Genomic DNA, 54,075 nt, shown 5'->3' with positions numbered 1-54,075 from the left:
TCCTTATTGACTCTCCTGTGTTTCCCGTGGTTACTGGGCCTACCCTGTTTTTGTTGTTGTTGTTTTTTCCCCAATTTCGTGGTATCCAATTGTTGTAGTAGCTACTATCTTGTCTCATCGCTACAACTCCCGTACGGGCTCGGGAGAGACGAAGGTTGAAAGTCATGCGTCCTCCGATACACAACCCAACCAGCCGCATTGCTTCTTAACATAGCGCACATCCAACCCGGAAGCCAGCTGCACCAATGTGCCGGAGGAAACACTGTGTACCTGGCAACCTTGGTTAGCGCGCACTGAGCCCGTCCCGCCACAGGAGTCGCTGGTGCGCGATGAGACAAGGACATCCCCTACCGACCAAGCCCTCCCTAACCCGGACGACGCTAGGCCAATTGTGCGTCGCCCCCACGGACCTCCCGGTCGCGGCCGGTTACGACAGAGCCTGAGCGCGAACCCAGAGTCTCTGATGGCACAGCTGGCGCTGCAGTACAGCGCCCTTAACCACTGCGCCACCGGGAGGCCCAGGCCTACCCTGGTTAGCTTGTCATAACCCCACTGTTTCTTGGCCACAGAGGGCTCTCACGGGGTGGTCGCGAGAGTGCTCGGGAGGTGTTTAGGGGTTTCTATTGGTGCTATTACGGTGGAGAGTCCAGACCAGGTCTCCACCTTGCGCATTCCCCTGAATATGCCGATTTGGCTCTCGCCTTCTCCAAAAAGAAGGCGATTCAATTACCACCCCATCGACGGGGGGATTGTGCGATAAATCTCCTGGCAGACGCTGCACTTCCCAGGAGTCACGTGTATCCCCTCTCACAGGCGGAGACGGAGGCTATGGAAACATATGTCTCCAAATCCCTGCATCAGGGGTACATTCGGTCCTGAACCAGATCACTGTGAGGTATAGTTACCTGCTACCGCTCATAGCCACAGCGATTGAGTCAATGCACAGGGCGCGCTTCTTCACCAAACTCTATCTCAGGAGCGCTTACAACCTGGTGCGTATCCGGGAGGGAGACAAGTGGACTACGGCTTTCAGTACCACCTCAGGGCACTATGAGTACCTTGTCATGTGGTACGGGTTGATGAATGCGCCATCAGTCTTCCAAGCCTTTGTAGATGAGATTTTCAGGGACCTGCATGGGATGGGTGTAGTGGTGTATATTGATGACATTTTGATATACTCCGCTACACATGTCGAGCATGTGTCCCTGGGGGGCAGGGTGCTTGGTCGCCTGTTGGAGCCTGACCTGTACGTCAAGGCTGAGAAATGCCTGTTCTTCCAACAGTCCATCTCCTTCCTAGGGTATCGCATTTCCACCTCAGGGGTGGAGATGGAGAGTGACCGCATTTCAGCCGTGTGTAATTGGCCGACTCCCACCACGTTAAAGGAGGTGCAGCGGTTCTTAGGGTTTACCAACTACTACTGGAGGTTTATCCGGGGTTTTGGTCAGGTAGCGGCTCCCATTTCCTCACTGCTGAAGGGGGGCCCAGTACGCTTGCAGTGGTCAGCTGAGGCGGACAGGGCTTTTAGTCACCTGAGGGCTCTGTTTACCTCGGCTCCGGTGCTGGCCCATCTGAGTCCCTCTTTGGCGTTCATAGTAGAGGTTGACGTGTCCGAGGCTGGGTTAGGAGCCGTGCTCTCTCAGCGCTCGGGTACACCACCGAAGCTCCGCCCCTGTGCCTTCTTCTCGAAGAAGCTTAGCCCGGTGGAACGAAACTATGACGTGGGGGACCGGGAGCTGTTGGCTGTCGTCAAGGCCTTGAAGGCGTGGAGACATTGACTTGAGGGGTCTAGATACCCTTTTCTCATCTGGACTGACCACCCTAATCTGGAGTACATCCGGGCGGTGAGGAGACTGAACGCTCGCCAGGCAAGGTGGGCCATGTTTTTCACCCGTTTTGTGTTTACCCTTTCCTACAGACCAGTGTCATGACGTTGGCCTCTTTGGGTATAGCAAGCCCACCCCCCTCTCCCTGCCTCCCACTTTCCTCCTTTAACCTCTTGCTTCTACTCGGGACGCTTGCGTCCCAACTAGAGCTCTGGAAATGCAAATGCGCTACGCTAAATGCTAATAGTATTAGTTAAAACTCAAAAGTTCATTAAAATACACATGCAGGGTATCGAATTAAAGCTACACTCGTTGTGAATCCAGGCAACAAGTCAGATTTTTAAAATGCTTTTCGGCGAAAGCATGAGAAGCTATTATCTGATAGCATGTAACACCCCAAAAGACCCACAGGGGACGTAAACAAAATAATTAGCATTTCGGCGTTACACAAACCGCACAATAAAATAGAAAATATTCATTACCTTTCACCATCTTCTTTGTTGGCACTCTAGATGTCCCATAAACACTATTTGGGTCTTTATTTCGATTAAATCGGTCCATATAAAGCCTAGATATCGTTATATGTAGACTGTGTGATAAACGAAAAAAACATGTTTCAAAACGTAACGTCATTTTTTAAAATTCAAAAAGTCGACGATAAACTTTCACAAAACACTTCGAAATACGTTTGTAATGCAACTTTAGGTATTAGTAAACGTTAATAAGCGATAAAATTCATCAGGAGGCGATGTAAAGATCATTAGCTGTCCGTCTGGAAAAATGTCCGGCTAGAAACTCAACGAAAATATCCGGTCCTAGACCGGAGGAGATACGGTGCCCTGCATGTGTTTGACCAAGAAAAACTCGAAGGAAATGACAAGACTCTAGACACCGTGTGGAAGCTGTAGGTACTGTAACCTCAGTCAATTAATTGTGGTTCACCTTTATCAATGGGTTCAAGTAGCGCATGGATATATTTTCCCATTTTCAGTGATCAGTTTTTCCTGTGCTTTTCGATGTAAATGCCGTTCTGGTAAAACCACAGCAGTGATTTAACCAGTTTTATAAACGTCTGAGTGTTTTCTATCCACACAGACTAAGCAAATGCATATACTATATTCCTGGCATGAGTAGCAGGGCGCTGAAATGTTGCGCGATTTTTAACAGAATGTTCAAAAAAGTAGAGGGTCGACTTAAGAGGTTAACTAGGTTGCTGTGGTCAGAGAGACGTCGTAAATTCCTGAGAATCTCCTCATGGACACATAGTAGATAGAGAGTAGAATTGGAGCACAAAGACATTTCTTGGAGCACAAAGAAATTTCTTCCACCTCACAGAACTTGAGGTACGAACAAATTTCATGTTCCGGAGAAAATATAAAAGATCGGTGAAGAATCCAGCTACGAACTGGTCCGTTTGTCACAACTTGGGAAGCTCATGGGAGACAGTGTGGCCACATTACCATAACGCTGTTTATATAATAGCCTCAGATATGAGGTTTACATCTAATTGTTGTATAAGATGAATGAGTGAGTATGATACTGTTTGTATAATTGTGTAATATGATTTTGGACTGTTTAATTAATAAAAATACAATTCCCTTTTGATTTGAACTAAATCAGAGGACCGCCCCTGAGCCGAGTTAGGGTTAGACATCCTGGGACAGCCCTCTTCGGCCCTTCCGAATAAAACACCCACTCGGGTTTTCGATCAGCAGACCAAGCTTACCTCAATTACTAGATGGCTAAAGGTTGCAGACGATGTTTTTCTCCATTAGGAGGACAAAGGTTGTAGACCATTGCTGAATCTTTTAACCATACCACGTGGTTAAACTCTTAGACTATCGATACTGACAGAATAAGAACAAGTCTTTGATATTGATTACTAGTCTGCAGCTAGGAATTCGGTATCATTGAACGCGAAGAACGGCAACCGCCGAAACATCCATTCTATAACAGAGAGAGAGAGAGGGAGAGAGACGGACAAGTCCACAAAAGACACAAACCTTTCACCAGCGATCAAGACGACACACTGAGCGTAAATATATATATTGATTGCAATTGTTCCCGAATGAGTGAGTGTTCATGTGTAAAGGATTAGCATTTCAATTGTTATAATCATTAACTGTAGTGACTTCTTAGTCGACCCCCACTTCCCCTTTTATCTAACAAGCCGCCATGCCGGTTTAGCCACTAGGGCACATTCTCCTATCATTACATTTACCTTGTTTGTTTGTTTATGCATTTCTGTGAATTACTTATAAATAAATAATTTAAGACAATTTATGTATGGATGACTCATAGTGAAGACTGGGTTCGTGCAGATAACCAACAATTTGACGAGACTTACGTAAAGTAAATAATTGATTAATTTGACTAATTAGACTAACTAATTAATCAGATAAAATATCTGAAAAGTTATTTTAGGAAATGATAACTTTGTAATCTGAATATTTGTCCTTGGTGCCCCGACTTCCTAGTTAATTAGCCACGTGATTTAATCAGTTGATCGAGTAATAACTAATTACAGAGAATCTTTGATAAAAACTATCAGTCTTCAGTTAATGATAGTTGTCACGTTCTGACCTTAGTTCCTTTGTTTTGTCTTTGTTTTAGTTGGTCAGGGCGTGAGTTGGGGTGGGCAGTCTGTTTGTTTTTCTATGTTGGTTTTTGAGTTTGGCCTGGTATGGTTCTCAATCAGAGGCAGATGTCGTTAGTTGTCTCTGATTGAGAATCATACTTAGGTAGCCTTTTTCCACCTGGGTTTCATGGGTGTCTATTTTCTGTTTTGTGTGTATTCACTAGACAGGACTGTTTCGTTTGTTCGTTCTTCCTAGTTATTATTTTGTTTAGTGTTCAGTGTTGATTATATTATATTAAAAATCATGAACACTTACCACGCTGCACCTTGGTCCTCACCTTCTTCCACCGACGACAGCCGTTACAATAGTAAAGACACGACACCAGGCTCCCAGAACGTGAAGGCAGATGCATTGTCTCGGCTGTATGACACAGAGGAGCGGTCCATGGATACCACTCCAATACTCCCCGCCTCCTGCCTGGTGACGCCGGTAGTGTGATGAGCTGGACACGGACATTGAGCAGGCGTTACGTGCAGAGCGCACTCCGTCCAGTGTCCCGCTGGGCATCTGTATGTCCAGTCTGCTGTTCGTGACCGGTTGATCTATTGGGGCTGGAAGCTGGGTCCGTGGTTTGTGGGGCCAAAATCCCTGCTGCAGTGTGTGCAAACCTGGTCAAGAACTACAGGAAACGTATGATCTCTGTAATTGCAAACAAAGGTTTCTCTAACAAATATTTGTAACAATACAGGCGGATGCAAGATGCAAGCAACGATGGTTTAATGAATACAGGTTACAGCAGCAACAGGACAGACAGACTGTACTCAGACAGAATCCGACCCAGGGACTAGGCGCATCCTCCTATGTGAGCGTGCTGAGAAACCCAGGGAGAGTGTCCGGATGGGTAGGAAGGAGCACAGCAGATAATCCACACAAGGGCGGCGAGAGATGAGCACGGACACACGACACAACCTCAGGGAAGTAACAACGATCTGACAACAAGAAACACTGGTTACAGAACATATAAAGGGAAGATAAGTGATTCCAGCTGGCGCAGACAATCAGGCCGAGATTGGGAACCACGCCCACACAAACACGGGAGAGAGAGAGAGAGAGAGAGAGAGAAGGAAAAGGAGGCAGTGGATTCATGAACCGTGACAATATTAAGTTCTGCTTTTCTGATGTATCAAATACTTATGTCATGCAATAAAATGCAAATTAATTTCTTAAAAATCATACAATGTGATTTTCTGGATTTTTGTTTTAGATTCCGTCTCTCACAGTTGAAGTATTCCTATGATAAAAATTACAGACCTCTACATGCTTTGTAAGTAGGAAAACCTGCAAAATCGGCAGTGTATCAAATTCTTGTTCTCCCCACTGTAATTACATTTAGAGTTCCTGGCATCATTCATTTGGCTCCTAACTGTTAGAGAGGATAGCTGTGTCTGCAGTGTCACAGTAGTTAGGGAATAGGATGCCTTTCCAGACACAGCCTATGTGTAGGTTTAGTGTGGTGTATGGATGGGATGTTTAGATCACTGATTTATAGTGCATTTACTATAAGATCTCATGAATAACATTGGTTATATTGTGTTATTTAAACCTGGAATCTTTAATGCTGAAACTGTCTGTTTGAGATATGACAACAAAAAGTTACTGTAAAAAATGAACAGTTTTTATCCCCTCTGACCATAATAGAACAGTAGAATATGGACTGAACAGTTTGGCCTGTACTTTAATTTAAATAGATAGTTCAAGCCGAAATCAAAGACATTTTAATTGAGGAATTATATAGCATTTCCAAAAGCATAAAAAAAAAATTACATTAAAAGCCACAATGTCTATAACCTATGATTGGATTGAATCCCTCCCAATGTCTATAACCTATGATTGGATTGAATCCCTCCCAATGTCTATAACCTATGATTGGATTGAATCCCTCCCAATGTCTATAACCTATGATTGGATTGAATCCCTCCCAATGTCTATTGAGCAGCACTGGGGCTGTTGAATTTCACAGTAGCATACTGGAAATCCTCGTCCTGTTTCTGGGGGTGAGACGGTGGGACGGTGGAGTCCAGAGGCACTTCCTGGTTTCTGTGTTGGATGCTGGCGTAGGTAATATCATCCTGCTCGTCTGTGATCGCTCTCTGTGCTGCAATAGGGGACAAGTTCATGCCTGAGATGTTGTCATATACTGGATTAGAGTCTCTCTGATGGGGAGAGAAGACAGACAACATGAGGGGTGAAAGATATTACCACAGTCATTGAGTCCATCTAAATACAGATCACTGTAGCTCTTAGTCAACTGATTCCAGAAGACTCACCTGTCCGTTCTCTGCTGTGTCTCTTCTGTCTCTTGTGTCAGAGGTGGATTTGGAGGCCTTCTTCCTGTTTTGTGAAATAATTAATCAATCAATAGAGCAATATACATATTTTGAATGATTATACCACAGAATGTGAAAAGGGATAAATTCATCTCACTCACCTGAACCACATGAACCCAAAGAGACAGAGTATGAGAATTAGAATAACCACTATGATTCCTACAACTGCATTCTTCAAAGACTTTGGCTCCCCAAAGAATGTAACAGGAGAACGGAGATTCTCGTAGCCTTTAACACTACAGGAGTAGCTGCCTGCGTCCCCACTGCTGATTTGGTCTAAGTAGAGGTAGTTATCTTGGGTGTTTGGGTTGGTGAGAAGTTGTCCGTTCTTGTACCAGATGTAGGTGGGATTGTCAGTTAGAGTACAGGTGGTGCTACAGGTCAGTGTCACCTTCCCTTCCTCTGTGCCAGGAGTCTCCTTCACCTGCAGGTCTGAAAATGGGTAAATGAAGACAAAATAGCACAATCATCATTATTTCCACCAATAATATAATGACTTAGACTAGATTATATAATACTGTAAGGACAGTATTACCTGTGACAATCAGAGTTGTTCCAGGAAGCTGTTTCCCCATTTTACTGCAGTTGTTGTAAATCTAAACTTATATTCAGCAGAGTCACTCTCTCTCAGGTCTGTGATTCTCAGGGTGGAGTCCTTGTCTGTAGTTGGATGGTACTTCACACGACCTGCATACTCTGGGTCCTGGATTAGATCTGTAGTAACTCCAGTCTCCCATTTGTTGAACCAGGATACTTCTGTGACGTTATGCCAGCTGGGATGTCTATACGTGCAGGTAATGTCCACTGTTGACCCCTTCAAGGCACAGATACTCCTCTTGGTGTAAGTCACATTCAAACAGCTCTGACCATGAACACCTGAAAGTAAATGTATCTTATCAATTCCTCAAACGATAATGAGATGATTTCAAGTGTTTAAGATGTATTGGACTGGTTAATTTAAAATGAATAAATTATATAGACACACACAGAGCATTCAGAAAGTGTTCAGAACCCTTGACTTTTTTCACATTTTGTTACGTTACAGTCTTATTCTAAAATGGAATAACTAGATAACATACCATCAGCCATTTTCTACCTTGTATATTATACTGTATAGTTCCTACTAGTGTTACTATCCAAGAGTTCACCGATTTGTCTGTTTTCCCCACATGTTCTACTATTGGTCCACAGGCCTTAATGATTGATACTTAAGATGATTATTATAGGTGAGTTCAGACTCACACACTGTAGGAGCAAGAAAATCCTCATGGTCTTTTACAGCACAGGAGTAACTGTCTGCAGAGTAACACCCGACCACTAGAGTATTACAGGAGTATTGTTGGGAAGTAGGGTCATGGAGATGTTGTCCGTTCTTGTACCAGATGTAGGTGGGGTTGTCAGTCAGAAGACAGGTGGTGCTACAGGTCAGTGTTCTCTTCTTTTCCTCTGTGGAGGAAGACACCTTCACCTGCAGCTCTGAATAATAATTATTAGAACTTACAATTCATATATTTGTATAAGTAGTTGTGGTAGATATTATATATTACCTGTGTTAGTAGTTGTAGTAGCAGATATTATATATTACCTGTGTTAGTAGTTGTAGTAGTAGATATTATATATTACCTGTGTTAGTAGTTGTAGTAGTAGATATTATATATTACCTGTGTTAATAGTTGTAGTAGCAGATATTATATATTACCCGTGTTAGTAGTTGTAGTAGTAGATATTATATATTACCTGTGTTAATAGTTGTAGTAGCAGATATTATATATTACCCGTGTTAGTAGTTGTAGTAGTAGATATTATATATTACCTGTGACAGTCAGAGTTGTTCCATAGAAGCTGTACCCCCATTCTGCATACTGTGTTTTAAATCTGAACTTGTACTCAGCTGAATCTCTCTCTCTCAGGTATGTGATTCTGAGGTTGCAGTCTTTCTCTTTAGTTCCAAGGTACTCAGCACGACCTGCATACTCTGACACCGAGATCAGGATTTTAGGCGTCTCATTATATTTATCTTGGATATACCAGTTTGGTTCTGAGACTACATGATAACTTGGATGTTGATATGTGCAGGGCAGTTCCACTGTTGACTCCTTCAAGGCACAGATACTCTGATGGATGTAAGTCACGTTGAAACAGTTCTGACCCAGAACACCTAAAATAGTAGGAGGCCCATTCATTATTCATTTCGTTTGAATTATTATTATTACACTGAACAACAATAGAATCACAATAATAAACCATTTCTAAGATTTTACTGAGTTTCAGGTCATATAAAGAAGTCAGTCAATTGTTCTAAATGAATTAGGCCCTAATCTATGGATTTCACATGACTGGGAATACAGATATGCATCTGTTGGTCACAGATACCTTACAAAAGGTACCCAGTGCCTGGTGTGACCACCATTTGCCTCATGCAGCGAGACACATCTCCTTCACATAGTGTTGATACGGCTGCTGATTGCGACCTGTGGAGTGGCTGTGCAAAGTTGCTGGGTATTGGCGGGAACTGGAATACGCTGTCATACATGTCGATACAGAGCATCCCAAACATGCTTAATGGGTGGCATGTCCGGTGAGTACGTAGACCATGGAAGAAATTTGAATTTTTCAGCTTCCAGGAATTGTGTACAAACAATTGCCATCAATGAAATGCAATTGTGTTCGTTGTCTGTACCTTATGTCTGCCCATACTATAACCCCACTGCCACCATGGCACTATGTTCACAACGATGATATCAGCAAACCGCTGGCCCACATGACGCAATACACTCTGTCTGCCATCTGCCCGGTACAGTTGAATTTGGGATTCGTCTGTGAAGAGCACACTTCTCCAGCATGTCAGTGGCCATCGAAGGTAGAGCATTTGCCCACTGAAGTCTGTTACAACAAAGTAAGATAAAGACCCTGGTGAGGACGATAAGCATGCAGATAAGCATCCCTGAGATGGTTTTTGACAGTTTGTGCAGAAATGATTTGGTTGAGAAAACCCACAGTTTCATTAGCTGTCCGGGTGGCTGGTCTCAGACAATCCCACAGGTGAAGAAGCTGATGTGGAGGTCCTGGGCTGGCGTGGTTACACGTGGTGTGCGGTTGTGGAGGTCCTGGGCTGGCGTGGTTACACGTGGTGTGCGGTTGTGGAGGTCCTGGGCTGGCGTGGTTACACGTGGTGTGCGGTTGTGGAGGTCCTGGGCTGGCGTGGTTACACGTGGTGTGCGGTTGTGGAGGTCCTGGGCTGGCGTGGTTACACGTGGTGTGCGGTTGTGGAGGTCCTGGGCTGGCGTGGTTACACGTGGTGTGCGGTTGTGGAGGTCCTGGGCTGGCGTGGTTACACGTGGTGTGCGGTTGTGGAGGTCCTGGGCTGGCGTGGTTACACGTGGTGTGCGGTTGTGGAGGTCCTGGGCTGGCGTGGTTACATGTGGTGTGCGGTTGTGGAGGTCCTGGGCTGGCGTGGTTACATGTGGTGTGCGGTTGTGAGGCCAGTTGAACATACAACCAAATTCTTTAAAACGCTGTTGGAGGTATGGCTTATGGTAGAGAAATTACTATTCAAGTCTCTGGCAACATCTCTGGTGGACATTCCTGCAGTCAGCATGCAAATTGCACACTCCTTCAAAACATGAGACACCTGTGGCGTTGTTTTGTGTGAAAAAAGCTCATTTTAGAGCGGCCTTTTATTGTCCCTAGAACAAGGTGCACCTGTGTAATGATCATGCTGTTTAATCAGCTTCTTGATATGCCACACCTGTCAGGTGGATGAATTATCTAGGCAACGGATACATGCTCATTAAGAGGGACGTGAAGAAAATTGTGCTCAAAATTGAAGAGAAATAAGCTTTTTGTGCATATGGAAAATGTCTAGGATTATTCATTTTAACTCATGAAACATGAGAGCAACACTTTACACGTTGCGTTTATATTGTTGTTCAGTATATTTAGGACTGAACAATACAACTTTAATGATAATGTAATACTTTAGTAATAATCTAATAAACTTTAAAACTGTAGCTGAATCCAGACTCACACACTGCAGGAGAGAGGAGATCCTCATGGCCTTTTACAGCACAGGAGTAAATGTCTGAATAGTAAATGTGGATAGGATATTGTTGGGAAGTGGGCTCATCTAGACGTTGTCCATTCTTGTACCAGATGTAGGTGGGGTTGTCACTCAGAGTACAGGTGTTGCTACAGGTCAGTGTCACCTCCTGTCCCTTCATTCCTTTGGTGGGAGGCACCATCACCTGGCTTTGTTGTCCACACCTTGTTGCTGTATTTGCTGAGTTGAGGGTAAATGAAAACCGTAGATTAGCATAACTTAGTGATGTGTGACAGACAGCTGGGTCATTCCACAAAGATTGCCTTTTGCTTCCCTTTGTGTAGCAATATTGAATTTTAAAAGCCTGTTATAGTAAATGAAGTGCCCTTTAATATAGACAACATGAAGAATTCAATAAATCTGATTGCCCTCTAAGGTCAATGTCCGCACCCCGCGGAAATCTAATTAGCACAATACAAAAATCCCCGTAAACATCCATCTATTTAAGATAGAGATGTGTTTTTTTTTTTACATTGGATGAGTCTCAATCCACCGTATCTGCCTATTTCGCACTTCCGCATCTGCTGTGAAAGGTGACCGAGCTAGAGCGGTGTCTTCTCACCAAATCATCTGAAGCGTCCGAACGGTCTAGGAAGTCCAGAGGTCTCACAAGACTTGTCTGAAGGTCCCCCGTACCAGTTACACGTGAATGGAAGTATATATGGACACTGATTAGTGCCAAAAATAAGTAGTTAAATACATGTAAAAAAAAATATATAATAATCCTGATCTCTCAGATATACAGTACCAGTCAAAGGTTTGGACACACCTACTCATTCAAGGATTTTTCTTAATTTTTACTATTTTCTTGTCACGCCCTGACCTTAGAGAGCCTTTTTATTTCTCAATTTGGTTAGGTCGGGTGTGATTTGGGTGGGCATTCTAGTTGTTTTATTTATTTGTTGGCCGGGGATGGTTCCTAATCAGAGGCAGCTGTCTATCGTTGTCTCTGATTGGGGATCATACTTAGGTATCCCTTTTTCCACTTGTTTTTGCATAGTTGCTGTCTAGCCATGCAGAACTTTACGTTCGGTTTTGTAATTTGTTGTTTTGTCAGCCTTCAGTATTAAAAATCATGAACACTTTCCACGCTGCGCTTTGGTCTCATTCATCTAACGTAACAGAAGATCCCACCACAAACGGACCAAGCAGCGTGGTCAGGAGGAGAGGACACAACAGAAACCCAAGAGGCAGCCCCAAAAAATGTTGGGGGGGAAGATGACGTGGGCGTCGGTGCTGAAGGGTGAGTCCGAGACCAAGGAGGAATTCTTGGACCGTTTGAGCGAGGAAAGGTTGGCAGTGGAGAGGGACGAAAGAGTTTGAGGGGTTGGAGTCTGGAGCAAGACAGTCGCTTTGAGGAGCGTATGACCCTTCAGGCACACGCTGGCCTCACTGGAGGCTTTGAGGTTACACGTACTGTGTCTCCGGTACACACCCACAGCCCGGTGCGCTCTGTGCCAGCTCCACGCACCCGGTCTCCTGTGCGTTTTCCCAGCCTGGTAAGCCCTGTGCCAGCTCTACGCACCAGGCCTCCTGTGATGATCCGTGGCACTAAGCCTCCAGTGACGATCCTTGGCACGAAGCCTCCAGTGACGATCCATGGCACGAAGCCTCCAGTGACGATCCATGGCACGAAGCCTCCAGTAAAGATCCAAGGTCCGGAGTCTCCTGAGACTGTCTGCAGTCCAGAGCCTCCAGCGACGGTCTGCAGTCCAGAGCCTCCAGCGACGGTCAGCAGTCCAAAGCATGCAGCGACGGTCCCCGGTCCGGAGCCTCCAGCGATGGTCCCTGGTCCGGAGCATGCAGCGACGGTCCCCGGTCCGGAGCCTCCAGCGACGGTCCCCGGTCCGGAGCATGCAGCGACGGTCTATCGTTGTCTCTGATTGGGGATCATACTTAGGTAGCCTTTTTTCCACTTGTGTTTGTGGGAACTTGTTTTTGCATAGTTTTTGCATAGAACTTGTTTTTGCATAGCTTTTGTATTTTGTTGTTTTGTCGGCGTTCAGTATTAAAAATCATGAACACTTTCCACGCTGCGCTTTGGTCTCATTCAACTAACGACGGAAGTAATATTTCTACATTGTAGAATAATAGTGAAGACATCAAAACTGTGAGAGTGTGCAATGCTGTCATCAAGGCAAAGGGTGGCTACTTTGAAGAATCTTAAATATAAACTATATTTGTATTTGTTTAACATTTTTTGGTTACTTCATGATTCCATATGTGTTTTTTCATAGTTTTGATGTCTTCACTATAATTATACTATGTAGAAAATAGTAGAAATAAAGAAAAACCCTTGAATGAGTAGGTGTGTCCAAACTTCTGACTGGTGCTGTAGGTCAGATACCTCAGAACAAACTTCCTTTAGATTGGTTTTTGAAACAATCTGTTCTATGTAGTGAATCTGTTAATCAATGTGATTGTATGGGCTAACAGCTGTAAGTGATTTATTTCATTTTGGGGGGGGGGTGCTTTAAGGAGTCTTAGAATTCAATATCAAGAGGTAAAATTATCCTTGGTATGACCTTCTTAAAACAATTACATGTAACTTAGTTGAATATCTAATAGTTAAATCATTGTGTAAAAGCAGGTGAGCTGGTTCTACTCTTTTTACCCATTTTCTGGTGTTTTGGAAAACTGAGCGGGACGAGAATAACACGTCAACCCTGTTACCCATAGACAGACAGGCTAGAATAACACGTCAACCCTGTTACCCATAGATAGACAGGCTAGAATAACACGTCAACCCTGTTACCCATAGATAGACAGGCTAGAATAACACGTCAACCCTGTTACCCATAGATAGACAGGCTAGAATAACACGTCAACCCTGTTACCCATAGACAGACAGGCTAGAGATAGACAGGCTAGAATAACACGTCAACCCTGTTACCCATAGATAGACAGATAGACAGGCTAGAATAACACTAGAATCAACCCTGTTACCCATAGATAGACAGGCTAGAATAACCCTGTTACCCATAGATAGACAGGCTAGAATAACACGTCAACCCTGTTACCCATAGATAGACAGGCTAGAATAACACGTCAACCCTGTTACCCATAGATAGACAGGCTAGAATAACACGTCAACCCTGTTACCCATAGATAGACAGGCTAGATATGTTTTAACAATTCAAACATTTTTGTGAAGCTTGCTTTCGAATGCAACTCCCTTTTGCACACAACAACCTTCCATTCTCCTCATCACAAGGGGATTAACGGCGGATTTAAGATGAAATCGTCAACCCTGTTATGTTCAACTCTGTTATGTTCAACCCTGTTATGTTCAACCCTGTATCTTTATTTGGAACTTAAGAGGCACTTACTGTAGTCATTTTTTATTGAATCTCTTGAGATGAGAAAACACATTTTATTAAGTTGAACACGTGTTCTTTGACAGAATGTTAAAATTAGGTGAAATCTGAATCATCTTTTGACCAAGATACACTTCTCAGAAGGCACCGAATTGGTGGAAGGACCCAGCTTCTGAAGGGAAATGGGAATGCCTAAAAGACCCCTGAACACACCAGAATATTCATATTCATGTTGTCCTGAACTGTCTCATGGCATTTTGTAATTGTCTGTAGATGTAATAGCAACAAGGATAGCTATCATAAGAAGACTATTACAAATCTAAGAACGTGACCATACAGTACCTGCCATTGACAAGAGAAAGACCACAAACACACTTCCTGGTTTTCTCAATGCCATTGTTGCATCACCCACCCTGTAGTGTTAGAAACATAAACAACAACTCACTCTATACCTGGTGAATAACTACTCCTTAGAAATGAATTAAGAGGTAAACAATTACTTATTGAACAGAGCTGTCTATAGCACTGTATACACATAATAATCATTTTATTGCTCAAAATCTGTTTTATTCTTACAAACCTATAGCATTGAGACATGGGTCCCTAGTATTATCATTAGCCAGAATAATATGGTTAATCACGAAAAACATACTACCAAACACAATTTTATAAGATATCTTCAAGTGTACTTACAGAGCAAAGTGGAGAGGTTTTGTAAGACAACTCACTGGCAGTATGAAAACAAGAAGTAAGTGAGTGATTGACACATGAGGGCACAAGTTGCTGTAATTTCCTTCCTTTTCATGCAAAAAGACAACTACTTTTGGACGGTTTACAGGCAGAACACATTTCAGAAGTTGCATCACGGCTGACAAAAAAACGTGTTGCATGACGGCATTTGCCCCAGCACATTAGATTCTGTTTAATAAAATAATTTGATGCAAAGGGGACAAACTGCTGTTTTTTAAACCGATTTGCCTCATGATTTTGTCAACTCACACATACAGATTGCTGCTGCAGGCTCTTTGTATGTCTTGACCAATCAGATTAATTGAAATCGCAGGTCACGGGGTTTGGACACAACCCACAAAGGTCAAGGAGCGCACTCCACTGTCCTCCTTTATTTATTTAGTAAGCATGATAACACATCAGTCCAGACAGACAGAAGTACCCGCTTGAGAGAGAAATTTGCAGAAGAATAAGCAATAACTTTGCAAAATGTATAATGATTATTTATTTACTAAATTATGTTCAAATGTTTAACAATTTACTTTCATATGAATTTTGAATTAAAATGTTGATTAACTGTTGTTTATCAGCCCATTGCTAAGCTAGCTAACACTTCGGACGCAATTAGCTAGCTAATGCTAGTAGGCAACCTCGTCCTGCTTATCAGGTGTTTAGAGATCAACAACTCAACTAACAAGACCTAGTTGTAGATTCTGTAATGCATCAGTTGTGAAGATGGCATAGAGATGGCATAGCAGTTCAGACGTCTTTTGTCCTCGTCTTGTCGTGTCGTGTATATATATATATTTACAACTTTTTTCACATACATTTTATTTTTATTTTCCATCAACTCATCTTCAATACACTCTCCTGCAACCTGCCTCACCAATTGATATGTATAAATACGTATTATTTACCTCAAATCTGCAATCCTCCAAGAAGCTAGCCAGAAGCTAGCCAGAAACTCCAAGAAGCTAGCCAGGAGCTAGCCAGAAGCTAATCAGAAGCTAGTTAGCTTCTTTACTGGCAACTCGTTAGTATTCAGCTAACCACGGTTTGTGGTCATCAGCTATCCTTTAACTCGAAAATCTATCGCCAGTTTTGTACGGCGCAGCGCGGCTCGGAACGGAACATACCGGACCGATTTTTCTCTCCATGTCCCTGGATTTCAACTGCTCTCTGGACATTCACTCCCGGATCTCACAGCTAGCTGGCTGCTATCCGTGTGTCTATCTGCTTTCGTCGATTCCGGAGCAAACATCAATTACTCCGGAGATAGCCAGCTCCGTCAATCACTCCTGAGCTCCGTCAATCACTCCTGGGCTGCAGTCACCTATCCGGACCCGTTTTACTGCCTACGCGGAGCCCCACCGGGCCTTCACAACTGGACTGCCGACGTTATCTACCCGAAGGAGATCCGGCTGGCTCCTCCGTCGCGACGTTACCTGAACGCCCATCTGCGGCCTGCTAACCGTTAGCTGTCTTACCGGCTGCTCTCAGAATAGACAATCGGACAATTTATTTATTTTTATTATTATTATGTTTCTTCTTGGGCCTCTATAACTATATCTATTGTTTTTATTTTTTTGTTGTTGTGTGATTTGGACTAATCCCTCTACAACACGGAACTCCACTAATCTACTGACGGAACGCAAGAGGTGGCTAACAACAGACCTCCATCCTATGCTAGCTTGCTACCGATGTCCTGGCTAGCTGTCTAAATCGCCGTGACCCCCAAACCAACCTCTCCACTCCCTGGACCCTTTTGATCACTCGACTAAGGATGCCTCTCCTTAATGTCAATATGTCTTGTCCATTGCTGTTCTGGTTAGTGTTTATTGGCTTATTTCACTGTAGAGCCTCTAGTCCTGCTCACTATACCTTATCCAACTTATTAGTTCCACCACCCACACATGCAATGACATCTCCTGGTTTCAATGATGTTTCTAGAGACAATATCTCTCTCTTCATCACTCAATACCTAGGTTTACCTCCACTGTATTCACATCCTACCATACCTTTGTCTGTACATTATAACTTGATGCTATTTTATCGCCCCCAGAAACCTCCTTTTACTCTCTGTTCCAGACGTTCTAGACGACCAATTCTTATTGCTTTTAGCCGTACCCTTATTCTTCTCCTCCTATGTTCCTCTGGCGATGTAGAGGTGAATCCAGGCCCTGCAGTGCCTAGCTCCACTCCTATTCCCCAGGCGCTCTCTTTTGATGACTTCTGTAACCGTAATAGCCTTGGTTTCATGCATGTTAACATTAGAAGCCTCCTCCCTAAGTTTGTTCTTTTCACTGCTTTAGCACACTCTGCCAACCCGGATGTTCTAGCTGTGTCTGAATCCTGGCTTAGGAAGACCACCAAAAATTCAGAAATTTTAATTCCAAACTACAACATTTTCAGACAAGATAGAACTGCCAAAGGGGGCGGTGTTGCAATCTACTGCAAAGATAGCCTGCAGAGTTCTGTCCTACTATCCAGGTCTGTACCCAAACAATTTGAACTTCTACTTTTAAAAATCCACCTCTCTAAAAACAAGTCTCTCACCGTTGCCGCCTGCTATAGACCACCCTCTGCCCCCAGCTGTGCTCTGGACACCATATGTGAACTGATTGCCCCCATCTATCTTCAGAGCTCGTGCTGCTAGGCGACCTAAACTGGAACATGCTTAACACCCCAGCCATCCTACAATCTAAACTTGATGCCCTCAATCTCACACAAATTATCAATGAACCTACCAGGTACCCCCCAAAGCCTTAAACACGGGCACCCTCATAGATATCATCCTAACCAACTTCCCCTCTAAATACACCTCTGCTGTCTTCAACCAAGATCTCAGCGATCACTGCCTCATTGCCTGCATCCGTAATGGGTCAGCGGTCAAACGACCTCCACTCATCCCTGTAAAAACGCTCCCTGAAACACTTCAGCGAGCAGGCCTTTCTAATCGACCTGGCCGGGGTGTCCTGGAAGGATATTGATCTCATCCCGTCAGTAGAGGATGCCTGGATATTTTTAAAAATGCCTTCCTAACAATCTTAAATAAACATGCCCCATTCAAGAAAATTAGAACCAGGAACAGATATAGCTCTTGGTTCTCCCCAGACCTGACTGCCCTTAACCAACACAAAAACATCCTATGGCGTTCTGCATTAGCATCGAACAGCCCCGTGATATGCAGCTGTTCAGGGAAGCTAGAAACCGTTATACACAGGCAGTTAGAAAAGCCAAGGCTAGCTTTTTCAAGCAGAAATTTGCTTCCTGCAACACTAACTCTAAAAAGTTCTGGGACACTGTAAAGTCCATGGAGAATAAGAACACCTCCTCCCAGCTGCCCACTGCACTGAAGATAGGAAACACTGTCACCACTGATAAATCCACCATAATTGAGAATTTCAATAAGCATTTTTCTACGGCTGGCCATGCTTTCCACCTGGCAACTCCTACCCCGGTCAACAGCACTGCACCCCCAACAGCAACTCGCCCAAGCCTTCCCCATTTCTCCTTCTCCCAAATCCATTCAGCTGAAGTTCTGAAAGAGCTGAAAAATCTGGACCCCTACAAATCAGCCGGGCTAGACAATCTGGACCCTTTCTTTCTAAAATTATCTGCCGAAATTGTTGCCACCCCTATTACTAGCCTGTTCAACCTCTCTTTCGTGTCATCTGAGATTCCCAAAGATTGGACAGCAGCTGCGGTCATCCCCCTCTTCAAAGGGGGGGACACTCTTGACCCAAACTGCTACAGACCTATATCTATCCTACCATGCCTTTCTAAGGTCTTCGAAAGCCAAGTCAACAAACAGATTACCGACCATTTCGAATCTCACCATACCTTCTCTGCTATGCAATCTGGTTTCAGAGCTGGTCATGGGTGCACCTCAGCCACGCTCAAGGTCCTAAACGATATCTTAACCGCCATCGATAAGAAACATTACTGTGCAGCCGTATTCATTGATCTGGCCAAGGCTTTCGACTCTGTCAACCACCACATCCTCATCGGCAGACTCGACAGCCTTGGTTTCTCAAATGATTGCCTCGCCTGGTTCACCAACTACTTCTCTGATAGAGTTCAGTCTGTCAAATCGGAGGGTCTGCTGTCCGGACCTCTGGCAGTCTCTATGGGGGTGCCACAGGGTTCAATTCTTGGACCGACTCTCTTCTCTGTATACATCAATGAGGTCGCTCTTGCTGCTGGTGAGTCTCTGATCCACCTCTACGCAGACGACACCATTCTGTATACTTCCGGCCCTTCTTTGGACACTGTGTTAACAACCCTCCAGGCAAGCTTCAATGCCATACAACTCTCCTTCCGTGGCCTCCAATTGCTCTTAAATACAAGTAAAACTAAATGCATGCTCTTCAACCGATCGCTACCTGCACCTACCCGCCTGTCCAACATCACTACTCTGGACGGCTCTGACTTAGAATACGTGGACAACTACAAATACTTAGGTGTCTGGTTAGACTGTAAACTCTCCTTCCAGACCCATATCAAACATCTCCAATCCAAAGTTAAATCTAGAATTGGCTTCCTATTTCGCAACAAAGCATCCTTCACTCATGCTGCCAAACATACCCTTGTAAAATTGACCATCCTACCAATCCTCGACTTTGGCGATGTCATTTACAAAATAGCCTCCAATACCCTACTCAACAAATTGGATGCAGTCTATCACAGTGCAATCCGTTTTGTCACCAAAGCCCCATATACTACCCACCATTGCGACCTGTACGCTCTCGTTGGCTGGCCCTCGCTTCATACTCGTCGCCAAACCCACTGGCTCCATGTCATCTACAAGACCCTGCTAGGTAAAGTCCCCCTTATCTCAGCTCGCTGGTCACCATAGCATCTCCCACCTGTAGCACACGCTCCAGCAGGTATATCTCTAGTCACCCCCAAAACCAATTCTTTCTTTGGCCGCCTCTCCTTCCAGTTCTCTGCTGCCAATGACTGGAACGAACTACAAAAATCTCTTAAATTGGAAACACTTATCTCCCTCACTAGCTTTAAGCACCAACTGTCAGAGCATCTTACAGATTACTGCACCTGTACATAGCCCACCTATAATTTAGCCCAAACAACTACCTCTTTCCCAACTGTATTTAATTTATTTATTTATTTTGCTCCTTTGCACCCCATTATTTTTATTTCTACTTTGCACATTCTTCCATTGCAAAACTACCATTCCAGTGTTTTACTTGCTATATTGTACTTACTTTGCCACCATGGCCTTTTTTGCCTTTACCTCCCTTCTCACCTAATTTGCTCACATTGTATATAGACTTGTTTTTTTTACTGTATTATTGACTGTATGTTTGTTTTACTCCATGTGTAACTCTGTGTCGTTGTATGTGTCGAACTGCTTTGCTTTATCTTGGCCAGGTCGCAATTGTAAATGAGAACTTGTTCTCAACTTGCTTACCTGGTTAAATAAAGGTGAAATATTTTTATTTTTTTAAAAGACCCGGACAGTTTTAAAATCATGAATTGGTGAACATGCTAGCCAGCTAAATACATTTCCCCCATTTGTTCCCAGGGACTAAAGTGGGCACCTGATCGCGTTTCACTCCATTGCAGTGGTTTGGCAGGAGAAAACAGTCGTGCCCGTCTTGTTTGCAGGTAAGACATGTTAAAAAAGAAATGCCATCTGATGAAATAGTGGCAAATGCAGCCAACTATTTTATTAGATCTAGGCTTGCAAGCCAGCCAAGTTATTTGTGCATTCTCTGTTGATGAGTCTGTTTAGCTACTTTGCTAGCTAGCAGCATGCAGTGTCTGATTGGGTTTGGTGTTACCAGTTCAAATGAAAGATTGTTTTTCTACTCTCATTCTAAACTGACCAAAGCCTATGAAAAACTGTTAACAAAACTATTGCACTTTTAATAAAGGTAGTTGAGGCTTCAGAAACATGAATCAGCACTGAGATTTGGTCAGTGAGGTTAATTTCTCCCCCCTTGTCTCTGCTTGTTCCACCTTGAAGGACACCTGACCCTGTCACCCTGCAGATGTAAGGAACTTGTTGTGAACCTCCCAGCCACCAGGATGATCCCCTTATCCAGGGATTTTATTAAGGACTGTGCAATATCACAATGTTAGGAATGGATTCACCAGCTGTTGTTTATCATGCAGATTTGTCTGAACATTGTAATTTATGAAACTCATTCTTAAATACAGACATGAATTTCTGTCCCAGGGAATTGCACTATGTGCACATCTTCAATTTAGATCACAGTTATTTAAATGAGGTGTTAGTAAAGGGCTGGACCAAAAACGTGTAAACTCCTGTCCTGTGTATAAAAACAATCCTGTGGCGGTCATGACAAAATCATGTAGTGAACAATCTATTGAACGTTGGAGGTTAATCTCCTGGAGATGTCACTCATGTGGGAATGACTTATTTTCTACAATGGACTGTGTATTAAGGACTCGTGCACAGGTACAGAAACAACTATAAAAGTGTAACATTTATTCCAAATTGCAAGTGATGCCTTCACGTGTTTTGGTTTTGAGAAATCAGCAGAAGAAAGGCCTCAATAATATGACCATGCTGTATTCATTTAATTGAATATATATCCTATTTGATATGCATTTAAATATACTGAACACAAATATAAACACCTCATGCAACAATTTCAACAACTTTACTGAGTTACAGTTCATATAAGGAAATCAGTCAATTGAAAGACAATTATTCTAGCCCTCATCTATGGATTTTACATGACTGGGAATACAAATGTGCATCTGTTGGTCACATACACTATATATACACACAAAAGCATGTGGACACCCCTTCACATTAGTGGATTTATCCACATCCGTTGCTGAGAGGTGTATACAGTGCATTCGGAAAGTATTCAGACCCCTTGACATTTCCACATTTTGTTACATCCTTGTTCTAAAATGGATTAAATTGCTTTTTTCCCTCATCAATCTACACATAATATCACATAATTACAAAGCCTCGTGGCTTGGTTTTTGCTCTGACATGCACTGTCAACTGTGGGACCTTATATAGACAGGTTTGAGTCTTTCCAAATCCTGTCCAATCAATTGAATTTACCACAGGTGGACTCCAATCAATGGAAACAGGATGAACCTGAGAAAAATGTTCAGTCTCGTAGCAAAGGGTCTGAATACCAATGTAAACAAGTTATTTCTGTTTATATTTTTTAAATAAATTTTCTACTATTTCTAAAGAACTATTCACCTTGTGATTATGGGGTATTGTAATTAGATGAAGGATTTTTATTATTTTTTAATTTCCATTTTAGAATAATGCTGTAACATAACAAAATGTGGAAAAAGTCTAGGGGTCTGAATACCTTCTGAATGCACTGAAAAATTGAGCACACAGCCATGCAATTTCCATAGACAAATATTGGCAGTAGAATGACATTACTGAAGAAATCAGTGAATTTCAATGTGGTACCATCATAGGATGCCAACTTTCAAACAAGTCAATTTGTCAAATTTCTGTCCTGCTAGAGCTGCCCCAGTCAACTGCAAGTGCTGTTATTGTGAAGTGGAAACTCATAAGAGAATCAATGGCTCTGCCAGGAAGTGGTAAACCCTATAGTAGACCAATATTTAGAATAAAAAGACAGAAATGAATTAAATATGAAACCAATTCAAAGTTTATTGGTCACACATATTTTGCATTGTTATTGCGGGTGTGTTGGTGTAGTGAAATGTTTGTTGATAGTCTTCTGCCGACAATAAGTCTTTTAAAGACAATTTTCCTGACGTTTGCAGAGATCACACTTGCGCTAAATGCTGCGGATGTTGGTTTAAATTAATTTTAATATTAAAGTGCAGTATGCTTGTCCATAATTTGATTGAATCCCAGGCAGAGTCATCTTATGTTCAGGTCGCCTGGTGTTCAGGGTGCATCCAAAATGGCACCCTATTCCCTACATAGTGCACTAGAGTGAACAAAGTACCATTTGGGATGCAACAAAGATCGTCTTGTGTTCAGGTCTTCTTAGTTCTTGGTTTGTTAACTGTTCTATGGAACACAGAGGAGTCCTCCTCAGCTTCCTGTGAGAGAGGTCCTCCTGTGAGAGAGGTCCTCCTGTGAGAGAGGTCCTCCTGTGAGAGAGGTCCTCCTCAGCTTCCTGTGAGAGAGGTCCTCCTGTGAGAGAGGTCCTCCTCAGCTTCCTGTGAGAGAGGTCCTCCTGTGAGAGAGGTCCTCCTGTGAGAGAGGTCCTCCTGTGAGAGAGGTCTGATGAGAAAGGAGATGCAACATGTCATCATCAATCCTCACTTCTGGGGTCTCATTTAAAGTTTCAAGTTATATTAGTCGTATGTACAGGATACTCATGGTATACACTGTCCAAATAAATGCTTACTGGCAGGTTCCTTCTCAATAATGCAACAAGACATAATAAAAGATAACAATATGAACGTAAAGAAAATGTCTCAGTAGAATAGAATAAACATTGTAGCTTAAGTATAACACAGGAAGACACTTTATAGTCTGATATTTACATGTGTTCTGGGGAAAAGGGGGGGGGGCAAATGGTTCAATTGTGCACTATTTACCAATCATAATAAGAGTCTGGTAGCAGCAGTTGTGATGTGTGGTGTGTGTGTGTGTTAAGGTGCGAGGAAACATTGCAGGTGGTCAGTCCAGTTCAAGTGTTGAGCAGTCTGATGGCTTGTAGATAGAAACTGTCTCTGAGCCTGTTGGTATCAGACCTCATGCTCCGATACCGTCAGCCTGACGGTAAGGGTGTGAACAGCTCGTGACTGGGGTGTGTGGGGTCCTTGATGATGCTGGGGGACTTCCTCAGGCACCGTGTAGTCCATATAGATATTAATACATTTAAACTAAACTACTTTGAAGTCATTGTAAATCTTAATACATTTAAACCAAACAACTGCTGGTTTGCTTAACATACAAGTGTTGTATGCATTTTTAACTGCCAAGTACAAGGACCATCTAATTTTGAAAATATCTGAGATGTTGTAATGGCTCAACTTGCTCACCGGGGGGCAGCACTGGGGCAGTTTGAATTTTACAACAGCGTATTGGACATCCTCATCCTCTTTCTGGGTTTGAGGCAGTTGGACAGTGGAGTACAGAGGCACTTCCTCGTTATTGGAGCCAGAGAAGTGGATGCTGGTGTAGTGAACGTCATCCTGGTTGTCTGTGTCTGCTCTCTGTACTGAAGTAGGGGTCATGGCCATGCCCGATATGTTGTCATTCATGGGACTAGAGTTTCCCTGATGGAGAGAGGACAGACAAGATAAGCAGACCTGGGGACTATTACATTGGTTCTGTTGTGCCAGGCAAGATTAATCAAGCAGTGAAAGAACTCTGAAAATAAAACAAGTACTGTTTGACCTGAACTCACCTGTCTATTGTCTACTGTGTCCCTTGTGTCAGAGATGGGCTGGGAGGCATTCTTCCTGTTTTACATTAATTCATTAATGGATGGATGGATGAATGAACATGATAAAGTGAAAGGAAAATCTTACCAAGATTCTCACCTGAACCACATGAAGCCAGAGAGACAGAGGATGAGAACCAGAACAACACCTATGATTCCTACAGCTGCAGTCAGAACTGAGGTTTGTTTCACTAAACAAAAATGTGGAGGAAATTAGTACATAGATGTTCTAATACTTAAAACAAGAAAAAATAATATTGCTGTAAGCCAATAAATACTATGCTTGAAATGTTTCTCAATGAGCTTTACATGTAGTGACTATGGGCAAATAATGAGCATGAAATGTGTATTTTTATGTAAAGGCAGACCATTGTTGATGAAACTATACCTGTTATAATAATCAGATCTGTAGAGTTCTTAGATGCCATTTTATTCCAGGCCTCACAGTGGTAATGCCCACTGTCTTCAGACCTGAAGTTGGTGATGTTGTAGATCTGTTCGAATCCATTTATTAAAGTCTCATTTTGAAAGTACCAGGTGTATTTGTCCACAGGTGGGTTGGCATCACTGCTGCAGGTCAGAGTCACTGAACTGCCCTCCACTATTTCACCAGAGGGACTGACTGACACTGAGGGGTTCTTTGGAGGATCTGGTGTTGAGGATGAAAGAAGGGTTTTATTTGTCTTATTTTAGCACGGAAGTTGACTGAGAACACATTCTCTTGTATAGCAACGACCTGGGGAGTAGTTACAGGGGAGATATATGAGTCAATTGGAAGCTGGAGATTAGGTGGACATGGTATGAGGGCCAGAATGGGAATTTAGACAGGACGCTGGGGTTAACACCCCTACTCTTACAATAAGTGCCATTAGATCTTTAATGACCACAGAGAATCAGGACACCCATTTATCTTCCATCCGACAGACACCACCTTACACAGGGCAATGTCCCCAATCACGGCATTGGGATATTTTTTTCAGACCAGAGGGAGAAGTCCCTCCTACTGGCACTCCAACACCACTTCCAACTGCATCTGGTCTCCCATCCAGGGACAACCCTGTTTAGCTTCAGAAGCAAGCCAGCAGTGGGATGCAGGGTGGTATGATGCTGGTAAAATGGTAAGAAGAGTGTAACCAGCATCACTCTGCTGCTTCCTTCCTCACAAGCTCGCAATGAGATTAGATCTCAGATTCTCTGTCTTGCAAACACATGTGACATCCCTCTTAAACTATTAACCATCTGTCACCAAAAAGCATGATGCAGTTTGAGGGTATTTCCAGTTCAGGGGGGAGTTTAAAGAGCACACACAGTACAATGAAGTTTAAACTGTCATTTTTTACAAATACTTACAAATGACAGTCAGAGTCTCTTCAGGAGTGTAGAGATTATTGTGGCCTTTTACAGCACAGGAGTATCTGCCTGCATCTTCACTGCTGACTGGGTCTAGGATCAGGGAGTTATCTAGAATCTTTGAGTTGGTGAGATGTTGTCCGTTCTTGTACCAGATGTAGGTGGGTTTGGGGTTCTCAGTCAGAGTACAGGTGGTGCTACAGGTTAGTGTCAGATTCCCTTTCTCTGCGGCAGGAGTCACCTTCACCTGCAGACCTGAAATTAGGTGTAGATGCATCACTTTGTCAATACTCTGTGCCATAGACCAAGACTCCATATCTTAAACTGTTTGTGTAATATTACCTGTATTAGTAGTTGTAAAAGTAGAAGATATTATATATTACCTGTATTAGTAGTTGTAATAGTAGATATTATATATTACCTGTATCAGTAGTTGTAGTAGTAGATATTATATATTACCTGTATCAGTAGTTGTAGTAGTAGATATTATATATTACCTGTATCAGTAGTTGTAGTAGTAGATATTATATATTACCTGTATCAGTAGTTGTAGTAGTAGATATTATATATTACCTGTATTAGTAGTTGTAGTAGTAGATATTATATATTACCTGTATTAGTAGTTGTAGTAATATATATTATATATTACCTGTATTAGTAGTTGTAATATTAGATATTATATATTACCTGTATTAGTAGTTGTAGTAATATATATTATATATTACCTGTATTAGTAGTTGTACTAGTAAAACTAGTAGATATTATATATTACCTGTATTAGTAGTTGTAATAGTAGATATTATATATTACCTGTATTAGTAGTTGTAGTAATATATATTATATATTACCTGTATTAGTAGTTGTAATAGTAGATATTATATATTACCTGTATTAGTAGTAATATATATTATATATTACCTGTATTAGTAGTTGTACTAGTAAAACTAGTAGATATTATATATTACCTGTATTAGTAGTTGTACTAGTAAAACTAGTAGATATTATATATTACCTGTATTAGTAGTTGTAATAGTAGATATTATATATTACCTGTATTAGTAGTTGTAGTAATATATATTATATATTACCTGTATTAGTAGTTGTAATAGTAGATATTATATATTACCTGTATTAGTAGTAATATATATTATATATTACCTGTATTAGTAGTTGTACTAGTAAAACTAGTAGATATTATATATTACCTGTATTAGTAGTTGTAGTAGTAGAAATGATATATTACCTGTATTAGTAGTTGTACTAGTAAAACTAGTAGATATGATATATTACCTGTATTAGTAGTTGTAGTAGTAGATATTATATATTACCTGTATTAGTAGTTGTAATAGTAGATATTATATATTACCTGTATTAGTAGTTGTAGTAATATATATTATATATTACCTGTATTAGTAGTTGTAATAGTAGATATTATATATTACCTGTATTAGTAGTTGTAGTAATATATATTATATATTACCTGTGTTAGTAGTTGTACTAGTAAAACTAGTAGATATTATATATTACCTGTATTAGTAGTTGTAGTAGTAGAAATGATATATTACCTGTATTAGTAGTTGTAGTAATATATTACCTGTGACAGTCAGAGTTGTTCCAGGGAAGCTGTACCCCCATTCTGTGTGCTGTGTTTTAAATCTGAACTTGTACTCAGCTGAATCTCTCTTTCTCAGGTCTGTGATTTTCAGGGTGCAGTCCTTCTCTTGAATCGCAAGGTATTTTGGGAGGGTCTTAAGGTACTCAGCACGATCCAAGTTCAGGACTCTTAGCACTTCATCACGTTTCTCTTGGATATACCAGTTTGCTTGTAAAACGTTGTGAATATTTGGGTGTCTATATGTGCAGGGCAGTTCCACTGTTGAGCCCTTCAAAGCACAGATACTCTGATGGGTGTAAGTCACGTTGAAACAGTAATGACCGAAAACACCTAAAAGAATTGGATGTCCATCAATTGGATAAAATAGTTTCATGGTACTGTAAATAAGCACTGACTAAATGTATCTGTCGTGGTATCCTTGCATTTGGGTCATCTTAGATTTAAAAAATGTACTGTAGTTGAATCCACACTCACACACTGCAGGAGAGAGGAGATCCTCAAAGCCTTTTACAGCACAGGAGTAGCTGGCTGAATGATAACTGGTAGCTGACAATGTGGACTTGGATGACGATGATAGACGTTGTCCGTTCTTGTACCAGATGTAGGTGGGGTTATCAGTCAGAGTACAGGTGGTGTTACAGGTTACTGTCACATTCTGTCCCCACACTGCATTGGTGGGAGACACCATCACTTGGATTTTCTGTCCACACTGTGTTGCCGTAGTTTCTGAGTTGAGTGTGAATGGAAACCATAGAGAAGTGTCAGAGAGGTGTGAGAGACAACTACTAAAGTGACATGGAGACGCCTAACAGACGATTCCACTGAACACACCAGAATAACATGAAGTAGCATCTTGGATTGTATGTTGATTGAACAATAAAGAAAGAGGGTAAGAAATGAATGAGCCCATACCTGCCACAGACAAGAGAAGGACCACCAACACACTTCCTGCTGTTCTCAAGGCCATTGTTGCATCACCCTCCCTGCAGTATTAGAAACATAAAGGTCCCACCAGCTGCACTAAAACCTGGTGTTTCCAGTATACTGTACCACAGCACTCTACTGGCAATGTACTGTACCACAGCACTCTACTGGCAATGTACTGTACCACAGCACTCTACTGGCAATGTACTGTACCACAGCACTCTACTGGCAATGTACTGTACCACAGCACTCTACTGGTAATGTACTGTACCACAGCACTCTACTGGTAATGTACTGTACCACAGCACTCTACTGGCAATGTACTGTACCACAACACTCTACTGGCAATGTACTGTACCACAGCACTCTACTGGCAATGTTCTGTACCACAGCACTCTACTGGCAATGTACTGTACCACAGCACTCTACTGGCAATGTACTGTACCACAGCACTCTACTGGCAATGTACAATGTACCACAGCACTCTACTGGCAATGTACTGTACCACAGCACTCTACTGGCAATGTACTGTACCACAGCACTCTACTGGCAATGTACTGTACCACAGCACTCTACTGGCAATGTACTGGCAATGTACTGTACCACAGCACTCTACTGGCAATGTACTGTACCACAGCACTCTACTGGCAATGTACTGTACCACAGCACTCTACTGGTAATGTACTGTACCACAGCACTCTACTGGCAATGTACTGTACCACAGCACTCTACTGGCAATGTACTGTACCACAGCACTCTACTGGCAATGTACTGTACCACAGCACTCTACTGGTAATGTACTGTACCACAGCACTCTACTGGCAATGTACCACAGCACTGTACCACAGCACTCTACTGGCAATGTACTGTACCACAGCACTCTACTACTGTACCACAATGTACTGTACCACAGCACTCTACTGGCAATGTACTGTACCACAGCACTCTACTGGCAATGTACTGTACCACAGCACTCTACTGGTAATCTACCACAGCACTCTACTGGTAATGTACTGTACCACAGCACTCTACTGGCAATGTACTGTACCACAGCACTCTACTGGCAATGTACTGTACCACAGCACTCTACTGGCAATGTACTGTACCACAGCACTCTACTGGCAATGTACTGTACCACAGCACTCTACTGGCAATGTACTGTACTACAGCACTCTACTGGCAATGTACTGTACCACAGCACTCTGCTGGCATCTCAACACAACAGCCATCAATGTGACTCAAACCATCTCTCATCCTGCAATCTTTGCAACATAACTAACTATAGCTGGTGAATAAATACACCTTATACATCAAATGAGAGGTGAAAGGAATTCTATCAAATCTGTACATTATAGGAACACCTGTAATTACAAAAGTACAATGATTCATGTTTTGCTTTAGCTTGAGATTTAGAATCAGTGCTAGAGACTTTAAGTGTATGAAGAGATCAACTGTACAGAAGTTAGATGTCTGTGTGTTTAAACTATACTTTCAGTTCCTGTTGATACTATGTTCCAGTCTTACTTCTGCTGGCACCTGATAGCAATAGGAGGAAGAGGGACTGCTAACTAACTGCAAATAACAATAAGCTGAACTCCGCCTAGCAGAGACATCTTTGTATTAGCAACTATTAATTATGAGCTTATGGTGTTAAAGTTAAGGGACATCACCCTGGGCGGTGTGATTCTTAGTAGGGGATAAAAAGGGAAAACACCATCTTTTGAACTGAGTGTGTTACTTGCAAATTACTGTAAGTGTAAACTTCGTCTTGCAATCCTTAATGAACAAACTAATCTCTGATCAAATAGGTTTCCTGTGGTCTCTTGTATAACATAGGGCAAAATTCCCTTACAGAGGTGAACAATCCCTTATTGCAGTGAGGTGTTTTCCAGGGCTATAATTAACCCTGGTTGGAGGACCTCCAGTTCCCCCAACATCCACATTTGAATGGGGGTGTAACAGTTGGAGGGTGAGGTGTTTGTCAATGTCTACTGTTGGGGGTGTTGGAGGACCTGATTCAACTTGCCAACTAATCGTCAAGCCCTCAATGAGTTGAGTGAGGTGTTTGTCCAGGGCTATAATTAACATGTCTACTGTTGGGGGTGTTGGAGGACCAGGGTGAGGTGTTTGTCCAGGGCTATAATTAACATGTCTACTGTTGGGGGTGTTGGAGGACCAGGGTGAGGTGTTTGTGTTTGTCTACCAGGGCTATAATTAACATGTCTACTGTTGGGGGGGTGTTGGAGGACCAGGGTGAGGTGTTTGTCCAGGGCTATAATTAACATGTCTACTGTTGGGGGTGTTGGAGGACCAGGGTGAGGTGTTTGTCCAGGGCTATAATTAACATGTCTACTGTTGGGGGTGTTGGAGGACCAGGGTGAGGTGTTTGTCCAGGGCTATAATTAACATGTCTACTGTTGGGGGTGTTGGAGGACCAGGGTGAGGTGTTTGTCCAGGGCTATAATTAACATGTCTACTGTTGGGGGTGTTGGAGGACCAGGGTGAGGTGTTTGTCCAGGGCTATAATTAACATGTCTACTGTTGGGGGTGTTGGAGGACCAGGGTGAGGAAACACTGACTTATTGAATAGATCTGTCAGTAGCACTGTTTACACTGTATACATGATTCATTTATAGCTTCAGATGTGTAATATTCTCATAATCCTGACTATAGTACTGATACCTGGGGCCCTATCATTATCAAACACAACACTACAAGATATACAAGTCAAGTGTACTTAGAGTGAAGAGGGGGGGGGGGTGTCAACTTACTGGCAGTGAATAGAAACAGGAAGTGCGAGTTCTGTGGTTGACATATATTTGAAATAGTCGGGACAAAAGTGGCTGGTACAGAACTTCCTCTATAAGTCATTAGCCTGCATGACGCAGTCTACTTATTACTATTATAATAAGACATGGAATTTACAGAGTGCTTTTCAAAGACCTAAAGACACTTGATGCAACATGACTAATGATGTCACATGGGCCTACAGATCTGAGCCCCAGTTAACAGAGTAGATGACTATATATTGAACAGCAACAGAGAGGAGAACATTTTTTCATTATTATGTAGATTACACCTATGTCAAGTTATGCTATCATTTGAATAAAGACAACCTATTTAATTACTGATAATACTAACTACTGAATGCAATTAAGTGGTATCAGGCATTTCATTAATTGGCTCCATTTTAGGACCACTATCGTTTTCACTATATATTTGACCTCTTGGTGATGTCATTCGGAAACATAATGTTAAACTTTTACTGCTATGTGGACGACACACAGCTGTACATGTCGATGAAACATGGTGACGCCCCAAAATTGCCTGTGAAACACAGGAAGCCTGTGTTTCAGACATAAGGAAGTGGATGGCGGAATATTTTCTATTTTCAAATTCAGACAAAACAGAGATGCTAGTTCTAGGTCCTAAGCAACAAAGATATCTGCTGTTTGACCTGACAATTAATCTCAATGGTTGTACATTAGTTTTAAAACTGAAGGACCCCTGAAGGACAACGAAAAGATGGCGCTGATAGAGATGGTCGCCTCGCTTCAGGTCCTTAGAAAACTATGCAGTTAGTTTTTTTAATGTATTATTTCTTACATTGTTGCCCAGAAAATCTCAAGTGTTATTACATACAGCCGGGAACAAACCACCAAGAACAAGTAGAATGGTGATGTAAAAGGTACTTACAGAGTGAAGAGAGGAGTTTGGTAGGAGACCTTATACTGGCTGTGTGAAACAGAAGAGTGTGAGTTCTGTGGTTGACACCAACTAGATGTACTGAGGGGCTTCCTGTCCTCACAAAGCTTCTTCCTGACAACCAACACATCAGTAAATGGCTTATAAACAATATGTGAACATCTTTTTGGAGCACACTTATTAGAAAAGGAGGAATGTTGGAAAATAACCCTATTAAAATTATTTTAAATGTTAACATAATTTGACCATACTAATAAGCCTATGGTTTCTCTGTAGTTCTGTATGTCCAACCAGCTACACTAAAACCTGGTATTTTCAGTGTACTGTACCACAGGGCTCTCTACTGGCAGCTCAACAAAACAACCATCAATCTGACTGAAAGACAGTCTATTGAGTCTGTGTCACAGCTGTTGAAGTAGGAGGACCAAGGTGCAGCGTGGTGAGCGTACATATTCCCTTTTTATTCAGGATGACGTCGACAAAAACAATAACCAATCCAAATCCAAGCTTAAGGCAATAGTGCCAACAAACAAAGACAACTTCCCACACAGAAAGAAGGGAAAGGGCTACCTAAGTATGGTTCCCAATCAGAGACACCGATAGACAGCTGTCCCTGATTGAGAACCATATCCGGCCAAAACATAGAAATACAAAATCATAGATAACAAAACATAGAATGCCCACCCCAAATCACACCCTGACCAAACCAAATAGAGACATTAAAAGGCTCTCTAAGGTCAGGGCGTGACACACTGGGGTGGTTGAATTTCACAGCAGCGTACTGGACATCCTGGTCCTGTTTCTGGGGCTGACGCAGCTGCTTCCTTCAAATATGATTGTTCCCCAACAGACAATACAGGAGTGTGGAGATTATTGTAGCCTTCTACGGTACATGAGACAAAAATGACATATTGGTTTCTCATCTATAAATAACTACTAACTACTAATAATTTAAAATAAAATTGTATTTCTACATATTTTAGGATGATTTTGTTAGCAGTTATTCTTCAATAACCCCAAAGCAAATCCGTGGGAGAAAGATATATTTATTCAAAGAGAATAAATCATAGTTGTTATGCTGGGAAGTAGACGGTAGATGTTTATTCTTCCCTGTCTTCAGTGTTTTCTCCACTGAACAAAGATACAGGATATAGTTATACCCAAGCCTAGCCTGTGGTTGACCAAATATAATTCCTTGCAGTAAAATTGGGCCAATGGCCAAATACCAATATCCTGTTTCAGGCCCAATGTATAGACACGATCCGGCTGTTTGGTCACATATATGACTCAGTGTAAAGCATCCTATGGGCCAGATGCGGTCCAAATGTTGAAGATATTTGCCTGGTTAAAATTTTATTTTACAGGGAACAGTGGGATAAGTGGCTTGTTCAGGGGCAGAATGACAGATTTGAACCTTGTCAGCTCGGGGATTTCATCCAGCAACCTTTTGATTACTGGCCCAATGCTCTAACCACTAGGCTACCTGCCGCTCCAAAAGTTGTGGATGGTTTGTCCTCTGAGAAATCAATGGTAAGTTTCGGTGTTCCTCAAAGTTAAGTTTTAGGACCACTATTGTGTTCACTATATATTCTACCTCTTGGTTAGGTCATTCGGAAACACAATGTCAGCTTTCAATGCTTTGCAGACGACACACAGCTGTACGTTTCAATGAAACCGAAGCCCCAAAATTGCCTACCCTGGAGTCTGTGTTTCAGACATAAGGAAATGGATGGCAGCAAATGTTTTGGTTTTAAATTCAGACAAAACAGAGATGCTAGTTCTAGGTCCTAAGAAACAAATATATCTGCTGTTTGACCTGACAATTAATCTCAATGGTTATACATTCATTTCAAATAAAGCTGAAGGATCACTGATTTCTCTTTGATAAAACATTTTCAAGAGCAGTTTTTCCATCTTGATAACATCTAAAATATCTGAAACCTTTTCTCCAAAAATGATGCAGAAAAGCTTATCCATGCTTTGCACATCAAGATTAGACTTCTGCAATGCTCTACTCTCCAGCTACTCGGATAAATAACTAAATAAACTTCAGCTAGGGATAAATACGGCTACTAGCCTCTCTACACTGGCTTCCTGTTAAGGTTTTACTGCTAACCTACAAAGCATTACATGTACTTGCTCCTATCTTCCCTCTGATATGGTCCTGCCGTATATACCTGCATGTACGCAACGGTCACAACATGCAGGTCACCTTACTTTTCCTAGAATTTCTAACCTGGAGGCAGGGCTTTCTCCTACAGAGAAACATTTTGATGGAATTGTCTGTCAATCCATGTGATACACGCAGACTTGGCATCAACCTGTAGCCTTTTCCTGCAGTCAAATGACCTAGTGGCCTCATGGGTGGAATGATATTAATATTTTTCATAATTTCATAATTAATAAACATATTTTTTTGTAATGTAATGTATATAAAGTGTAATATTGGGACGGAAACTCAAAATGGAATCAATTTAAACTCTGTAGCTGACATGGTACAGGTGTCTTCTTTTTTGTAAGCCCATAACCATGTGTTTGAGGTGAATACTTTTGTTTCAAAGTAGATTTGTTTGGCTACCAAGAAACACTCTGTGTGACCCTGATTTAGCCCACTGCAGTAAAAGGTTAAGTCTGTACTGAAGACTCATCTCTTCAGTTGGTCCTATGATTGAGTGTCCCAGGGGTGCGAAGGTGAACGGCAAGGCACAGGAGTAACTGTCTGTAGAGTAACACCCGACCACTAGAGTATTACAGGAGTATTGTTGGGAAGTAGGGTCAGGGAGATGTTGTCCGTTCTTGTACCAGATGTAGGTGGGGTTGTCAGTCAGAAGACAGGTGGTGCTACAGGTCAGTGTTCTCTTCTATTCCTCTGTGGAGGAAGACACCTTCACCTGCAGCTCTGAATGATTCTAATGAATTATTAGAATTAGATATATATTACCTGTATTAGTAGTATATATGATATATTACCTGTATTAGTAGTTGTACTAGTAAAACTAGTAGATATGATATATTACCTGTATTAGTAGTTGTACTAGTAAAACTAGTAGATATTATATATTACCTGTATTAGTAGTTGTAGTAATATATATTATATATTACCTGTATTAGTAGTTGTAGTAATATATATTATATATTACCTGTATTAGTAGTTGTAGTAATATATATTATATATTACCTGTGTTAGTAGTTGTAATAATATATTACCTGTGACAGTCAGAGTTGTTACAGGGAAGCTGTACCCCCATTCTGCATACTGTGTTTTACATCTGAACTTGTACTCAGCTGAAAATCTCTCAGGTCTGCAGTCTTTCTCTTTAGTCCCAAGGTACTCAGCACAACCTGCATAATCTGGAACGAGATCAGGATTTTAGGCGCCTCATTACATTTCTCTTGGATATACCAGTTTGGTTCTGAGACTACATGATAACTTGGATGTTGATATGTGCAGGGCAGTTCCACTGTTGAGCCCTTCACAGCACATATACTCTGATGGGTGTAAATCACGTTGATAGTTCTGACCCAGAACACCTAAAACAGTAGTAGGCCCAATCATTTATGCAATTAGTTAAATCTAGAATTTTTTCACTCAACAAAACATAAATTTGTACGATTTTACTGAGTTACAGTTCACATAAAGAAATCAGTCAATTGTTATAAATGAATTAGACCCTAATCTATGGATTTCACATGACTGGGAATACAGATACAATTAAAGTCAGAAGTTTACAAACACTTAGGTTGGAGTCAATAAAACTTGTTTTTCAACCACTCCACAAATTTCTTGTTAACAAACTATAGTGTTTGCAAGTCGGTTAGGACATCTACTTTGTGCATGACACAAGTAATTTTTCCAACAATTGTTTACAGACAGATTATGTCACTTATAATTCACTATATCACAATTCCAGTGGGTCAGAAGTTTACATACACTAAGTTGACTGTGTCTTTAAACAGCTTGGTGTCACGTTTGTCGTAAGAACATTCGGACCAAAGCGCATTGTGATATGGGTTCCACATGTTTATTAAATGAAACGCACAAAAACAATAAAGAACGAACGGAACGTTAAGTAGATGAATTGCTGACAGGCAACTATACATAAATAAGATCCCACAATACAGTGGGGAAATGGCTGCCTAACCAAAATAGAGAATAAAAAGGCTCTCTATGCTCAGGGCGTGACAGTAACCTCCCCCCAAAGTTGCGGACTCCGGCCGCAAAACCTGAAAACAACTGGGGAGGGTAGGGGGGTGACAAGTGTCGGCTCTGGTGCAGGTCTTTGCCCCCGCCCAGACCACGGGTCAGGCCATGGGTAGAATGCCGTGCCCGGACTGGGCATCGGCGCCGAGGAAGGCTCCGGCCTTGGAGCTGGACTGGACGCCGTGCCTGGCTCTCCGGACCGTTGACCGTCGCTGGAGGTTCCGGACCGTTGACCGTCGCTGGAGGTTCCGGACCGTTGACCGTCGCTGGAGGTTCCGGACCGTTGACCGTCGCTGGAGGTTCCGGACCGTTGACCGTCGCTGGAGGTTCCAGACCGTTGACCGTCGCTGGAGGTTCCAGACCGTTGACCGTCGCTGGAGGTTCCAGACCGTTGACCGTCGCTGGAGGTTCCAGACCGTTGACCGTCGCTGGAGGTTCCAGACCGTTGACTGTCGCAGGAAGCTCTGGACTGGGAACCGTCACCGGAAGCTCTGGACTACCAAATACTAATTGAGTGTATCTAAACTTCTGAACCACTGGGTATGTGATGAAAGAAATAAAAGCGGAAATAAATCACACTCCACTATTATTCTGACATTTCACATTCTTAAAATAAAGTGGTGATCCTAACTGAAATTAAACAGGGAATTTGTACTAGGATTAAATGTCATGATTTGTGAAAAACTGAGTTTAAATGTATTTGGCTAAGGTGTATGTAAACTTCCGACTTCAACTGTATGCATACCTTAAAAAAAACGGCAGTCAGTATCTGGTGTGACCACCATTTGCCTCATGCAGTACGACATAAGATAAAGGATTTAATGTGTTTTTGTACTGAATACACGTGTCGTGGAAATTACTACCAAGGACTCAGTCAAACTTAAATTAATAATTATTTATTATCAGCCAGCTGGAGAGATTCCAACAAACTTACGGTCAGGAGCTCTTTCGGGGCAGTCCCGTTAGTCCTCTTATATACTGGTAACACAGACAAGTTATATTTGCATGATTTACATTATTCATCATTAACATTTGGTTCCTGCATGTAAATTATAGAACATATTCTGAGCGTTCTGCCAAAAGGTCTGAGGGGGTCATGACCGTCTCCCCCTCATATCTCTACCCAGCACCTACAGGAACCAATGACTGTATGAGACATGATGTACAATTCAAGACTCTCTCTTCAGATAACATTTCCCCCACACATGAATATACACCTACCATTGGTGAAACTTTTTTATTATACATTATTTAATGGATAATATGAGTTCATAAATTAAAAGATAGCTCTGAACACGTCCTCCCCCATCCCACCACACACACAGCACTTCTACTCCAAGACGCTTGTAACATATGGATCCAGAGCTGCATATTATGCTACATATGTTACCATGGCAATCAGACATACTAAAGTGTTAGAAAATGGGATATAGATGACTGTTTACAAGATGTTTTCTATTTAAACTTTATTTAGGGATCTGGAACCGGTGCCAGAGAGAAGGGAGATGAAAGAAAACATGTTTGTGCTTTCTGGTGTTTTATCAGTGACCCTGAACGAGCAAAACTCTTCCCACACTGATCACATCTATAAGGCTTCTCTCCTGTGTGTATGAGTTGGTGTGTAGTCAGGGATCCTGATTGACTGAAGCTCTTCCCACACTGATCACAGCTATAAGGCTTCTCTCCTGTGTGTATGCGTTGGTGTGCAGTCAGGTGTCCTGATTGATTGAAGTTCTTCCCACACTGATCACAGCTATAAGGCTTCTCTTCTGTGTGTATGCGTTGGTGTTTGATCAGGTCTCCTGATCGACTGAAGCTCTTTCCACAATGATCACAGTTATAAGGCTTCGCTCCTGTGTGTATGAGTTGGTGTGTAGTCAGGTTTCCTGAATGATTGAAGCTCTTCCCACACTGATCACAGCTATAAGGCTTCTCTCCTGTGTGTATGCGTTGGTGTAGAGTCAGGGATCCTGATTGATTGAAGCTCTTCCCACACTGATCACAGCTATAAGGCTTCTCTCCTGTGTGTATGCGTTGGTGTAGAGTCAGGGATCCTGAATGATTGAAGCTCTTCCCACACTGATCACAGCTATAAGGCTTCTCTCCTGTGTGTATGCGCTGGTGTATAGTCAGGTGTACTAATTGATTGAATCTCTTCCCACACTGATCACAGCTATAAGGCGGTCCTGTGTGTTTTTGTGTAGTCTGGAATCCTGATTGTTTGAAGCATTTCTCACAACCAGAGTAGGGGGAAGGCCTCTCTCCTGTATGAATTCTCTGATGAGATTTTAAAGTTTTAGATGCAGTGAAACTCTTCCCGCACTGAGAGCAGTGGAACGGTTTCTCTCCGGTGTGAATTTGCTCATGAATAGTCAAGTCTTGTTTAGCAAAACTCTTCCCACAGACAGAGCAGTGGTGATGTTTCTTCCCTGTACCTCTATGCCGGTGTTTGAGGTGTTCTGATCTGGAGAGACTCTTCTCTTTCTTGTCAGCATCATGATGTTGTTGAGGCTCCCCAGATGATAAGCCCCTCCCACTTAGAGAGCAACGATTAGGGATGTCCCCTGTGAAACAAAAGGCATTGAATAGTTAGGTTTTGCAAAGATGAGTCCGTAAACAGATGGGTCCTTCCATGAAATTAAGGCCTTTTGGGTCCCTTTCATATTTTTCCAGTAGAAATTGTGCATCAGTATTACATTTTAAATCGTTGACATGCTTTGAAAGAACAATCTCTCTAATAAACCTGTTTACATGGACACATCTGAAATCAGGCTGATGGGACTTTGATAAACGCAGAAAATGGCCAATCAAAATAAACTTTCTACCACAGCCACTGTGGTTTATGAAGCAATAGGTAAAAATAAGGTTTGTATGTGCAAACTATTTCTAAGCTGCATATTTTCAGTTTCCTGAACTCACTGCATTCGGTCAAAATAATGTTTTGTGCTGCTTGTGTTAGCACATACACAGATTAAATACACCTCTATAACTCTGATTAAAGTGTTTACATGTCCTAATCATTCTAAAGAATTCTCAGAAAACCAGGTGTTTTTAAAGGCGTATCCTTACTTCGGTTATGACCTTACACCAATTAAGATCAGCAGAGTAAGATGTTTACATGACTAATGCCATAATCAGTTTAATAGGAAATTATGAGTGTGCATGTAAAGCCCTAGTTATTTGGTTACTTTGACAGTCATTTCTGAACATTATTTATTTCATTTAATTAGTGATTCATTTACATCTGTCCCCCATTTTAAGGTCAACCCATGTTGTAATATGGTGAAACGGTTCCTTACATTTTTGGGCAAAAGAAACATCGAACATCAAATAGTCAAATTATAGAGCCAAGGCAGGTAAGCTGGTTCTAGTCTTTTTATCAATTCTCTGGTGTTTTTTGTTGAAAACCGAGCAAGTTAACCATTTTGCCCATAAATTGATATGGTAGAATTGAAGCTTGTATTCAATGTTCACTCCCGGTGGAACAAAAGTAGCTTCCATTGACCCTGTCATAAGCAAATTTGTGGCTGATTTAAAGGACTAATTTTACCAATGTAAACTAGTGGTTTTGTTGTTTTCAGTTGTCCCCTGTTACTTTATTTAGCACATTGGCACTTAGTACAGTATTTATATTCATATAACCTCTGGAGAAAACATGTTTCTATGAAGTTGAACATGTGCTCTTCATGAAAGAATGTTAAAATTAGGTGAAATCTGAAAGTGTTTTGGGGGGAGCGTCTCAAAATTAGGTGGAACGACCAGATATTGTCAGCAATATATAATTAACCAATTAATTGTTAAAGAAGCAGACTAATCTAATCCACATGGTTCTTACTTAATGAAATCATATCTCCATGTTCCTCTTCTCCTTCTCCTCTCTCAGTTCCACTCTGCCCCAGTGTTTTCCTGCAGTCGACCAGAACCAGCAGTAGAGTACGGAGAGGCAGTCGACCTGGGGACTCCTGGAGGGTGGAGGGGGACAGGCTAGCTTTGTCCTGTTGGCAACAAGAAGTTTACAGTTGATCATTAAACCAAATATTGTATTAATTCAGTCTAACCCTCTGATTTGGGTGCATTCCTTCGAATATCCCCTTTTACCTGAAATGTTCAATCGTTCACTATAAGCCACAAATCTAAGAGCGTTGGATTGGTGGGTATGGGCTAGTTTCCACCATATTTCTTTATAGCAGTCATTTCCTATCAAACAGCGCAGAAGTGGAGAAGCAAGAGGGATAATTGGGCCCAAAATCTGGCTTCTGGCTTATTTGATCATATATACATTTTCGTAACGAGTTGGTTGTTAGGAGTGTATTGGTAAAAGTAGGACACGTCACATCCAGGCAACTTTGAGAAAAAAAAAACACTTTGTATGGAAGTAGTGCCTGGTCGTCACGAGTTACCACAAACAAAGCCATAGAACACACCCATTACTACAACTGATATTTTTAAATGTGATTTTAACCCTAACATTGAAAACACTACCTTTATGCCTAAACTTAAATACAAATACGATATAGACGTTTGACTTTGTGGCAACACGCATATCTGCCCTCTCATTGCCTATAATGGTCCCACCTGATCTTGCATCTTCCTGATTGCCTTCCAGCTGCGTTTCAAACTCAACAGCCTTCGGCTAAACCCTCAACCCTTGAATTGCGTTTTACATCAGAGTGCCTTAAATGTCCCTTGCCCAAGCGAGGGAGAGTGATGATCCGAGAGGCAACGTCCTTGGTGTAAATCTTGAAGTTTAACATAAAAACAACCAACCTAAAGCTATCAATGTACCTAGTAAGCTAACGTACCCAGCTAGCGTCGAGGATACCGGAACATTACATTTATATAGATTTTATTACATGGCTTGGCACAAAGCCAAGCTGGTCCATTTCTTTATGTAATCTTAATTTAACTAGGCAAATTAGATATTCTTATTTACAATGGCAGCCTAGGAACAATGACAGATTTTTTACCTTGTCAGCTCGGGGATTCGACCTAGCAACCTTTCGGTTACTGGCCCAACGCTGTAACCACTAGGCTACCTGCCGCTCCATACCGCACTCATAGAGGCTACCTGCCGCCCATAATAGAGGTGCATATTGACTCAGGTGGCACATACACATTGGTTCTGCTTACACATATACTAATGGTTAAGTACATATCCATATCGATTCTGCTTACTACTTCTAAGAAAACAGTATAGGAACTGGAAAATCCAACACCAGCACTCCTATCAGGTAGCTAGTATTGTGAATTGTTCAGTACATATGTGGCAATTATTTATTTCAGAAGGAGCCAGCAAAACTAGTGCATCTATGTGCTCTCTGTCTTTGGACACCATTAGACAAGCGCATGGTTATTCTTGTAACTGTTATGGCCAACTATGGTTACACCTCTTGGGTTTTTCCCAGAACAGGGGTTCCCCTTTCAGTAGAGTCAGCAGGATGTCATGTATTGGTTAATCCTATAGAGTGCCAATGTAACGGATGTGAAACGGCTAGCTTAGTTAGCGGTGCACGCCAAATAGCGTTTCAATCGGTGACGTCACTGGCTCTGAGACCTTGAAGTAGTAGTTCCCCTTGCTCTGCAAGGGCCGCGGCTTTTGTGGAGCGATGGGTAACGATGCTTCGTGGGTGACTGTTGTTGATGTGTGCAGAGGGTCCCTGGTTCGCGCCCGGGTATGGGCGAGGGGACGGTCTAAAGTTATACTGCTACACCAAGGTCTGTTGCTGTGGGCCTACATGTTTAAAACTATGTATGTGACTCTACAGGTTGCATGTCCTAATATGAAGACAATATGAGAACGGTGGCTAAATGCAACAGGTGATAAGCCATTAAGAGGAGTTACTATGAATGTGAAGTAAGAAGGACAAATGTATAAATATTCTGTGTCAAGACTGGAAGGCAGTCGTTTTCATGATTCCAGCTCTGCTTGTATTATTGTTACTGTAATTTACTTATGCTAATGTGTTTTCATTAATTGAAAACCCTTAAACTATTTTATTAGAATTTGAAGATTCTTGTTTGCATAAAATAGACGGAGCCCAGTCTTTTTAATAATAGGTAACATAATTTATTCTCGGAGCGCGCTGCCACTTCACCATGAGCAACAGTTTATATACAAAACATGACGTCTTTTCACTGCTTAACAGAAACCCCTCCTCTCGACAGGGACAAAGTGAGGTGAAAAGTTCATTCTAACTTACAACACACTCCCAGGTAACTTTTGACCCCTCAACATTATCAATCACCACTTAGATGACAGTTCTAATTAACAGAAAACCTAGGAATGCACTCACTGTCTTATCTAAAACCCCCAGAGGTCAGTTTCGTCGGTTCAACCATAGGTTAACGACCTTATCTGTTTACACAGTTCACTTCTTTCTTCCTAGTTGGAATGGTGTTCATTAACTTTAATTACTCATTGTCTGTGTCACACAATCACATCTTATGAACTCATATTGTTAATCAGATATAAAACAGAGTATAAGTTTACTTAGTTACAGTTCCATTTAAAATGATTTGTTCAGTCATTTAATCATAATTTTACCAACAATTATGAAGTAATAAAAAAATCTACTTGAACTCACAGGCTCCAGTATTTGTGAAATGTGATTACCCAAATATTTCCACGACACTAGCTACAGTTTACCATAACTGGCTAAACATGATTGTATTTACTTCCTTAATTTTGCTGGACCCCAGGAAGAGTAGCTGCTGCCTTGGCAGCTAATGGGGATCCATAATACATACAAAGTTGGTTAAACAGCCTTGTTCAGGGACAGAACGACATATGTTTATCTGGTCAGCTCGGGGATTCGGTTACTGACCCAACGCTCTAACCACTAGGCTACCTGCCGCTCCAAACAGAACACAGCAATGTAGAAGTTCAAATATGATGAAAACTAGGCCTAGACATTTTATACAACACAGCGGGCATATAATGTTAAAACCAGAGTTACCCGATCCATTGTGAAAGCTACTGTTTCTTGTATGATATGAACTGTTCGACCCTAGCTGTTCTCGTCAACAATTTCCTGTTGTCTTGTTCTTCTTTAGGGTTTTATGGCAGACTACACCAATTGGAGTTTTACCGCCACCTACTGTACGGCGAGTGAACGAAGAAGAAAAATATCTATCCAAATTATTTATATCGTAGGTAAAGTATTCATGCAGTACATCTCTCCATAATTGTGTAAAATCTTCATGAATATATTCCATTATAAATCTACTGATGTCTTGCCACAGATTCTTTACTTGAATACCATAAAAAAAAGATTCAACACGGTTTCTGGGTGGTCATTTCAAACGGTACAATTTGAATGTGTTTCTTTTTTAAAACTTCTTCATATAGTGGTTGGCAGGATAATATAAATTGATCATTTTATAATAAACATCCTTAATTGTGTTAGTCAGTACGTTTATGTGAGACAACAAATATGATCAATAAAACAATTCCAATAAGGCATGACATAAGGTGTATAGATAGATACAAAATCCTGTTGATACAAGGCAAGTATCACTCTGTTGTTGAATGGACCAAAACAAGAACAAATCTTTACTACTATTGAGTCAACAGGGGTAATCGATGGTAGGTTCTGAGGGTCTTAACATGTTCCTGAATAATAAAGCAACACCTGAGGGAATTGAGACTAAAACAATTGCAAACTCTTTAGGCGAAATAGGGATCTTGTCAAGTGATAAGGATAGGATATTATTTCTGAACCAATATTCTAAAAACAAAGATTCATTGTTGTACAATATGTGCTGATTATTCCAGATTTAATATACGTGTGGAGAGAAATTATACTTCTAAATGAAGGATCATGACTAGAAAACCTGCTGATGAAAAGCAGAGCTTCACTGGAACTTTGTCAATAGCAAACCAACATGAAGTTAAGGCCACCAAAAGTAGAAAAGGCATGATGAGGAATAGAGTTTCACATAGAAGTAGGTCTTCTTATGTAGTGTTTTATCAAATTGATCTTAAAAGTATTATTTAAGGTAGGAATGTCCAGACAATTCAGCCCACCATACTCATAAGTGTTCATTACAACAGTTTCCTAATGTGACGGGTTCGGTTTCTCCACAGAAAGTTAAAAAGCATCTGGTCTGTTGAAAGGGTTCTACATGGAACCCTAAAGAGTTCTACCTGGAACCAAAGAGGTTCTAACTGAAGCACAAAAGGGTTCTTCAAAGGGTTCTCCTATGGGGACAGCCGAAGAACCCTTTCAGGTTCTAGATAGCACCTTTTTTTCTTAGAGTGTAGTACTGCTACACCCACTCCTCTACAACACTTCAACCGACCAAATAAATGATGTCATGGAGAATCACCATGGCGATGATGATTTGTGAGACGTCATTGGGTCGACAATCCACAATAGCGACTTAATGACATTTGGAGTCCCTGACATCATTTGTTTGGCTTCTAACTGTTAGTGAGGATGGCTGCATCTGAAATGTCACCTGCCAGTATATAGGTAATAGGATGCCATTTCAGACAGACTCTGTGTAGGTCTGTTCTAGTCTGGTGGATGGATGGTGTAATAGATTGCTCCTGAGTGGCGTAGCGTTCTAAGGTACAGCATCTCAGTGCAAGAGTCATCACTGATGGAAGACAAGACTAAATGAAAAGTGGATCGGCGATGGCTAGAAGGTCGGTGACGTCGAACGCCAAACGCCGCCCGAACAAGAGGGGACCAACGTCGGCGGAAGTTGTGACACACGTTTGCTTTCTGGTGTTTTATCATCGACTCTTTCCACTGTGGTGGACATTTTAATATTATAGTTTTATATTATTCTACTATACTGTTAAATTAGACATACTATACTGTTTTTACTTAGAGAATTGTCTATTGTTATATGTTACTATATTACTGAGGGAATTGTCTATTGTTATATGCTAATATTCTTTGCTGATACAGGCCTGTCTTGTGTGACTTAGTCATAACTCTGAGCGTACAGATGTATGAGCTGTTTGGGTGCTACCACAGTATGTGACCTCCGCTGTTTACAATCAGCAGGAATGTAGCTATGTGGGAAGTGCAGGGAGGAACAGTGAGTGGTGGCGATATCAGCCATCATGATCTACACAGACCAGCTAAATTACTTTGTGCAAATCTGTTTCCAGTGCCTGTTTCTGAACATCTGCTAACTGTCAAAGATTTTTAAAAAGGATGTACTTTCAATAAAAGGCAAAAGACTCATTGAGCTTTCAACACGGACTATTCTTAGTGATGGTTGATTGCTTCATTTCTGCATATCTTACAATAAATATATTGTTTGAAAAGTCTCTCTTCCTATAGCATTTCTCTGACACCACAAAGACAGGAGTAAGGATTCTCTCCAGCGTGTGCAAGCAGGAATTGAGTTTAATAAGAAGAACATTGTTAGATACAGTCGTAAATATTGATACTTTTAAGAGAACGGGGCTGGGAGAAAGGATTTAGTTGCTGGCCCACACTCCAGTACAGTAGGTGGTGTAATGTACCATAAAGTTGATAGGATTTAGTTGCTGACCCACACTCCAGTACAGTAGGTGGTGTAATGTACCATAAAGTTGATAGGATTTAGTTGCTGGCCCACACTCCAGTACAGTAGGTGGTGTAATGTACCATAAAGTTGATAGGATTTAGTTGCTGGCCCACACAAGTGCACATTTTGGGAGGAAGTAGAGATATATTAGGTAATATGACAGATTTCCAAACACGATATAGCTGTAGATTAACGTTACTTTGCTGAGGGAAAAAATATCCTAACAAGTTTTTACAATCATGTTTATTTTTGTCCAGCAGTTTAAACCGAACACAGGAATGTGGAGGATAAAAGGTGATGAAAACTAGTCCTAGACATTTTAAACAACACAGCGGGCATATGTTAAAACCAGATTTACCTGATCCATTGCGGAAGCCATTGTTTCTTTGTATGGCATGAAATGTTGTAGGGTACAGTTTGACAACTTTGTTGTAGTGTTCGGATAATGACAGCTAGTAATGAATTGCCGAGAGAAAATTCGATTCTCAAGACTGCAACTGATGCGCCCCTAGACCAGTGTAGCCTAGTATTACTTCAGAAAGTTCCTGGATAACATTTTACGTGATCAATAAAAGTCGAGTAAAGTCAAGAAAATGTTCAACAACACCCCTTTCACTTAGAATCCTGTTGTCTGCTATCGTCTACTTTTACCTGGCAGCCACTTGGAACAGATGCACAAAGAGGGAGGATCTCAACAGGCCTCTCTCTCGTGAGGGAGTGTCTGGTAATTAAATGTTCCGGTCTTTCGCTGCTGATACAATGGCAGCTGCTGTTCACTACCAGCACAGATAGGAAAAAAGAGCTAGTTATGCAAGTCTTTGCAATGGATGCATCAAACCTAATTCACAAGTAATTCTCCGGTCAAAAATAAACGTAAGTCCAGTGGTGGAAAAAGTACCCAATAGTCATACTTGAGTCAAAGTAAAGATACCATAATAGAAAATGACTCAAGTAAAAGTCACACAGTTAAATCTACTTGAGTAAAAGTATTTGGTTTGAAATATACTTAAGTATCAAAGGTAAATGTAATTGTTCAAGTATAAGTATGAATAATTCAAATGTCTTTATACAAAGCAAACCGGAAGGCACAGATGTATTGTTTTTTAAATTATTTACTGATAGGCAGGGGCACACTCCAACACTCAGACATAATTTACAAAAAAGTATTTGTATTTAGTGAGTCCGCTAGATCAGAGGAAGTAGGGATGACCAGGGATGTTCTCTTGATAAGTGTGTGAATTGAACCATTTTCCGGTCCTGCTAAGCATTCAAAATGTAACGAGTACATTTAAGGAGTAAAAAGTACATAATTTTCTACAGGAATGTAGTAAAGTAAAAGTTTTCAAATATATAAATAGTCAAATACCTATACCCCAAAAAACGAATTACGTAGTACTTTAACATATTGTTTATTTAAGTACTTCACACCACTGTGTAAGTCTTTCTTCTTAACTAAACTACAGTCAAATATACTGTATTTATAACTAACACCCTTCTGTCTATGTATATAACTTGAATACAATAAATAAACAAAAGCCAAGCACAGCACAGCAGGCCTATACTGTTAAAAGTAAACCAGACTTACCGGATCCATCGTGGAAGCTATTGTTTTCTTCAGTGTTTCTTACTAAGACAAGAAATGGGTAGGCTACATACAGTCCAGTTACTATGTTCTCACAGAGTTCAGATAAGCATTAGGGGGTTGCAGGGGGAGAATTCCTGTCTCAAGTCTGCAACTGATGCACCCCTAGACCAGAGCAATCAAACATCTATTGAAATATCCAAGCTTGATTACGTTATGACAGCATAACGTCTCACATCTTTATTCAACTAGGCAAGTCAGATAAGAACACATTTTTATTTACAATGACGGCAGAGGAACAGTGGGATAACTGCCTTGTTCAAGGGCAGAACTAAAGTTGTTTACCTTGTCGGCTCGGGGATTCGATTTAGCAGCCTTTCGGTTACTGGCCCAACGGTCTAACCACTAGGCTACCTGCTGTCCCAGGCTAATCTTACTTCAGAAAGTTCCTCGATAAGATTTTACCAAAACTATACAGATTGAGTAAAGTCAAGAACATGTTCAACAACACCCCTTTCCAAAAGTATCCTGTTGTCTGCTATCGTCTACTTTTACCTGACAGCAACTTGGAACAGAGTTCTATTTGAGTCCAGATGTTCTCAAGGCTGTTGTTGCATCTCCCTCCCTGCAGCCTAGAAACATAAAGAGAGACAACAAACACACTTTATAACTGGTGAAAAACTACACCTGATACTTCAATTAAGCAAGAAAAAGTCTCTATTATAACAGATGTGTAGCACTGTAAGACACGTGTTTCTCTGTTGTTGTTTTAAACCTGTTTTATTCTCAGGACCAGGACTATAACACTGAGTATTGGGACCCAGGACAACAACATATCCTGGTCTCTATTCTCAGGACCAGGACTACAACACTGAGTATTGGGACCCAGGACAACAACATATCCTGGTCTCTATTCTCAGGACCAGGACTACAACACTGAGTATTGGGACCCAGGACAACATATCATGGTCTCTATTCTCAGGACCAGGACTATAACACTGAGTATTGGGACCCAAGCCAACAACATATCCTGGTCTCTATTCTCAGGACCAGGACTATAACACTGAGTATTGGGACCCATGCCAACAACATATCCTGGTCTCTTCTACAGAATTCAACTAAACATTTTTAAAAAATACATATTTAATTTTTTTTAAATATCCAATCAGCAATGTAAAAGAAAACATGAAACCACATTCGTATGTATGTTTTACAATGACATTTACATGCAAGCATTCGTTCCACATAACAAATCACCAATAAACAGTAGAATGTTGAGGTATAAGATATTATCAAGTGTATTTCCAGTGTGAAGAGAAAGAGGTTTGGTAGGAGACCTTACTGGCTGTGAGGAAACAGAAGAGTGTGAGGTCTGTGTTTGACATGACCTACAGGTACTGATGGGCAGAGCTGGCTTCCTGCCCCCATGATGCCTCTTCCTAACAACCAACACATCATTCGATTCACAATAAAATGTGTGAACATCTTTCTGGAGCACACTTAATACACAATAAGGAAAGTTCAAAGATATCACAAATTAAATCCTTTAAAATAAATTCAACAACTTAATTTGACCACACTAATAGTCCTATATCTTCTGTACTTCTATGTGTCCCATCAGCTACACTAAAACCTGGTGAAATATTTAAAAATAAATATGTGAACATCTTTTAGGAGCAAACTAATTATACAAGAGAACTATGGTCCTTTTAAAAATTGGTTATTAGATTTTTAAAAAACATATAATTAATGTCATAAGCAGACGTTGTTGAGCAGATAATGGAATATATTTATTGATCTATTGAATACATGAATACACACCTTGTATTGTTGAAACATTATACAATTCATTAATAGATAATAGGAGTTATTGAAGTAAGATACAGCTCTGAACATCCCCACCCCACCACACACACACACCACTCCTACTCCAAGAAGCTTGATTACATATGGTTCCAGAGCTGACTCTTTACAATATGTTTTCTGTTCAAACTTTATTTAGATATATTGAACAGGTGCCTAAGAGGAGGGATGAAAGAAAACATGTTTGTGCTTTCTGGTGTTGTTTTCAGTGACCCCGATTGAGCAAAGCTCTTCCCACATACACCTTACTCCTGTCTCTCTCCAGTGTGTATGTGTTGGTGTGTGCTCAGGGCTGCTGATTGATTAAAGCTCTTCCCACATACACCTTACTCCTGTCTCTCTCCAGTGTGTATGTGTTGGTGTGTGCTCAGGGCTGCTGATTGATTAAAGCTCTTCCCACATACACCTTACTCCTGTCTCTCTCCAGTGTGTATGTGTTGGTGTGTGCTCAGGGCTGCTGATTGATTAAAGCTCTTCCCACATACACCTTACTCCTGTCTCTCTCCAGTGTGTATGTGTTGGTGTGTGCTCAGGGCTGCTGATTGATTAAAGCTCTTCCCACATACACCTTACTCCTGCCTCTCTCCAGTGTGTATGTGTTGCTGTGTGCTCTTCCCACATACACCTTACTCCTGCTCAGGGCTGCTGATGGATTAAAGCTCTTCCCACATACACCTTACTCCTGTCTCTCTCCAGTGTGTATGTGTTGGTGTGTGCTCAGGGCTGCTGATTGATTAAAGCTCTTCCCACATACACCTTACTCCTGTCTCTCTCCAGTGTGTATGTGTTGGTGTGTGCTCAGGGCTGCTGATTGATTAAAGCTCTTCCCACATACACCTTACTCCTGTCTCTCTCCAGTGTGTATGTGTTGGTGTGTGCTCAGGGCTGCTGATTGATTAAAGCTCTTCCCACATACACCTTACTCCTGTCTCTCTCCAGTGTGTATGTGTTGGTGTGTGCTCAGGGCTGCTGATTGATTAAAGCTCTTCCCACATACACCTTACTCCTGTCTCTCTCCAGTGTGTATGTGTTGGTGTGTGCTCAGGGCTGCTGATGGATTAAAGCTCTTCCCACATACACCTTACTCCTGTCTCTCTCCAGTGTGTATGTGTTGGTGTGTGCTCAGGGCTGCTGATTGATTAAAGCTCTTCCCACATACACCTTACTCCTGTCTCTCTCCAGTGTGTATGTGTTGGTGTGTGCTCAGGGCTGCTGATTGATTAAAGCTCTTCCCACATACACCTTACTCCTGTCTCTCTCCAGTGTGTATGTGTTGGTGTGTGCTCAGGGCTGCTGATTGATTAAAGCTCTTCCCACATACACCTTACTCCTGTCTCTCTCCAGTGTGTATGTGTTGGTGTGTGCTCAGGGCTGCTGATTGATTAAAGCTCTTCCCACACTGATCACAGCTATAAGGCCTCTCTCCTGTGTGTATAAGTCGGTGTTTGGTCACGGTGAAATCTCAAGCAAACTTTCAGTTTCCCTGAACTTACTGCACTCGAGCAAAAGGAGGAAGCTTGCGCTGCTTGTGCTAGAACATGTGTAGATTAAATATGCCTCTATGAATCTGAAGGCCTTTACGTGGCCTAATATATTGAAAAATTGCCCAGAAAACCAGGTGTTTTTAACAGCGTCACTTCGATTGTCAACTTAAGCCAATTAAGATAAGCAGAGTAAGGTGTTTAGGTGACTAATGCCATACTCGGCCTACTGCCACAACTAGTTTAACGTCAAATGATAAGTATGCATGTAAACACACTCATTGTAGGAGCACTAATGTATGCACTACCTGGGTTTGAGCCACAAGGAGGGCGGTGGAGCACCCTACTGGGTGCCTGTTTTATGTGGTGTTCTCAGAACACCTACGCCTGGCGCAATTGGAGGCCATGCACGAGTGTGTCGGCCAGGCTCGGGCTCAGGCTGGGGACCAGCTCCCTCAGGAGTGGTGTGCCAGCGAGCTGTTAGTCCCTCTACTGGGTCCAGTAACCCTCCCAGGAAGTGTGGCCGGAGCCACCGCAGGCAGTGCCCATCTGCTGCCAGGCCTGGACGGGGGCAGGAGTCAGACCACTGGGGCCACCTTGAACAGAGGGTGCATGCCCTGCGTCAGGAGGTTGATAGCGTCGATGGCGACGACAGCTTTTACCTTTTGGCCAGTGATAGGCTGTTCCTGGACGACGATGCTGGTACTCCTAACCACAGTGGGCAGGGCTACCAGGCTGACAGGCCATCAGAAGCCTTCAGCAGGGCTTCATCACGAAGCCTATTCACTCAGGTAGCCACTGCACTGGACATCAAACTGGTGGCCAGTGATGACTTTCCATCTGTCCCCATCTCTACTGGTGGACAGTGATGACTTTCCATCTGTCCCCAACTCTACTGGTGGACAGTGATGACTTTCCATCTGTCCCCAACTCTACTGGTGAACAGTGATGACTTTCCATCTGTCTCCATCTCTACTGGTGGCCAGTGATGACTTTCCATCTGTCCCCATCTCTACTGGTGGCCAGTGATGACTTTCCATCTGTCCCCAACTCTACTGGTGGCCAGTGATGACTTTCCATCTGTCTCCATCTCTACTGGTGGCCAGTGATGACTTTCCATCTGTCCCCATCTCTACTGGTGGCCAGTGATGACTTTCCATCTGTCCCCATCTCTGCTGAGTTCCCCGAGGCCTTGCAGGAGAGCTGGGTCTCTCCAGGGGGCTCTCTGACTCACAGCAGAGACTGGACCATGGAGTTGTTGCGGGCGTACTGTCCCTCTGCCTCTGGGAGTACCACACCATGATAGCTGCCATGGTCCTCCCGGACCAGGAGATTATAGAGCGGAACCCGCGACTGAAGCCGGGACCCCCCAGGATCTTTGATGCGGACTTGAAAGCCACATATGGGTCCCTCTGCTCTCTTGACCGCCTTACCAACACGACTATGCTACTGAGATCACGCGGGGTGCAGTATGTCCTCCAATGCCTGCAGCCTCGCTTGGATGAGGGCTTAGCAGCCTCTACACTGAGGGTATTTGGCCACTATATCTGCCTGCCATGTGTGGTGGATAGACAGGCCAGTGGGGCGCCATCCCTTGGTCTCCTGGTTTATGAAGGGGGTTCGTCACCTGCGTCCAGCTAGGACGCACTCAATGGCGAGCTGGGATCTGGATGTGGTCTTGGCAGCTTTGGCAAGTCGTCTTTCGAACCATTGGAGTCGGCCTCCCTGAAACACATCTCTACGAAGGTGGCTTTCGTGGTAGCAATAACTTCCATGAAGAGGGTGGGTGAGCTCCATGCTCTTTCAGTATGTTCTGAGTGCTACCGGATGGACATCCCTTTTATCCTGTCTGCTTACGACCCCCCGGGAGTGGCGGAAGAGCCTGGTCCTCCCTCCGGCATGCTGTGCCCTGCACGGGCTCTGGCTGCCTATGTGGAGTGGACACGGGCAGTGAGAACAACAGACCAGCTCTTTTTCTGCTATGGTGAGAGTCCTAGGGGACTGGGTTATCAAAGCAGAGGCTCTCTCACTGGATCGTGGACACGATTACGACAGCATACCGCCTGGCTGGCAGGCCAGTGCTGGGATCTGTGGTGGCACATTCAATAAGAGGTGTGGCTGCATCCTGGGCTCTACTGAGAGGAGGGCCGCTCGCTGATATCGTTACTGCAGCCAGCTGGGCTTCCTCTTGCACCTTTGCTAGGTAATATCGGGTAAATGTGGCACCTCTCTCTGCAGTTGGTTCAGTGGTCCTGGGCATCGCCTCCCCTTCCGGGGACTGTGCCGGAACCCACCTTCCACATTGATGGCCCCTGCGTCTCGTTCCCGCGCTGGGACTTCGCCGTTGGCTGGCAGGGTCCCTCTAGCACCGACTAAATCTGGTACGGGTATACCAGTATATTGGAGTGATCCAATATAGTGAAACATAATGAAGGTAACGTATGTAACCGCGGTCATGGGAGGTATATGGATCACGCCATTCCTCTACGGTGCTAGAGGCTCCTCAAAAATGATGTAGAGAACGTGTGTTGTGGCCATGGGTTCTATATATTGGGGCGGACCCCAGTCATGACACAGGTGTACACGGGTGTGAATCTGTAAGTCCTCACCTTTGATGTATCCCTCCGCCGCGTATAGCACATAACCATGGTAACATACGTAACCTTTGTTTTGTTGTTTTTAGTAGTCCCCTGTTACTGTCAACCCTGTTACTTTATTTGGCACATAGTATAGGAATATTTTAATTCAATGTCTTAATAAAAAACATGTTTTCTTAAGTTGACAGAATGTTCAAATTAGGTGAAAAATATTTTTGGACCAAGTTACACTTTTAAAAATGAGTGGAATGAAACATTTAAAATATATTTAACGGTCGTCACCAGCGTGAGTTTTATGCAGGTGATGTCAGAATGCACTCACTGTTCCAAAATGTGATTATTACGCAACAGGACAGTTAACACGCGCTGCCTGCTAATTATCTATAGGGTGTAATACTTAGTCCAACATTTGCCAACAATTTCAGGTATGTTCATCCCAATTTATTTTCGTTTGCTTCTGTTCAAGAAACATTTGAACAGAATTGGCGGAACGAACACATCCCTGATGACGCGTAGACACAGGAGAGCAATGTAGAATACAGCGAACTCAGCAAAAGGAGTCATTTGTGGTAAGTAATGCAGGCCGCCATCTTTATGCACCTCCGCTATCGTTTCAGAAGCAGACTGTAGTCTAATCTACACATCATGGTTCTAAATGAAATCAAATCTCCATCTTCCTTATCTTCTTCTCCTCTCTCAGTTCCACTCTGCCCCAGTGTTTTCCTGCAGTCGACCAGAACCAGCAGTAAGCGGTACCAGGAGATGTTTGACCTGGGGACTACGGGAGGGTAGAGGGGAACGGGCTAGATTTGTCCTGTTGGCGGCAAGAAATATTAAACATAGTTGTCATTAAACCAAATATTGTATTAATTTAGTCTATTTGGGAAT

At 42.1% G+C, this 54,075-nt stretch overlaps 3 protein-coding genes and 1 long non-coding RNA gene across 10 annotated transcripts; 1 reads left to right on the top strand and 3 right to left on the bottom strand.

The window, feature by feature from the left end:
- Positions 1-5,988: 5,988 nt before the first annotated feature.
- Positions 5,989-14,995, bottom strand: LOC115115770 (uncharacterized). 2 transcript variants are annotated; one of them, XM_065001133.1, is made up of 9 exons: positions 14,902-14,995; positions 14,551-14,621; positions 10,820-11,071; positions 8,606-8,950; positions 8,035-8,268; positions 7,328-7,668; positions 6,894-7,224; positions 6,733-6,796; positions 5,989-6,618 (listed from the first exon to the last, which is right to left on the bottom strand). In XM_065001133.1, the coding sequence occupies exons 6-9, from the start codon at positions 7,365-7,367 to the stop codon at positions 6,391-6,393; spliced, it is 663 nt and encodes a 220-aa protein (XP_064857205.1). In that variant the 5' UTR covers positions 7,368-7,668; positions 8,035-8,268; positions 8,606-8,950; positions 10,820-11,071; positions 14,551-14,621; positions 14,902-14,995; the 3' UTR covers positions 5,989-6,390. The 2 variants fall into 2 exon arrangements, with proteins under 2 accessions (XP_064857205.1, XP_064857206.1); XM_065001134.1 differs by lacking the exons at positions 8,035-8,268; positions 8,606-8,950; positions 10,820-11,071; positions 14,551-14,621; positions 14,902-14,995 and adding an exon at positions 7,872-7,985.
- Positions 14,996-19,840: 4,845 nt separating this feature from the next.
- On the top strand, positions 19,841-21,430 carry LOC135560074 (uncharacterized). Its single transcript, XR_010458670.1, has 2 exons — positions 19,841-20,568; positions 20,930-21,430. It is a non-coding gene; the product is annotated as an uncharacterized LOC135560074 (long non-coding RNA).
- A 1,130-nt stretch (positions 21,431-22,560) lies between these two features.
- Positions 22,561-31,981, bottom strand: LOC135560065 (B-cell receptor CD22-like). 3 transcript variants are annotated; one of them, XM_065001113.1, is made up of 10 exons: positions 28,219-28,434; positions 27,781-28,032; positions 27,286-27,636; positions 25,692-25,946; positions 24,730-24,990; positions 24,442-24,532; positions 24,306-24,360; positions 23,938-24,174; positions 23,118-23,170; positions 22,949-23,048 (listed from the first exon to the last, which is right to left on the bottom strand). In XM_065001113.1, the coding sequence occupies exons 1-10, from the start codon at positions 28,271-28,273 to the stop codon at positions 22,979-22,981; spliced, it is 1,680 nt and encodes a 559-aa protein (XP_064857185.1). In that variant the 5' UTR covers positions 28,274-28,434; the 3' UTR covers positions 22,949-22,978. The 3 variants fall into 3 exon arrangements, with proteins under 3 accessions (XP_064857184.1, XP_064857183.1, XP_064857185.1); XM_065001112.1 differs by lacking the exon at positions 28,219-28,434 and adding an exon at positions 31,927-31,981 and having other exon boundaries at positions 22,561-23,154; positions 23,939-24,174; XM_065001111.1 differs by having other exon boundaries at positions 22,561-23,154; positions 23,939-24,174; positions 28,219-28,433.
- A 5,035-nt stretch (positions 31,982-37,016) lies between these two features.
- LOC115127165 (zinc finger protein 239-like) lies at positions 37,017-47,868 on the bottom strand. Of its 4 annotated transcripts, none has more exons than XM_065001126.1 (3): positions 47,250-47,868; positions 39,972-40,131; positions 37,017-38,700 (listed from the first exon to the last, which is right to left on the bottom strand). In XM_065001126.1, exons 1-3 carry the CDS (start codon positions 47,256-47,258, stop codon positions 37,607-37,609), a joined length of 1,263 nt encoding a protein of 420 aa, XP_064857198.1. In that variant the 5' UTR covers positions 47,259-47,868; the 3' UTR covers positions 37,017-37,606. The 4 variants fall into 4 exon arrangements, with proteins under 4 accessions (XP_064857198.1, XP_064857197.1, XP_064857199.1 ...); XM_065001125.1 differs by lacking the exon at positions 47,250-47,868 and adding an exon at positions 40,712-43,257; XM_065001127.1 differs by lacking the exon at positions 47,250-47,868 and adding an exon at positions 43,093-43,257.
- Between the last annotated feature and the right edge of the window lie 6,207 nt (positions 47,869-54,075).

This window comes from Oncorhynchus nerka, linkage group LG15 (genome assembly GCF_034236695.1).
Source record: "Oncorhynchus nerka isolate Pitt River linkage group LG15, Oner_Uvic_2.0, whole genome shotgun sequence".
NCBI classification, from domain to species: Eukaryota; Metazoa; Chordata; class Actinopteri; order Salmoniformes; family Salmonidae; genus Oncorhynchus; species Oncorhynchus nerka.
Note: the sequence above shows the minus strand (reverse complement) of the source record. Positions and strands in the feature narration are given on the sequence as shown.

Coding starts and splice junctions, on each gene's coding strand:
- LOC115115770 (XM_065001133.1), bottom strand. CDS start 7,367: ATGGGGAAACAGCTTCCTGGAACAACTCTGATTGTCACAG. Junction 6,797..6,893: donor TTTGGGTTCATGTGGTTCAG/GTGAGTGAGATG, acceptor TTCACAAAACAG/GAAGAAGGCCTCCAAATCCA. Junction 6,619..6,732: donor ACACAGCAGAGAACGGACAG/GTGAGTCTTCTG, acceptor TCTCCCCATCAG/AGAGACTCTAATCCAGTATA.
- LOC135560065 (XM_065001111.1), bottom strand. CDS start 28,273: ATGGCCTTGAGAACAGCAGGAAGTGTGTTGGTGGTCCTTCTCTTGTCT. Junction 28,033..28,218: donor CCTTCTCTTGTCTGTGGCAG/GTATGGGCTCAT, acceptor CACTCAACTCAG/AAACTACGGCAACACAGTGT. Junction 27,637..27,780: donor TCTCCTCTCTCCTGCAGTGT/GTGAGTGTGGAT, acceptor CAATTCTTTTAG/GTGTTTTCGGTCATTACTGT.
- LOC115127165 (XM_065001125.1), bottom strand. Junction 38,701..39,971: donor TGGAGATATGATTTCATTAA/GTAAGAACCATG, acceptor TTTGTTTCACAG/GGGACATCCCTAATCGTTGC.